Source organism: Ursus americanus, chromosome 24 (genome assembly GCF_024610735.1).
Source record: "Ursus americanus isolate L20-20 chromosome 24, mUrsAme1.1.p, whole genome shotgun sequence".
NCBI lineage: Eukaryota > Metazoa > Chordata > Mammalia > Carnivora > Ursidae > Ursus > Ursus americanus.
The window spans coordinates 33,564,433-33,630,133 of NC_142150.1; the positions used below are offsets into that span (position 1 = coordinate 33,564,433).

At 35.9% G+C, this 65,701-nt stretch overlaps 6 protein-coding genes and 1 pseudogene across 6 annotated transcripts; 2 read left to right on the forward strand and 5 right to left on the reverse strand.

Annotated features, from left to right (window-relative positions):
- Positions 1-6,632: 6,632 nt before the first annotated feature.
- On the forward strand, positions 6,633-8,178 carry LOC123784946 (olfactory receptor 10AG1-like). Its single transcript, XM_045786484.2, has one exon. The coding sequence runs from the start codon at positions 6,651-6,653 to the stop codon at positions 7,599-7,601; it is 951 nt and encodes a 316-aa protein (XP_045642440.2). The 5' UTR covers positions 6,633-6,650; the 3' UTR covers positions 7,602-8,178.
- Positions 8,179-13,481: 5,303 nt separating this feature from the next.
- LOC123785251 (olfactory receptor 10AG1-like) lies at positions 13,482-14,447 on the reverse strand. The gene has a single exon (XM_045786972.2). It carries the CDS (start codon positions 14,421-14,423, stop codon positions 13,482-13,484), a length of 942 nt encoding a protein of 313 aa, XP_045642928.2. The 5' UTR covers positions 14,424-14,447.
- A 4,946-nt stretch (positions 14,448-19,393) lies between these two features.
- Positions 19,394-20,281, reverse strand: LOC123784947 (olfactory receptor 10AG1-like; annotated as a pseudogene).
- A 4,473-nt stretch (positions 20,282-24,754) lies between these two features.
- LOC123785252 (olfactory receptor 10AG1-like) lies at positions 24,755-25,720 on the reverse strand. The gene has a single exon (XM_045786973.2). The coding sequence runs from the start codon at positions 25,703-25,705 to the stop codon at positions 24,755-24,757; it is 951 nt and encodes a 316-aa protein (XP_045642929.2). The 5' UTR covers positions 25,706-25,720.
- Positions 25,721-37,420: 11,700 nt separating this feature from the next.
- On the reverse strand, positions 37,421-38,368 carry LOC123785253 (olfactory receptor 10AG1-like). The gene has a single exon (XM_045786974.2). The coding sequence runs from the start codon at positions 38,351-38,353 to the stop codon at positions 37,421-37,423; it is 933 nt and encodes a 310-aa protein (XP_045642930.1). The 5' UTR covers positions 38,354-38,368.
- Positions 38,369-52,956: 14,588 nt separating this feature from the next.
- On the forward strand, positions 52,957-53,949 carry LOC123784948 (olfactory receptor 5T1-like). The gene has a single exon (XM_045786485.2). The coding sequence runs from the start codon at positions 52,957-52,959 to the stop codon at positions 53,947-53,949; it is 993 nt and encodes a 330-aa protein (XP_045642441.1).
- Positions 53,950-58,993: 5,044 nt separating this feature from the next.
- LOC123785254 (olfactory receptor 10AG1-like) lies at positions 58,994-59,950 on the reverse strand. Its single transcript, XM_045786975.2, has one exon. It carries the CDS (start codon positions 59,948-59,950, stop codon positions 58,994-58,996), a length of 957 nt encoding a protein of 318 aa, XP_045642931.2.
- Between the last annotated feature and the right edge of the window lie 5,751 nt (positions 59,951-65,701).

The window sequence follows — 65,701 nt, forward strand, 5'->3', positions numbered from 1 at the left end:
TAGGAATACATTTTAAACTTTTTTTAAAAGATTTTATCTATTTATTTGCCAGAGAGAGAGAGAGAGAGCACAAGCAGGGGTAGCAGCAGGCACAGGAAGAAGCAGGCTCCTTGCTGAGCAAGGAGCCCAATGCTGGACTCAATCCCAGGACCCTAGGATCATGACCTGAGCTGAAGGCAGACGCCTAACCGACTGAGCCACCCAGGCATCCCTTAGGAATACATTTTAAAAGAAAAGTACAATACTTACATACTGACAACTATAAAATACTGCTAAAAGAAATTAAAAAATTAAAAAATTTTAAAGATTGGAATATTTAATATCATTATGATGGTAATTATCCCCACATGACCTTCTGCTTCTATACAATCTCAATCCAAATCTCAGATGACGTTTTTGCAGAGGTGACAAGTTGATCCCATCATTCATATGGAAAGTCATTTGGAAATCTAACAGACTGAGTCTTAAAAAAAGAAAAATGGCTGGACATGAGATTGTATATTGATTCTTGGACTGAAGGTAATGGTTTGACTCAATGGTCAAGGACTTGGAAGAACTATAACTGAAAATTGATGACAAGGAGAGCTGAAGATGATGTATGTAAATAGACTTCTCTGAACATGCAAAAAAAAAAAGTGAAGATCTGAATGTTACATTGAATGTTTACCAATGAATGACTTCAGACAGAGGAGAATTTTAATAATCTAGAGGACAGGGTACCCCTTTTTGTGGTTACTATCCAGGCTCTTTGCCAACTATACCTGTCATTGCCCAATGGGTTCATGAGCAGAGTGGACTTCGGGGAGAGACAGGGTTCTATGTATGTTCAGCAACATGGATTTCCGCTCACCAAGCCTGACCTGATTAGAGCCACAGCTTCATGTCTAAATGCCAGTGGCAGAGACCAGCAGTGTCACTCACAGACCCATGGATACACACACAGACACACACACACACACACACACACACACACACACACACACACACAGACTTATTTCAGGAAATTGCTATGAGATTGTTGGGGCTGGAAAGTCTAAAATGTATAGGACAAACTAGCCTCTTAAAAATCTCAGAAGGAAGGTGTCTTGAGGAAGAATGTCTTCTTTCTCGGGGAAACCTCAGTCCCGCTTTGAAGGCCTTCCAACTGATTGGATGAGGCCCACATTATCAAGCATGATCTTCTTAAAATCTGTGTTTTTTAAAGATTTTATTTATTTATTTGAGGGAGAGAAAGCATGAGAGGGGGGAGGGTGAGGGAGAAACAGACTCCCCACTGAGTGGGGAGCCCAATGTGGGACTCCATCCTGGGACTCCAGGATCATGACCTGAGCCTAAGGCAGACGCTTAACCTACAGAGCCAGCCAGGTGCCCGAATCAGTTTATTTTAGATGTTAACCACATCAACAAAATATCTTCACAACAATGCCTAGATTATTGTTTGATTGAATACCTAGGCACTATAGCCTAGCCATGTTGATATAAAGAACTCACGGTCCATCCCTGGTCAACTTGGCAGCCATGCAAATTTCCTTAAGTCACACTTAATCTCCAAATAAAGGCAATTGAAGATGTAATGCTACCTAATCTGATACAAGTATTCTACCTGCAACCCCAAACGTGCTTACTCTTTTGCCAGAGAAGAGAAGATGCAAAGTCCTAGGGTGATGTTCACTGTGGTTCTTGGTATTTTGATATATTCATAACAAAATGAGGAAGAGAGACTTATAATAATTATAGTCCTTATTTCTGCAAATAATCATAAGTCATTGCTACTATTTATAACTATCTTCTTTCAACATCCAATCCATATTCCTTTTGCTCTCAGAAAGCACCTCAGGTGGTCATGATTATTTCTTTGGTGGGGTGATCCAAAACTTCATTCCTGAATGGTTGGGGCTGTAAGTAGCTCTGCTTCAGTTTGCTTGTTGCAGGTTTCCATTGAATTTGATAATTCCCATTGAGGTTAATAACAGGGTATAATATCTATATATCTATCATATATGCATATATACATAGAATATGTATACATTATATGTATGTAATATAATGTATACAGATTACATACATTATTATCTAGAGTAAGGAAGACAATATAGTGGTGGTGAAGGGATAGACACGAGACTGATGGAATTTAAGACGGTTCAAAAGTTATCCTACACAAATACAACCAACTGATTTTTGGCAACGCTTAAAACCACTCAACTGAAAAATACATTGTTTCAAAAAATGGTGTTGAAAAATTATGCATGCAAAACTGAACACACGTGCATGCACACACTCATGAGCTGGACCTCTACATAAACTTCAACCCTTATACAAAAATTAACTCAAAATTGATGCAGTGAGAGGTGGAAGTGGTGGTGATATTAATAAAAAGAGGTTGCCTAGGTTTTGATTGTTTCAAGGGTTGAGTATATTTTTCTCTCCACCTTATATATGTTTAAATTTTACATGATTTAAAAGAGAAAAAAAAGAGTCACCCTTGTGATCTTTTGTCCTTAACAAGCATAAGTTCTTTGTCTATTTGACCATCTACCATGCTTCCTTTACAATTCACAATCCCTGTAATCCTTTCACAAATACTTCTGATTTTATAAATTCTTCCACTTATGATCTATCTTTAATTTCTCCACACAGGTACTTTATGTATAAATAAGTTAGGGACCATTATAAAGGTCAGGAGAGCACCTATAAACTGTAAAGGTCAAGAGAAAACCTGCGAATCCATGGTCCAATGAAGACATTTATTAAAAGTTCTAAAGAACACTTAACTAGTTAAAAACATTTCATTATTTACTAGAGACAGCTTTAAAAAAAAAAGAAAGAACAAAGCACAAGAGAGACAAAATGCTTGAAAGAACAGTAGAATAAGACATCTCTGAAAAGAAATGTTATTGCCAGAGATATTTTTGGTTGTTTCCCAAAATATTTGAATGGCAAATATGATGAGTCAGTTCAATTAAATGGTGATTTGGGAGAGGACACATTCCCATAAGACAGAAAGAAATATTTTTTAAAGAGCCCTATTTGCTTTGAAAGAAAAATATTGGTTAGAAAGGTATTTGCAACTCCTAATATTCAAATAGTTTAAAATTTAATTTCAATAGAATGGCATTTAACGTTCTAGAATCACATTTTCAAGAGAACAACCTTTAAAACACTCTGTATCAAAGAAAGAAATAATTTCATTTGAGTCTATAAAGGTAAGTGTAAACCTTTTCATCAAAAGTCTTATTTGCATTTTGGGTTGGTTTTCTGAGCTATTGTATTTTCAATATAAAAAATCAGAAAGTCTAAATATAGAATACTAAGGGAATAATCTAATGAAGTTAAGTTAAAACTGTATTTCAGGCCACATCTATACTTTTTTTTTTTGTTTTTGTATGAGAAGACCAGTGAGATAAATGATTAAAAGCACTTAAAATGTCCTATTTTGAAAGGTAGCATTATTCATAATGTAACAAAGTTTTGGAGAAAGAGTTCTAATATAGCGAAACTTAGTAAGGCGGTAACCGGATATTTTAAAAATAAGTTTGTGCCCTGCCATCAGTGAAATAAATCATCATTTCTCAAAAAACACTATCTTGAAATCTGAAACTTTTAGGACATTAAAAAATTACTGAGGGACGCCTGGTGGCTCAGTCAGTTAAGCATCTGCCTTTGGCTCAGGTCAGATCCAGGACTCCCAGAATCCAGCCTGTTTTTGGCTCCCCGCTAAGTTCAGAGTCAGCTTCTCCCTCTCCCTCTGAACCCCACCCCACTCGCACTGTCTCTCTTTCTCAAATAAATAAATAAAATCTTTAAAAAATTATTGATATTAGATTTTTCTGATTAAAGAAATATGACAGACAAGAACTGCAAATGTTAACTGTCTGTCTTTGTCCTTACCCAAGGGGATTTAGAGCTCGAGGTCATTAGCTAGATAAAACAGAAATTTTCCTGTGTCCCTGAGATAAAAACCGTGACTGCAGCAAAGTTACATCTATTCAATGGACAAAAGAATCAAGTCTTTGTTTACCTTTCAGCTTGTAGGACTTTTGAGAAAGACTGAATGTAGTGTTAATTTCAGAATAGTAACATGACCTTCTTCCTCTCCTCTACTAACAAAGGAACACATACATGCAATCAACTTATGTTTGTAATAGGATCTCCTCTCCAAAGCTAGGCATGGATTTAGTGGATTTAAAGCACTGGAAACCATATTTTATTAATCACTAATGTAAATATTTAGTTATGATAATACTTAGAAGAAATCTCAGGTTGTGACTTTTCCATCCCCTGCTTCCTCCCTCCCTCCATACCTCCCTTCCTTCTAGCCTGCCTTCCTTTCTCCTTTCCTTCCTGTTGCTTGAATTTCATCTGGTCCCTGATTCATTTATTCCTGAAGTGTCATTTGAGAAAATAAAATGTGCACAGCTTCATGGAAGATGTGGGTAATAGTATCTTCGTATTGCAGAGCATTATAATGTCATTGGAAAATTTTGGAAATCAGACACAAAATCATTTAAATGTATAAAATCATTCATAGGGATGTGTATTAAATAGAAAATCATGTAAGTAAAAGCTGTCAAACAGAATCTGAAATATACAGTGGAATTAGAACAGGGTTTATGGTCAGAGACTATTGGATCTCTGCACTGATTATAACTCAGTTCTCCCCAATTTTCTGGGTCATTAAAAAGTTAAAAAGTCATTTATGAACCCTGCACAATATCTGATCAGTATATACCTTCCAATATTATAGTAAATCTGCTTATGAGTGGCATTATTGGAATAAACTGAAAAATTAACCAATTCATAGAGAAAATGCTACATATTATTATATTCAGGAAAGATTTTACAATATTATAATATTTAAGAGGGGAATTAGACATTGCGTAGACACTGATGATTCTAATTCCTACATTTCAAAAGTCTGTATTGTGCAACTCATTTGATATTTATAATGTATGAGAAATTTAAAAAAATATTCATCAATACTTCTTATTCAGAACTTGCATCAAACCCCATTTGAGCAAATTAGTGACTTAGTAAGTTGTAGATTATTCATTTCCAATTTATTTTCCAATTACTTGTTAATTCTGTCTTGTTCTTCTTCCAAAATTCTCATCTGTTAGAGTCCTCTAAAGACAGAAGTACTGTGTGAGGGGAGAGAGAGAACTGAATACAAACACAGCATGAGAACCACTGGTGGAGTGTGTAATGCATGCCGGTTAATAATGGGAGCTGTTACCCATTTGTGAATCAAATGCGTATTGAGTGGTTTATGTACATTAAATACCCAGAAAGGATGTAGTATTCAAATATGCTATTCTATGGTCTCCTGGTTTTACCTGTTGTAGTAAAAGTAACTTGGACGTGGAGCTGTATCAGCCTGAATTCAAACCTTACTTAATAATGCCATTTATTTGCTGTGATCTTGGTTGATTGATATAACATTTTAAAGCTGAAGTTACCTTACAAGTAAAATGGTGACAGTTACCTTCCAGCACCATTGTGAGGATTGAGTAAGGTAGTGTCTGTGAATACACCTACCACAACATTGAATCCCTGCTCTAGAAGTTACAGGCTTAAATGCAATCCTCAGATACGGGAATATGTACACAGCCTTTATTCAGTACCATAGGAATGATACCGTCATACCAGGACTTTCCATTATTTGAGTACTAGGTGAATCAAACACAGAATTCAACAAGGTGCTGTTGGTATCACAGAAAGACTTGTAGGGTGTACTTTAGGCATTCATTAGAAAGAGTGAGTATGTGTGGGGAAGCAATAGAGCTCAAGAAGGAGTTGGATGGTCTAGGAGAACCGATAAAGGAACTGGGACTTTTGTGTAACTTATAGAATACTTTCGTAAAATAGAATGGAAATAGGCAAAATGAATATATGATCAGAGTAGGAAGGGCAGCCTTCTGCTTGGACCCTTTTAAAAAGAAAACCCTTTTGGATTTTTCTCCCTTTGACTTAAGTCTTGAATGAAAACATGGCTACTCATCTCAGGAATTAACACTCAAATGCAGTATTCACAATTTGATAAATATCTCTTTCCCCTTTGATAGCCAGTTTCGAATGACTTCCTTCGGTTGAAATAAACTGGCTATAACAACTATTATAAGACCAAAAGAAAAAAAAAAGTCACAGCGATCACCCAGGAAAATCACTTTCTTCAGCTCGTTTCTTAAAATATAATGACACGATGTCACAAAAAATATTTGAGACAGCTTAAATCCAAACATAAATATTTTAAAAGAAATAACATGAGAGAGAAGAATTGATGGAAAAAGCCATTCTAAACAAAATTGTGAAATGGCTTGCTATAATTAATATTATTATTATTTTTATTAATGTGATTTCAATTAGACTGTGATATTCCTATCATTGAAGCTGATAGCAAAGCACAGCATTATTCATCTCATTATCAGAAACAAGAAAATAGAGCATTTTTCAGCAGAAACAATTCCTGATAGGAATGTTTTTTGATGGATAATATTTAGTAAAAGAATGAGCATTTTTAAATCATCGCTTAACATCAAATGCAGACGTTTCCCTAGGACTCTTTGCTAGGGACTTTGTCATTTTAAAAGTGCAGTGCACTACAACTCGGACAGATAAAGTGACTTCACGTGTCAAGTTCTTTATTTTCACAGATGCTACCCAGAGACCAAACAGGAGAAGGCAATTTATCGTCAGTCGTGGAATTTCTCCTCCTGGGATTTTCTGACCTTCCAAACTTCCAGGGACTTCTATTTGGAATTTTCTTTCTTATCTACATATTCATCTTAACAGGAAATGGTCTTATCATAATAGTTACGAGGGTGGACTCTGTTCTCCAGACACCCATGTATTTTTTTCTTGCAAATTTTTCCTCACTGGAAATTGGTTATGTGTCTGTCACCCTCCCCAGGATTCTGGTGAACCTTTGGACCCAGGATAGAAGCATTTCGATGCTGGGCTGTGCCACTCAAATGTGCTTCTTCCTTATGCTCGGAGCCACGGAATGTTTCCTCCTGGCAGTGATGGCCTATGACCGCTACGTGGCCATTTGTAACCCTCTGCACTACCCTCTCGTAATGAACCGCAAGACGTGCATCCAGTTGGCTGTTGGCGCCTGGCTCAGTGGAATTCCAGTCCAGATAGGACAAACATGTCAGGTGTTCTCACTGCCTTTCTGTGGTTCTAATCAAATCAACCACTTCTTCTGTGACATTCCCCCATTGATCAAGCTAGCCTGTGGGGACACTTCACTTAATGAGATGTGTGTCTATGTAGTTGCTATATTATTTGCCATGATTCCTTTCCTACTTATACTCGGCTCTTACGTGAAAATCATTTCCACCATCCTGAAGTTGCCCTCAGCCAGGGGCCGATCTAAAACCTTCTCCACCTGTTCTTCCCATCTCATTGTTGTGCTTTTATTCTTTGGGTCAGCAACCATCACCTACTTAAGGCCCAAATCCAATCATTCTGCAGGACCAGACAAACTGCTCTCTCTTTTCTACACTACTGTGACTCCGATGTTTAACCCCATGATATACAGTCTTAGGAACAAGGATGTGATTGCAGCACTGAAAAAATTATTACTCAAGAAAACAGTGTGAGCATTTTACAGATCACTTTTTACTACCTTTGTCTCATGATTATCACAGAAATATTATTTAATATAAATATTATCCACTCATGTTTACGGTGGCACCATCATTCATAACTATTATGTAATCCTTTGCAATTCTGTGTTTTAGAGTTCTGGCCTGAAGTCAGTGTGACTGCATCTTTACCAAGCCAATTAATCAATTTCCAAATGCTCTATTCTTTAAGGCAAATTCTTTTTTTTCCACAGCATATTATAAAATTACCTACCTTTAAAATTTTCAGATTATTTCAACTGTTAGAATTGTTTTTAAAAATGTGTAGAAAAAATAGGGCTGGCCTTTCCCATTTGTCAAATATTTGCAAATATTATGCTTGTACTCCCATTTGTATTTACAACACATTCATTTCTTCGTGATAGGTTTACATGAGATATGTATTGAGGGAGTGATCACAAGGCAAATTATAAATCATATTTTAAATTGTAAACAAATTTAAAACAAAATGAAAATCTTTAATTGTATCTGCTTTCTCAGTATGAATTAAGAAAATGTTTCCAAGTGTATCCAGAGAAAGTCAAACATCTGACCTGGCTGTGTCATCCTGTTTTAAAGATTTTTCATGGGTGGGTGGGAGGATGGGGTAACTGTTGATGGGTATTAAGGAGGGTACTTGATGCAATGAGCACTGGGTGTTATATGCAACTCATGAATCACTAAACTCTACCTCTGAAACTAATAATACACTATATGTTAATTGATATTAAATAAAATTTAAAAATATTTCATCATTGTGCCTTTTTTTTTTAAGATTTTATTTATTTATTTGACAGAGAGAGAGAGACAGCCAGCGAGAGAGGGAACACAAGCAGGAGGAGTGGGAGAGGAAGAAGCAGGCTCATAGCGGAGGAGCCTGATGTGGGGCTCGATCCCAGAATGCTGGGATCATGCCCTGAGCTGAAGGCAGACACTTAAGGACTGAGCCACCCAGGCACCCCCATCATTGGGCTTTACTCCAGTTTCTGAAATGCATTTCTAACTTCTCAGAATTCTTTACTATAGCTTATTTGATTTATCAACATTGCAGTGAAAAAAAAATCTACAACTTTTATTTTTTTTAAGATTTTATTTATCCATTTAACAGAGAGAGAGAAAGTACAAGCAGGGAGTGGCAGGCAGAGGGAGAAGCAGGCTCCCCACTGAGTAGGGAATCTGAAGTGGGACTCAATCCCAGGATGCTTAACCGACTGAGCCACCCAGGTGCCCCAATCTCTGACTTTTCTCACTTAATTTAAAGAACGCATTTTAAACTTTAAAGAGGAGAAAACAAGAAACAAAGGTTCACACACAATTATTTAATATCACAAATCATAATATATACACATTGAAGATGCCTAACACTGTCTGCCTACAAGTTATATTTAAATTAATGTAACAGTGACTGATCTTTCCCATTTTATCATTGTCTCATTTATATAAAATAAGGTTCTTTTTACTAGAGAGTATAGGTTAAAATCAAGAACTAATCAATCATAAATACACTACAGGTAAGAAGACTTAGGGGCTTTATCAACATTACCCTTAACACCCACTTCCCTGTGTTGAATGTGCAACTCAGAGGATATTCAGTCTTTATTTCTAAACATTCTTGTTAATACTTGAGAATTGTATCATTTATCTAACAATTATGCACTTTGTAAGTTTGGTTATCCTTGTAGATATTTGTTCCTTCAGATTAGTTTTTCTTTATAAGGGCTTGCATTTTAATTGTAACATTTGATGTATAAGTTTGGATTTTCATTTTTAGGGACTGGCCTTTTAACTTCCACCAGTTAACATGATGCCTATGTCATCTTTGTTTTTGTAAGTATGTATGAGTAAAATATTTTAACCTAATCTCATGTATTTTCTTGCATGTATTAAGAATTAAATATATTCTCCATTGTGATAATGATGAGGGTGTTGAAGATATTTATAATATGTTTGAGAATGCAATTTTGTTCTCTTCTTTGATAAGCACATGCTGTGGTATAATGAAAATAGCATTAGTTCAGGAATCAACATAGCTCGTTTTTATTTCTAATTTACCCTAACTGTGCATTCTTGAGCCATTCAATTTTTATTTGTATCAACTACTCTGTCTATAAAATGGTAATAATCTCACATCACTCTCTCACAGCAATATTATGAACATATAATCTTTGACCCAAAAAATCTTGTTGAAAATTCAAGGATTTTGGAGAAGGGGTATTTGACAAAATCTAGTTTTCTGGAGAATGAAGGCTGCACTTTTTTTTTTTAAAGGCTACACATTTAAACATGGAAATTATTTTAATTTTCACAATTTTAATGCAAATCCTTCTATAACAGCTTCCAAACTTCCCTGCCTTTTTAAACCTCTGGACAGTCTATTTTGCTTTGGCTTCTCGAGTTATACACCAGAAAATATTTGGGTTTCTGGGCTTTCAGGGCCTTACATAGTTTCCAGACATGGAATATCATTCAGCTTTATATTAACTCCCATATTACATTATTTTCTTCTATGTCATATCTCTTCTTGCTTCCAGTCAATTGATTTTCAGAATATAAGCCTCTAGAAATGTTTTCTAATTAATTACTTTCATTTTTTCTAATGTGTTTCCCATTGTCATCTATTATCTTTCCTTATCATGCTGAAAGAAAGCAGTTTGTCAAATTAGTCACCTCATTTCACTTGCAATTTGCAAAAAGAGCAAAGATTTCTAAAGTTTCTTTTCCTTTTATTTGATTTAGGATATGAAACAGTTTCCTAATGTTTACATATGTTTTCAGTACAGAGACCAAATGTATGGAGAAGCTTATTGATTGATTAATGGACTCACTGTTTTGCCAAATATTTTGGCTGCCATAGAATACAGACCATCAAAGAAACATCATATATATATATATATATATATATATATATATATATATATATATATATATATATCGCTATACGTGTATGACAATAGTTAATTATCAGAAATAAAATTAGTTGCATGAAACCATCTAGAAATTAAAGTCTACAAATGTGTTGGTGTGCACACACAAACATACACCAACTCTATCATCCTTCCTGTGCATCTGGTTAGCTAGATAGTGACCTATCATCTGCCTTACACACCAAAGGTAAACACACACACGCACACACACACACACACACACCCCTATGTACCTTTTGTGCATACAGCTTATTATGGCAAAGTCTGACAATTCTCCTCTGAGCTTTTAGCATCATTTTTCCAAAAACTTTGTTTCATAATTTATATAATTTCCTTTTTTTCTACCTTTCATCCTTATGATTACCTTCCCTGTATCTTCCAGTTATATTATTCTATTTCCACACATGTGCTTGGTACTAATTATCTGACTTAGTGAAATAGCCTTGTTTTGAATGTTTTAATGTCACAGGTAAAGGAATATTTCATCAACGTAAGAGTTATCTATGGCACATTACTATTCCAAAAAACAACTACACACACACACACACACACACACACACACACACACATATATATATAATTATATCCTGCATATTCTTTTCCAGCCAAGAATCCACAGCCACAAATGCAAGTTCAAACTATAGACATACTCAGTCTACCTTCCCCAAATCAAGCTGTGTAAAGATTCCACACACGCTGCTGTCTTTTCCCTCTTCCCTTATCAATTAACATCAGTCCAGTAAGCAATCTTCTGAAGTGCACAGGTCCACATGCACCCAAATACACACATGCATGAGAACCTGTATAAATACATGTCTGTGTTTATAGAGAAGAAAAGTCAACTTCTTAGTACTGTGAATGAATTATTCTAGGAATAACACAATTTAAAAATAAGAAACAAAAGTTTACCTTGGCAAGAAAGATATTTATAATTTATAAAGCACATCTATTCCCTGCACATATTCATTATATTTAAAAAACTAGGGGGACAAATAAATTTTCAGCGTATTATTATCACTGAAAGTGGTGACTGCTTTCTTGTTTGTTTGTTTCAGGTTTTTATTTAAATTTCAGTTAGTTAACATATAGTGTATAATTTGTAAGTTGACTAGGTAAGTGAGAAAATCATTGTTGATACTGTTCACAGATTTTGGGAGGGGAAGTATGGAACCTCACTATCTAGCAAAAAATAACCACAGTGCTCCAAGAACATAGCTCTTATTTGCCCTTTTATAAAAATGTTAGATTATTTGACATCTATTAGAGTTATTTTTAAATGTTTTTTCCCTTGTCGTATCTTCTACGTCAACTTTTTTTCCCTATATTAGGCAGGAGGGACAATGAAAATGGACAGAATTTTTTATATCTGCCTCACTCCATTCCACATATAATAGCTTCTGGAATTATGCAATTTCTGCTTCGAAATTTTCCTGGAATTTTTTACTCTTGATATTATATTGCTATTTTATTAATTTGTTCCTATAGCCAGTCATTTACATTATATTTTTAATAGTTTTGATATGTTCCTATGCAAGTGAGTAGAACTAACATTTTCACTCATGGACTAAAGCTTTAAAAGCAGGGGCAAGCTTCAGCACATTTTTTTTTAATTGGAAGCACTGGTGACAGGTCATGGTTCCTTAGAGGTCTGTTGCCTGCATATAGAAGGATTCATTAGATAGGCATGAATATTGACAATTAATAAGGTTAATTACATCAATACAAATAGAGAACAAACAACTAATCATAATGATTTTCCTGATATACAATGAGTACATATTTATGAATACATATTCACATTTCATGATTACATGAATAGCACAGGCTTATTGCAATAAGCTATAAATATCAGTAAAACAAAGAAGAAAATAATAGAATATTTTACCCTGAGATATCCATAATTAACATTGATTATCATATTTTTGTTGATCATTTTCAGTGTGTGTATATATGGTATACAAGTTAGGTGTGTGATATCCGTGCTTTTATAGTATATATATATATATATATATATATATATATATATATATATATATATATATATATGGATTTTATTTATTTATTTGAGAGAGAGAAAGCACCAGCAGAGGCGGAGGAGAGGGAATCCTAAGCAGACTCCAATCCTAGTTCTGAGCCTGATGAGAGGTTCAGTCCCACCATGGGGAGACACGACCTAAGTGAAACCATGAATCCAATTCTCAACCATCTGAGCCCCCCGGTGCCCCAATAGATATATGTTATAAAACTTTGTTTCCTTTTCCTTAATTTTCCCATCACCCTCTCATCTCTAGAAAAGTATATTAAAAATACATTCCCATAACTTTCTTCCCTCTTTTTATTGCAGACAAATATTTTAATAATAATATTCACTTTTATCAAATCATAAGACTGTATTACATGGCAATGTTTAATCTGATAGCATAAATCGTGCTTAATATTGCCTAGTATTAGTGCACCAAAATCATTTATGAAGTTATGTTTCCAGTGAAAGGTGCTTTTTCTTTAATGATTTCTTGTAGAGTCATTGCTAGATATACATATTTATTTATTTCAGTGTCCATTGTCAATCTGGTTCTTAAAGTGGCCATTACAACTCTATGGAAATGAATGATACGGTTGCCAGTAAGTGATACAACAGAGTCTATATTACAACTAAGTCTATTACATCAATCCTTGTCAAAAGTTCTTACTGAGAGAGGAAAATAAAACACAAGAAAACTATGACATTACCAATGGAATGATTGGCTATTTGATAAAATGTACATAAATGTATGACTTGACACATAACAACATTACAAGTAATTATTAATTTGGAAAAAACGTTCCCGTGGTATAGACAGATATTAGACTTTAATATAAATATCTGTTGAAATTTCAACATCAATACATAAGAAATCAATTCATGCAAGTATAACATTTTTAAGAAAGAGAATTATTTACATAGCAATTTTCTCAATGCCGCTATGACTTCCTTGTTCCTTAGACTGTATATGAGGGGATTAAACATGGGAGTCACAATAGTGTAGGAAAGAGACAGCACTTTGTCAATTCCTGCTGAGTGACTGGTTTTGGGTCTTAAGTAGGTAAGAATGCCTGATCCGAAGAACAATGTCACAACTGTAAGATGAGATGAACAGGTAGAGAAGGCTCTGGCCTGACTTGTGGCTGACGGCAGTTTAAGGACTGTGGAGATGATTTTGCCATAGGACATAAGTATCAACAGAAAGGGAACTGTGACAATCAACACAGCAACCATGTAGACCATCATTTCATTCACAAAGGTGTCCCCACAAGCAAGCTTGAGTATTGGGGGGATGTCACAGAAGAAGTGGTCAATTAAATGAGAGCCACAAAAGGGCAGAGAGAAAATCTGGAACGTCTGCCCTATCTGGACTGGAATTCCACTGATCCAGGAGCCAGCCACCAGCTGGAGGCAAACTTTGCGACTCATGACTAGAGGGTAGTGCAGAGGGTTACAAATGGCCACGTAACGGTCATAGGCCATCACCGTCAGAAGGAGGCACTCTGCGGCTCCCAACACAAGAACACAGCACATTTGGGTAGCACAAGCAACTAAAGAAATAGTTCTTCTCTGGGTCGAAAGGTTCATTAGCATTCTGGGGAGAGTAACTGAAACATAGCAGATTTCCAAAAAGGAAAAATTGCCAAGGAAGAAGTACATAGGGGTCTGGAGAGCAGGATCCAGTTTTGTTATTAGAAATATGAGGCCATTACTCATTACAATAATGATATAGATGACTAAGAACAATCCAAATAGAAGCCACTGGAGATCGGGAACATCAGCAAAGTCCAAGAGAACAAATTCCATCAATTCAGTTAGATTTTCTACTTGTGGTTTCTCTTGGTGTTTCATCTGTGGAAAGGGTCAATTTAGCATGTACTATTGTTTTACCTTAATGGATCAGTACTTGTTCTCTAAATTGTATTAGGGTATCTACATTGGTTTTCCTAATTACTGTAATTGTTTTTAATTTAATAGTGTTACTATTTGTGCATTTCTCTTTCTCAGTTTGGATCCTGTGGATTATCACTGTACATACCCCTTGAAACTTCCTTTAAGATCACTCCATATACTTTCTGAATACAGCCCAGGATAAACCGAACTTTGCCCTGCTCAGCACAGACACTGGAAAAATTGGCAATCACCGAAAATAGATCTCCAGCTATGCCATATGATCCCATTCTTAATTACATTTCTCGACAATCCTATTGTACTTCCTTATGATTTTTCTCTACCACACGTCAATAGGACTGTGTGAGACTTTGTCTTCTCCATACATTTTCAACGGCCTGCTTGAACTCTTCATTACCCTCCTATCACTTGATGGTCCTGATCATATATTTTCTTATTATACAGTTCATATTATTGGGCAGTTTATAAAAAAATAATATTTTATCACATGTAGAGGAATTAAACAAATACCTTTTGGTGGGATACTAAATGGGGAATATAAAAAGGTTTTATTTAGGGAAAGTTGCCTGGGAGCATAGAAAGAGATAAAAATAAGAAAGAGGGTGACCCTGGGAAAACAAGGATAGCCTGGAGTGTGTTCATTACACGTGGGTATGTGTGTGGGTGCATGCAGGGGAAGATGTGGGTCTGTGTGCTTTGTGCATTTCCACTATCTCTGTTGTTCCTCATAAAACATCTCAGAGAACAGTTTCTAAGCTCACTTCCCAGAGATAAGAATATTAAGATTTACTAATGATAGATAATTTGATCATGTGCATGTAGGTGTTGTGATTACAAGTCAGTGCTTATTTTTTAAAAATGTTTCATTTATTTATTGAGAGAGAGAGAGAAAGAGAGTCAGGGAGAGGTAGAGGTAGAGGGAGAGAAAGAATCCCAAACAGACTCTGTGCCGGGCTCAGAGCCTGATGTGGGGATCAATCTCATGACCTTGAGATCATGACCTGAGCCAAAACCAAGAGTCAGATGCCACACCAGCTGAACCACTCAAGCACCCCAGTGCCTTTTCTTTCTTTCTTTCTTTCTTTCTTTCTTTCTTTCTTTCTTTCTTTCTTTCTTTCTTTCTTTCTTTCTTTCTTTCTTTCTTTCCTTCCTTCCTTCCTTCCTTCTTTCTCTCTCTCTCTCTTTCTTTCTTTCTTTCTTTCTTTCTTTAAATTGGACTTGAGTTTGAATCCTAACTCCATGATTTATTATCTGTGTGACACTGGGCAATTGCTTAGGTTTTTTAAAGTTTGCTTTCTTATTTGTGGTAGTTAAATGAGATAATATTGGTAAAGTTACCTATCAATTTTATTCTGATTTATTATTAGATGTGGTTTTATAACTATAATTATGAATATGCTATGAATATGATATTATGTTAAGTCTGTAGTCCCCAGGGTTGTACCACAGTGTTTAGCAAAATTGTGTTTAATAGAATTATTAAGTTGCTTCTTGGTGACCATGTTTATTTTTTCATTCTTTCCTTTCATCAGGGCCAGGACTAAGGTAAGGTGAGTGAGACTCCTGAGGTACAAAATTTAAGAGGCACTCATTCTCAGAGATGAATCTGTGTTGCATAGTCCTGAAAGTGAATGAATCCTTAGACACTGCACCCTTGGAATTTCTTGGCTCAAGATCAGTCCCAGGCTTGCATTTCATTTCTCCGTTCTCATGGGTTTGGACTTTGTCCACCAAGCAGTGTACTATAGTGTCATGGGTAAGGGATGCAGTCCTGCCAAGATGGGCTGGATTTAAATTATGGCTCTACCACCCACTAGCTGTGTGACCTCAGGAGAGATGCTTAATCTCCTTGTGCCATAGTTCACTCAACTACAAAACTGGCTAAATATTGTACAAACATTTAGGATGTTTCTATTATTGAATTCATTTTATTTATGTGAAACAATTTGAAGTCCCAGCACTCATAAAAGTCTCTCTAAAGGGAGCTGTTATCACTGTTATTAAAAACTTAAATTTATTCTTCTAAATTGTACTCTCTGTTCTAAGCTGCATGAAAAAATATTCTCTACCTTTTCTTTATCACGTGATTAATGTGGAAATGGAATAAAATCTCAAAACAATCATCAAACTCTAAAAGATATGAATTCTCTACCAATAGTTTTGTTTATATTATTATCCTTACTCTGTGAACCTAGTGCCTAGAGTACATATCACCGTTCAGCCAAGATTGTTGGAGTTTGGCTAATTCCTTTTGTATGCCTTTTCTTTCATTAATACTATAGGACCTAGGAGTAACGACCTTGACTGTTTTCCTAGTTGGGATCAATATAGATCTTAGAATATGCTTGTATACCTAAGATGATGCTGAGTATTTGATTCTGAAATTAAGTAAATCAACAGACATATTTTAAATAAAATCATATCCTTAAAGGGGAGAAATGGATTAATATACAAGAGAATAAAATTCCAATCTTTATGTATCTCTTTTACAAATGACGTTTACTTAATATAAATGATTTCATGCTTATTATTAGAAGAAAATTACTTCCAGTGCTAAATAAAATATAATTTCTAACTGCACAAATCCAACATTTTGGTGATGAAATAATTGATGTATAACATGAAATAGTAAGATTTCTGTATGTATTTCTCAAGAGTGGGACAAAGCAGAAAAAATTAGAGGTTTGTTCCGTGTGCTCTCACAAAATTATACTACTTTCTTTCTTGTCAATATTTAAGTTCTTATTGATAAAGGGAAATAAAACTTCATTTTGTAAGAGTTTTGTTTAAATCCAAGCCTCCATTATGTGAAAAACTCCAAATGATTAAGGGAAGGTATAACAACACTCTATTTCAGTTAAATATTGAAGCCACCCAAGTTCAGTTATATTTATAGATTTGGTATAAATTAGCAACTTAAACCTTAAATCAATTTAAAAACAATATTGAATTTAACTCTTTTTCATTATTTTGCAAGTCCTTAAGTCTATCATTTTTTTTCCTTTAAAATAAATGTTTTTTGGGTTCCCCGATGGTTGTGACATTATTTCATGGTTTGCTTTGCTTTAAATCTCTTATTACATTATCAGGTTGAATTCATAAATACAACACCGATTTCTTACAGCAATTGGTGCGAAATGAAGTTTCCAATAATATTATCTATACCTAGAAAAATTACTTCAGTTATTCCAGTTTTCAGTATTTCAAAGTGACTTAATACCATTATTTCTTATCATTATTTCATTGTAAATTTTATTTAATAAAATCAGAAATACAGAGGCGTCACTGTAATAAAATGATAGATTTGCTACTTTGTGTTAAATACTAATTTTAAATTTAAAAATATCATCTAAGCTTAGTATCATATAAATTAGTTTGTATTTACCTTTCTTCTTTGGGTTGTTGCTGATTTTTTTCACTATAGAAGGTTTAATGGTTCAGGGATTGTAGTTGAAAAGCACTTGTATCATCAAAGATACACAAATCACATTTATAATAATTCTGTTGGCTCTAGACATGAACTGCTCTTTAAGTGAAAGTTGGTTGGTTGCACCTCAGAGATCTCTTCCACCTGACAAATTTACATTTCTAATTAGAAGCATCACTATGGCATCTCTGATGTGTTGTATTTTATTTTTTCCCCATAGTTCTTAGTCTTCCCAGAATACTTTCTCTCAACCCCTCCATGGACTAGTACATCTTATTTCTTAGACAGGAAGAGGGTGCTGAACACTATTATCTGAGAACATCCAAAATTGACACACATCTGAGTCTTACCTACTATAAACGCCCCATTAGGAGCCTCTGTCCCTATCAGATTGAGATGTCGAATTTGTTTTTCTTACATTCTCCTCTACGATATGTTCCTTGATCACTAGAGGCTGTCCTGTGTAACCATTGTATTAAATGTTCTGATGACACATGGTATTTTTATATACAACACTTTTATACTATTCATTTCTTTATGGCCACCTGCACAACCTGAGATTTAGCTGTTCGAAGGTACTACACATGGTTCAAAAAATTAAAGTTTTAACCCAAGGGTAATCTGAAGAGGGGGAGTTTTTCCTTTCTTTTGCAGGCATATCCGTCTTCTCCCAATTTCATTTCACATCTTTAAGGTGTGAATATTTTCAAGCTTTACTGAGGATAAAATGAGAATCTGAAATAAATCCAGTTGAGATCATGGGAAAGACTCAGAGCAAATGGTCTGTGAATTCTAGGTTTCAGTTGTAGGAAAGACAATTTTTTTTAACAGATTGCTTAAGAATCATGGCTTAAGATCAATTTCTCGTGTCAAAAATCAGGTGTTTTTTCCGGTTATTTAGTAAATAGTGATTTCTAAGAGTTTATGATTAGGAAGGGAAGCTATTCCTGAGAGAGGGAACCCCTACAGCAATGTGGTAGCAGAGAATGATTAGGAAAACTGCTTAGGTTCTTGCAAGAGTATGTGCCTGGATCACGGAAGGCAGTGAGGAGGATGGTGACAGATTGCACAGGGAGACAGATGAGAGCTCAGTGAGTGAGTGAGAAGCCCGCCAGGCTGGAGCTACTGAGGAGGCACATCCAAGAAGCATCTCTGCTGAGGACTTCAAAGCCTCATATTCAGCACGGTGTAGTACTAAGCAAGGGTACGGAGTCTTCTGATGCCATAAGATAGAATAGTGAGGAAAAAATACTCAAATACAAAAGAGAATTTGTCATTCAATAAAGATACCCTGCCAAACCGGCAAAATAGGAACATTTAAAGTACATGTTCTTAGGACAACTGGACAGCCATAGAGGAAAGAACAAGGAACTTCTCTGAATAGCATATATTACAGCAGGAAAACTCCCAATGCTAACGCAGGTTCAAATACTTTCAAATGCTTTGATGAGTGAAGTGATGAAAGTGGCTAATGCAGGAAACATTAAGGTAGCCATTTTCTCAAGGCCATTATGAATCCTTATCTTCAGAGTATATATCATGGGGTTAAACCTCAGAATGACAGTGGTATAGAAAGAGACATAAATTTGTCTGTTCTGAAATATATATTTGGATTTAGGCCATAAATATGCTAACAATCTCAGATCTGCAGACTAAAGCCACAACCATGATGTGAGATGAGCAAGTGGATAAAGCTTTGGCTGGTCCTGTTGCTAATGGCAACTTCAGAATGATGGAAATAATTTTACTGCAGGATCCAAGTATCAACAGAAAAGGGATCATAACAAAGAGCACAGTGACTGTCAAAGCCAACATCTCATCCAGGAAAGTGTCCCCATAGGCCAGCTCAAGGAGTGGGGAAATGTCACGGACGAAGTAGCTGATTTGGTTAGACCCACAAAAGGGCAGAGAGAAAATCTGGCATGTCTACCCTATTTTGACTAGAACTCTTCTGATCCAAGAGCCAGTCAACATCCGATGGATACAGAGGTGTGGTTCGTAACTACAGGACATGGCAGATCATGACAAAGGCCATGTAGTGGTCATAGGCCATCACTGTCAGAAGGAAGCATTCTATGTTTCCAAGCACAAAGAGAAACATTTTTGTAGCACAAGCTGAAAATGAAATGTTTCTTTTCTGAGTCCAAAGGTTAGGAGCATTCTAGAAAGAATGACAAATACATAAAAGATTTTCAGGAAGGAAAAAATAAAGAACCTGGTCAACTCTGGTTATGAGAAAAATGATGCCATTTCCCATAAAGATGATCACATAGACAAGAAAAATAGCAGAAAAGAAAACATTCAGATTGGAAATACAAGAAAAGCCCAAAACAACAAATTCCATCATTGAAGTGAGATTAGCTTCTGGTTGAGTGTGTGTGTGTGTGTGTGTGTGTGTGTGTGAAAATAGTGAAATTAGTCATTTATGCTCTTAGTTCAAACCATTTTCTATCCACTAGAGGAGTTTGAGGAATTAATATCTTTCTTTCTTTCTTTCCCTTCCTTCCTTCCTTCCTTCCTTCCTTCCTTCCTTCCTTCCTTCCTTCCTTCCTCCCTCCCTCCCTCCCTCCCTCCCTCCCTCCCTCCCTCCTTTCCTTCCTTCCTTCCTTCCTTCCTTCCTTCCTTCCTTCCTTCCTTCCTTCCTTCCTTCCTTCCTTCCTTTCTCTTATGGGGAAATCTCAGTGAGAGAGAGAGAGCACAGAGCATGTGCGCGCATGAGCAGAGGAGGACCAGAGGGAGAGGGACAAGTAGACTCTGCTCTGAGCAAGGAGCCCACTGTGGAGCTCCATCTCACAACCGTGAGATCATGACCTGAGCTGGAATTAAGAGTTGGATGGCTAACTGACTGTGCCACCCAAGCACCCCTAATTATTTTTTAATTGTCATCAGAAATATGGGTTCTTTTTCAGTTTATACCTCCAGTCTGTGTTCAAAATAAATATTTTAAGTAGAAAATATATCAGAGGAATAAAAAAAAAAAAAAACCAACAGTGGCTGCTATTTTTTCCAGTCTACTTCCTCAATCTGTGTGAAAATTATTTGTTGGATATAACTGAGATTGTGAACTTACTCCCATAGCACGTTCTAATTCGCAGTGAAATGCTTGACTCATGTTCTTTTTTTTTCTTTTTTTTCCCTTTAATATCTCTCTCTCTGGTTCCAAATCAAAACTCCCCAAGCTTGCCTCAGTTTCTAAGTTTTTAAATGAAAATAAGATATATTTTCAACTGATTTTCAAAAAATTTCAAGAAAATATTTTACCTTTTTCTTTGCGTTATTATTGCAATAAATTATATCATGACTTCATTACATGACCCAGACCCAACTCCCCTTGCTCTCTGAACTCTCTAAAAGCCTAGATTCCTTGCATGATTCATCTAATTTCAAGCAAGTGGGCAGTCTCCAAAATGGAGAGAAAAGGGAACTGGGAAATTCTGGATCTTATCTCAGAACTCTAAAGCTTGTCTATGTTAGAGGGAAGGGCACATGCACAGAGGCACATTGTGGCTTCGGGGGATTCCAAAAGCAGGCCTCTGCACATGTTCCAGGCTTGCCCAGGGTTGGGGGGTTGGAAATGGTGGAAACTGGTATGTATTATTTGCCTTTAAATAAAATCCTTGTGTGTGTACATTCTGTGGAGTGATGAATCCTTCCATCATCAAACTGGAGAAAACAGTGCAATTGTGTTTATTTTCTTTTAGGGTTAATAATAACTTTTCATTGATATAAATATTTGATTAATGTTCGGCATATTCAGAGATATATATTTTCTTAATTGGATCAATATGGTGAAATCTCAAAAAATTAACTTATTTTATTGTCATTAAATTTAAATAGATTTATCTTAATTTGTTGTTTCATATAAGCTTTATTTAATAAGAGATTTAATTTCCAACATTTTTAGATTTTTTTGAAAGTATTTACGTTTTTACTTTTTTTTATTCTTTTATTTTTTCAATTTGCAGAATATTATTGTCACCAAGTACATAAGAGCATTTTTATGTATCGTTTTTTGGTACTGAAAGTGAGACATGCCCAATTTATAAGTTTACCATCTATAGAATCTCTGATAATCACGCACATTCATTTTTTTAATTTGATTTGTCAAATTCCAAAAAAAATCCTATTTCTCAATATTTGTATAATTTTTGTATTCTATATTATCTTTCTGATTTGTCAAATTCTGAGAATCCCTTAATTAATTCTATACTCATTGACATTTTTCTCTTTTCTTCTTCTTTTGATTTGAAGATTATCTTATTTATTTTCATCATTCAATGATAACTGGCAGGCATTTATTTTTAACTATGTCTACTTTTATAATCTTAAATTTGTCCATCTTTGTATCTATTGTAAAAGGACTTTTAGTTAATTTTATTTTTACATTCTTTTAGTTATTTAGTTATTTTTAAAACAAATCACTCTAATCCCAATTCCTTTAGGTTCATTAAAAAAAAATCTGTTGATTTTTTTTTTCAAAAATCAAATATGATTTGGCTGATACCGAAAATTTTCTGCTAGATGCTAAATATTCTTCAAGACTTCAGTAGCATTAAAAAAAGGAGTAATATAAGAATTTTCTTTGTGGGCCCCTGCATGGCTCAGTTGGTTAAGCATCTGTCTTCAGCTCAGGTCATGATCATGGAGTCCGGGGACCCCGGTTTGGGCTCCCTGCTCAGCGGCGAGTCTGCTTCTCCCTCTGCTATTCTCCCTGCTTGTGCTCTCTGTCTCTCTCTCTCTCTGTCAAATAAATAAATAAATAAATAAATAAATAAATAAATAAATAAATAAAATCTTAAAAAAAAAGAATTTTCTTTGCTATGAGTTTTATGTTTACTGAATACAAAGTTATTATTTCTTGTAATTTACATATTACATTTTCTTTGTAATAAATCCAAACTACAAATAAAACTATAATAAAAATACCAGAAATCACAGGAATCCTGCCACTGTCAGGAAGTCAATATTCTCTTCAAATCCATGTCCTCCCAGATACAAAACGGGCCAATATGTACAATACCCACTACTAACTTGCGCGTGTAAAATGTTATATGAGAGGGATGCCTGGGTAGATCAGTGGGTTAAGCATCTGCCTTTGGCTCAGGTCATGATCCCAGGGTCCTGGGATGGAGCCCCACATCAGGCTCCTTGCTCAGCGGGGAGCCTGCTTCTCCCTCTCCCTGCCGCACCCTTGCTTGTGTGTGCTTTCTCTCTCTCTGACAAATAAATGAATAAAATCTTAAAAAAATAAAAAAAGTTGTATGAGATTATGGAATGTTAACCTTCTTTGTTTTACAAAAATGGTTATGTTTTATACATACATTTACTTTCTCACATGTCAGGAAAGCTTGGAATTTCTTCAGTGAAGGGGCTCTAAAACATTGACTTGGAGGGCTGTATTGTATTATATGGTGTAGATGTGCTCCACTGTCTTAATATGTTTCAACTGAGAGCACCTTCCCTTTCCTTCTTGTTTTCTTTTGCAGTACAAAAAAACCTTCGATAAACACTCTTGAACAAGCACATTTAATAAAAATTCTTAAACACACAGGTAATAATTATTCTCAGAAAATATTATTTCTGCAAGATGAGTTTTCATTGATACAGTTTTTAAAATAAAAGGATAAGTATTTTGATTTTTCATTCAAAAGAAAAAGAATGCCAAATTATTCTTCAAAAAGGATACAGAATTTATTCTAGAGGATTCAAATAGAAGCACTTCAATGAAAAGACTGTTTACATAGTGCATTACTTTCCTGTATCTACTGTAACAAAATACCACAAATTGAGTGGCTTAATAAAACAAAAATTGAATCTCTCACAGTTCTAGGATCCAGAGTCCAAAATCACAGTGTTGGCAGTCTCTCCTCATTCCCTCTAAAAGATCTAAGGGAGACTCATTCTTTGTTTCTTCCAGCTCTTGGTGACTCTTGATCTGTTTTTGGTTGCATCACTCCCATTTCTGTCTCCACCTTCACATGACGTTCATCTCTGTGACTCTATTATTTAAACTTCCTTTACCTTTCTGTCTCATAAGGACAGGGGTCATGGGATATAGTGTCCACCTTAAATCATGATGCTCTCATTTCCTTGATTTGATTACATCCACAAAGTCCTTTTTCTTTTTTTCCAAATAAGGCACATTTGCAGATTCTAAACAGACATTTATTTTAGAGGGACCAACATTTCAATGTGCTACACATTCATTTGGTTAGTTTATAGTGACAATTCCAGAGATTTGTAATAATAAATAGATATTATCAAAGCAAAACCTGAAGCTAAAAGGAGAGGGAACAATGTCACCAGAGTAAAGGGGAAATTCTCAGGATTTGTGGTCTTAAAGCCACATGGACAGTGATAAAAGATAGAAAGAAGGGCAAATGCAAAGAAAATATTAAGATTCTCCTGCTTCCACCATCTTGGCTACTGCTGGGTTTTGTCATTGGCTCAATTCAATCATAGATACAAAGAATGGCAGCAAATATATCTGAAGGAACAGGAAGGTTAAAAAAAAATGATCACAGTACATAGTCTTAGTCCTTGATTATAAGACACACAGAGTTAACTATCATTGTATTGCCCAGGCAACCTCTTAGCTCAGCAGTACACAGTAGAGGACAGATGGATCTTCAAATTAGATTGTTGCAATTGAGATAATTTGGGTTTCGATTATATAGAAGCCCTTAACTTAATCCTATGAAACTAAGGTTCCTTAAAATAATGTGAGGTTGCTGTGATGACATTAATGATCATTATTGAGGAATAAAACTAGAAGACATTTTTTCCGTTGTCTCTACATGATGAACATATAAACAAATTCTTTCTGTAATTTCAAGTATTTGAGTCATGTTAATAACTTTGTTAGTAGCTTTCTCAGTGCTGCCATGATGTCTTTGTTCCTCAGAGTATATATAATGGGATTCAATGTTGGGATCAAAACGGTGTAGAAAAGAGAGATCAATTTCCCAACTCCTTCAGATTGATTTGGTTTGGGTCTTAAATAAGTGATGGTAGCCGTTCCATAGAATAAGACTACAACTATCAGGTGAGAAGAACAGGTGGAGAAGGCTTTAGCTCTCCCTTTGGCTGATGACAATTTCAGAATGCTGGATATAATTTTGCCATAGGACACAACAATCAACAGAAATGGCACCATGATGAAGATGACTGCAACTACATAGACTGCAATCTCATTCACAAATGTGTCCCCACAAGCAAGCTTGAGTACTGGGGGGATGTCACAGAAGAAATGATTAATTGTGTTAGACCCACAGAAGGGCAGGGAGAAAATCTGGCATGTTTGCCCAATTACAACTGGAACTGCACTGAACCAGGACACAGTCACCAGCTGGACACAGACCTTGTGGTTCATGACTAGAGCATAATGCAGAGGATTACAAATGGCCACGTAGCGGTCATAGGCCATCACCGTCAGGAGAAGACACTCTGAGCCTCCAAACATAAGGACAAAACACATTTGTGCAGCACAGGCAAAGAAAGAAATATTTCCTTTCTGGGTCAATAGGTCCATGAGCATTCTTGGGAGAGTGACTGTTACATAACAGATTTCTAAGAAAGAAAAATTGCCAAGAAAAAAATACATCGGGGTCTGGAGAGCAGAGTCGACTTTTATTACCAATATTATGATGCCATTGCACACCAGGATAGTTAGGTAGATGACTAAAAATACCCCAAAAAGGATCCATTGGAGATTGGGAATATCAGAAAACCCCAAGAGAACAAATTCCACAATGGTAGTTATATTCAAAATTTCTGTTTTTAATTTGTTCTCCATCTGCAGATACAGTAAATTCAGATGGTTAATTCACTTTTTTTTTTTTTTTTTTTTAGAGAGAGAGCTTGCAAGCAGGATTGGGGGGTGGGGAGAGCAGAGAGAGAGAGAGAACCTCAAGCAAGCTCCACACCCAGAGTGGAGCCTGACACATGGCTCAGTCTCATGACCCTGAGATCATGACCAGAGTCGAAATCAAGGGTCAGAAGCTTAACCAACTGAGCCATCCAGATGCCCCAATTCACTAACATTTTTAAACCACATTTTTCTTTCCTGTTACCTGGAGTAGATGCATAAATGTATTTTTGTAATGTCTTAAATTATTTCCACCATTACCTTGCTCTGTTTCTAGGAAATGATATGAGAAACCTCAGAAATGAACTGATGTGCAGTTAAAATCAATTCAAGAAATAAAATCCTAATATATAGGTTTTATACTTGCATGTAATAATACTAGAGATAATGAGAAGTGTGCATTGTTAATTACAGCATATTGTACAAGAATAATATGTAGTTATTTCACCCCTATTAAAAGTGTAATTATTTTTCTGTTGCTTTTGTCTGGATTCATCTTTTTTTTTCTTTTTCTGTGTTGGTTGGCTTATTCCATCTTCTTTCAATTCAAATATTTTCCCTTAAAATTCTGTTTAGTTCTTATTCAAAGTGAGTTTTAAATCTTCCCATTTATATTCCAATGAGAATCAATTTCTTAAACCAATCCTTTGTTCCTGAGGGAATAAATATATGCAATATTATTTTTCTACTTTATGTACCTCTCCCATCAAGTCTGCTAAATTTTGAAAACATTAATCCCAACATGCTGTTCAATAACATTGCCTATTAACACACCCAGTGCAATACATGATAAATATCAATTAACCTTCAACCCAATCAAGAAAACTGACTCATTCATTGCAATCTTTTTCCATATATTGCTCCTTACCTATGTAAGATTCCATTGCAACCAAATGCAACTCCCTTTCTTTGTATTCCTTTTTTTTAAACTTAACCTATTAAAGTGCAACTTTCATTAAACATAATTATTATTTATTCTGTGCATGCAAAGAGTTGGAGCATAGAATGGGAGAAATACACACACACACACACACACACACACACACACACACACTGTCTTACTTCACTTAATATTGTCCTCTAATTGTCAAAGTCAATACTGCTTAACAATTCCATACACTTTATTAATATTTGTTCTCCAACTTTCCAAAACAAATATTATGTGTTTTCCTACTTCATCAAATCCACCCCTCCCATCTCCACCTTATATCTCTGTCAGCTGATGTTTTTGCCTTAATACTTTGATAAATAAAACTGAACAAAAAATAAAAATAAATAAATAAATAAATAAATAAATAAATAAGTAAGTAAGTAAAAGCAAATTCTCTCATATTTTCCCATTTCCATTAGAACTAGTTTTCAAAATTACCTTAAGTGAATAATTTTTATTATAAACATAATAATTGTTGTTATTTTATATGTATCTAATTTGACTTTATTATTAAGAAAGGTAAGGACTATATGGATTAATTTAAGTAGTGGAGAGTGCAGGGCAGGTTGCCCCAAAATATCCCACAATGATATAATGATTAGTTTGTATTAAAGTTACTTAAGAAAGAGTCAGTGTAAGAAGACTACTCTGACACCCCCTCCTTTTGTCTCCAAAAGCAGGAAATTAATTTCCCATATGAAAGGACCTGTAGCAGGATGTGGAGAGACATTTTTATCTTTAGAGATAGGGAATTCAGGGCGGAAAAAACCAATTTAAGCAAACCTTGTTACTTTTACTAATTTACTACCCAGGCCCAAATTCTGTTTGGAATTCCTTTGTCTAAAATGCATAAAAGCAACATGATCACTTCTTTAGGTCTCTCTCTCTCTTTTTTTTTTTTAACTGGGCTTCTGTGCATACAAAATTAATTTTTTTTTTCTCCTCTTAATCGGTCTCATGTCAGTTTCTCTTAGACCAGCCAGAAGAATCATGAGGGATAGAGAAAAATATTTCCTCCCCAAGAGTAGTTAACTCATTTTCAGATAAAGACCTCTAGATTTTATGCTTTTCTATTTTGTTCTTTGTCTCCTAAGCCTCAAATTTAGAAGTATCCTTAAATAAAATAGTCTAGTGGCACAGTTATAGCTTACCTTTATGGATTTGCATGAAGCTACCTATGTGAGTGTAGGTGTTTTGTAACCCGTAAACCTTTTAAGTTCTTCTTTTGCATCAATAATTCACCATAATTCTACAGTTCTTTTGCTGTCTTCAAACTTTAGCTGCTTTTAAATAGGAAGTACTCCCACCCATCCTGGGGGACATCTTCTCTCGTGTATCATTTTGATTTCCAGGAGACGGCTTCTGTTGAGCAATCATTTGAGTTTATTTTGTGAAACTTTCTCTGTGGATGACCTGTCCTTCTCTTCAGGTCCTTCTTGGCATAAAGCTCCCCCACTATGGGGTGAGTCCCTAGGTGCAGAAATTCCACTTCATTGTCTGGTATTACTTTCAGGAAAAAAAGTTTAAAAAATCTTTCTATCTATTGGTTTTCAGATCCTTAATAAATTGGTGCAGATTTGCTTTCTTACTTTCATTCTGTAATTCATTCAGAGCTAGGTCATCCACAACCTTAGACAAACATCTCACATGTTTTATCACATGAAGATGGTATGCTTGTTTCATAAATATATTAGGGGGTGAGATCTGTTTTTCAGAAGTAGAGAGCGCTTTTCCTAGATTAAATTTTGTGGAAATTGAACCATGTCATGTCTGCTGACAAAAATCTACATGGTTTTATGTTATGGCATCTACCCAGGCATCAGGGAAAGTATTTAGCTGATTCAAAATGTAAACTACCTCAAAAATAAGCATTTTTTAAAAAAAAATTATTTAAGATAGAGAGAGAAGGGGGGAAAAGAAGCTTTCCTGTCAAAACTGTTTTCCTATTTCAGCAATTTCTAGATAAGTACGGAGATAAAATGGTCATGCATAAAGTTGCAAACCTAATATCTACTTCTACTTGCAATTACATTTGTTTCTTCCTTTTTGGGGTTCTTTGACTATTTGTGAAAATTGTGTGCTTCCATTTGTGAAAATGCATTTCTATTTGTCCAGATAGTATGTTTCCAAAACTGCCTTTCCTTTCTGTATTTTAAGCCTGCTTCTCTTCACTATAGCATGCTTCCTCTACACTGGCCTTCTGTAGTCTTTATTGTGACTGATTTGATATTGCTGCAGGACTTCCTTCATGTTTATACACAAATGGGAACTTCATTCATGATTTGCCTCAAATAAGATGTCAGTGACTTACAGGCTGGGACATATTGAATGTCCATCCCCCATAGGAATAGACTGATATAATCCCTCTCCTATCCTTAAGACAGAAAATTTAGTGTTTCTTTATTCAATCAAGTATCACCATCACCAAAAAAAAATTAATTTAAAAACTGGAACAATGTCTTAGATATATCAGTGACTTAAGAAAATAAAGAAGCATCTTTCAACCTTACTACAGTACAATTTTGCAATCAGTAATTAAGAAACTATGGTTTCTTTCATCTAATAATCCCATTTTCCCCTAGTTTGTTCATCTTTGTAGTTCCCTACTGGACCTTCAGTATTCAGACAGCTGAGGATTAAAGATAGAAAATAAGGAAACTCATTTATGGAACATAAGAAGTAGGAAGATTGGTAGGAGAAGAAAGGGAAGAAGAAAGGGGGGGGTAATCAGAAGGGGGCATGAATCATGAGAGACTATGGACTCTGGGAAACAAACTGAGGGCTTCAGAGGGGAGGGAGGTGGGGGAATGGGATAGGCTGGTGATGGGTATTAAGGAGGGCACGTATTGCATGGTGCACTGGATGTTATACGCAAGTAATGAATCATGGAACTTTACATCAAAAACTAGGGATGTGATTGTATGGTGACTAACATAATATAATAAAAAATATTATTATAAAAAAAGGTAGTATTGAAAATACCAAAAAAAAAATAATAATGAAAAAAAAGGCAGTCTTAGGAACTTCAACACAGAATAGACACATCACTTCTATCTTGTGCTATTGTAGAAACGAATCACATGGTCTAATGTTAATATGAAAAGGCTAGACAATGTTGTTTACTGTATGTCAAAGAACTGGAAATATATCTGGAGAGCATCAAGCCAGACTCTGCCACAGTGCTCGTTTTTGGTCACTAGCAGTGTGTTGTAGCCTGTAAACCTTTAGATGGAAGTTTTAACGTGGCATTTACCTAACAGTAATTATTTGTGATGCATATTTATATTTTCGTATTTTTTAAAGATATACTTATGTTTAATGCAATGTCATATTATTTTTATTCTCAAATTAGCAACATTATTGAAACATAGTTTACAAAAAATAAAGTACGACCTTTAAAATACATTCAATGAAATTTAAAATTTGATGAAATCTGACAAGTACATACACTTGTGAAACTATCACCACAATCAAGATAAGAATATTCACATCATCTTGAAACATTCCATTGTACAGCCTCACGATCTATTTCCCTTCTATGCCTAACCCCAGGAAATCACAGATCAGATTTCGGTAGCTTTAGATCATTCATAATCAATTAGGATGTCCTATTTTATCCTGGAGTCTTTGCTCAGTGCAAGGACTCTAAGAATCATCTATGTTGTATATATCAATAGCTCATTTGTTGTCACTGAGAAATTGAACTCCATTGGGTACATATGCTGTAATGTGTTTGCTCATTCATCTGGTGATGGGATTTTAGTTACTTCTATTATAGAGTTACTGTTGTATATTTTCATTTCTTTTGGGTAAATATATAAGGGTGCAATGTTTGGGTTGGGTTGTAGGTATAACATTCAGTCTTTTAAGAAACTGTCAAAATGTCTTCCAGAGTGTTTGTGACATTTTACATTTCCACCAGCAGTGTGTAGGAGTAATAATAGCTTGACACCTTTGCCAGCACTTGGCACCATTAAGTTTTCACTTTTTGCCATGCTAATGGAGGGATTGTGGTATTCCATTATGGTCTTGATTTGCATTTCTGTAATGGCTAAATATATGCATATTTTTATGTTCTTATTGCCTATTTGCATACTTTTTTGATGAATTGTTCATTTAGTCCATTTGTTCTTTTTTTCTTCATTGTTACTATTATTGGATGGCAAGTACTCTTTATGTATTCTGAATACAAATTCTTGGTCAAAAATAGGCATGAAGAATATTTTCGCCCAATACAATGCTCAGTTTGTTTGTGAAATGAATTAAAGTAAAAGTCTATCTAATTTAAATCGTTGCTTTTAAAAGGGAAAAATTGATATTCAAAAGAATCTAGTCTTTATGTATCACTTTTAGGAGTGGTAGGATTTAATATAAATAATTTCACTCATTAATTAAATAAAACGATGACTGGTGTTTAATAAAATGTAATTTCTAATTGCACAAACCCACTTTTGGTGATCAAATTATCAACATATGACATGAAATAGATAAGATTTGTGTGTTTTTTCTCCACAGGAAGACCAGGTAGAAAGAGCAAACTTTTCCTGAATGCCATCACAAAGTTATTTATATGACTATTCTTTCTTTTGAATACTTAAGTACTTATCGATCTAAGAAAATAAAATTTAATGACCTAATATTTTTTCTTTTAAATTCAAGCATCAATTACCTGAAAAAACCCAAATGATTAAGAGAATGTGTGACAATATTCTTAATCAGTAGATACTAGTCACTATCAAATCTGTACCTGATCTTCGGCCACGGTTGCATATTATATAAATTAGCTACTTAAATCCTGATATTTATTTTAAAAGCAGTACTTAACTGAAGACTCACTTTCACTATTTTATACATCTTTAACTTCATAAAATATTTTATTTTCTTTTAATAAATGCTCCTTGGATTCCCTAAGAGTTTATGATTGTATTAGTTGGATTGTTTTAATGTAAATCTCTTCTTAAAATATCATCGAGACAAAAATAAATGATTTTTATTTGTTTCAATCTTGACTCAGAACAAAGTTTTCCTCTTTTATTATTTACTATATTGACTAAAAACATATCAGTTAGTCACGTTTTCGGTATTTCAGATATCAAAAAGTAAGAAACATGAAAAGAAAAGAAGAGAAAAGAAAAGAAAAGAAAAGCACAAAGAAAAGAAAGAAAAGAAAAGGGCTGACTAGATAGAGAAACAGATTACAGATAATGGACGGAAATCATCCTTTAACCATATGAGAAGAAACTCAAATTGGAAATTTGTCTATTGGTTTCAGGAGGAAAATTGGTTTGCTGTAACCATGTGCATCACAACCAGAAATGGAAGTTAATTTCTTGTTTGTTTTAAATATTGGAAATTCTAGGTGACTTGGGTTTAAGTATGTCAGTTAAACACATTTGATTCCTTTATCCAACACAATTAAGTGGTATCACCAGTGTTAGATCATGAGATTTTTGCTTGGTTAATATGACTTTTGAGGAAAAGAGCAATTGATTTTACTGGCTTGATTTCAGGACAAAATAAAAGCATGACGTTAAAAGAATAAAGAGCATTAGGTTTTTGTTTTCATTACCAACAAGATGTGTTCATTAAAGAAAATGAAGACAATGGGGGAAAAACTAAAACGGCAAAACTCTCTTATGTGTGAGCATTTTGATGCCTTTCTTCTATCTATTTAAAGCATAGTTGTGTTTGATTTAAATCCTATGTGCTGCAGAAGAATTTATGAATTATCAGCCAGTGAATCCATATAAAGCAAACATCCTTGTAACCACTGCTCAAGTCAGCTACAGAAAAATATGAAGGATGTAACTGCCTCATTCATTCCTCTTCCCAGCGGGGGCCATTAAATCAGTAGGCATCCCCAAATAACATTACCTAAAAGGACATATACAGTACATTTACGGTTTATTTTGCTCACTGATATACTTCATTCAGGTTGTATATAACTGTGTTTTGTTCATTTTGCTAGATCTCTGCTTTTCCTTTGTGTGAAATTTACAGTTACGTTACAATTTTGATTTGATAAGTGTTTGCTATTATGAAGGATGCTAAAATAAACATTCTTAGGGGGTCCCCAGCACCCATGTGTATGCAGTTCTGCTGGATACATACCTAAGAGTAGGATTCTCTGGATGAAAGCAGACTCTAAATAGAGTAACAGTTCACATGTTAGTATCAGATGCGAGTTTCCATGGCTTCACATCTTTTGCATATTTTCTATGACCTATTTTCTCATTTTTCTTTTATCATTTTATTTTGTTTTCATCATGATAAGTATACTCTTTCATCCCAATCCCCTATTTCACCCAACCTCCCACCTACCTCCCCTCTGGTAATCATCAATTTGTTCTTTATTAGTTAAAAGTCTGTTTCTTATTTTCTCTCTCTCTCTCTTTCCTTTGTTTATTTGTTTTGTTTCTTAAATTCCACCTATTGGTGAGATCATATGGTATTTGTCTTTCTCTGACTGACTTATTTCCCTCAGCTTAATACACTCTAGCTCTATCCATGTCATTACAAATGGCATGATTTCAGTCTTTTTGATGGCTGAGTAGTATCCCATTGTAGATTTATACCACATCTTCTTTATCCAATCATCAGTCGATGGACATTTGGGCTCTTTCCATAATTTGGTTATTGTAAATAACACTGCAATAAATATAGGAGCGCATGTGCCCCTTCGAATCAGTATTTTTGTATCTTTTGGATAAATACCTAATTGTGCAATTGCTGGGTCGTAGGGTAGTCCTATTTTCTTTAAAGCTTTATTATTTTGCATTTCATATTCAGCTTGACAAACTACCTGGACTTTTTTTTTTTTTTGTAAATAGTCTGAAGTATGGGTTGACTTTTTAAAATAGATTCATTTCTACTTACATTAGTGCAATTTGTAAAAATCTCATCTTTTCTACATTATTCTGCAATTATTACATATTCAAGTGGGTCCATGGGCTGAGTGTGTTGGGCTCTCTATTATGTGCCACTGGTCTCTTTATCTATTGTTGAATTCATTCTTAGTGTTGGAATTCTCAGTTTTATAATGAGTCATGATGCCCAATAGAGTAGGTGCCCCCACTTTACTTTTCTTCAGCAGTGGTTTGCCTATTGCTGGCTATCTTCATTTCCACAACAGTTTTAGAATCAGCTTGATAAGTTACACACATACACCTCACACACACACACACACACACACACACACACACACAGATGGGATTTTATTATATTTTATTGAGTTTGTAGTTCATATTGAGGAAAACTAACATCTTTTCAATATTGAGTTTTAATCCATGAACATGTCATTGCAATCCATTTACTTATTTCTCTAAAGCTTCCCTCAAATTATCTTATAGTTTATTGGGAAGACTTCCTGCATATTTTCTTATTAGATTACTCTTAAGTATATGATATATTTGATCCCATTTATATAGTGTTTTAATGTTAACTTATGTTTGCTTCCTCTATATGGAAATAAGTTGATTTTGTTTATTAATTATGGGTTCAGCACATATGTTGAATTAATTTATTAACTCTAATAATTTCAGTGTTCTGGAACATTTCTATATCTACATCTATATAATTTGCCAATAATTAGTTTAACAGGTATCTTTCCAATTCTCATATTATTTCTTTTTCACTGTAGAATGTAGTATCACCAGGAAAATGATGAACGCAAACTGTAAGGAAAAAGATACTTTTTTTTGGTCCCAATTGCAGAAAGACACATTTCAGTATTTCTTCACACAATTTTGTTCATCAGCTCGTATTCCAACACATGTCTTATGGCCATGTATATGAGCCGTACTTACATGAACTAGTGAATGTGGGACCCTTCCTCTCCTCATTCTTATCATTTCTTCATTGTCTGCACTTAATTATCATTTTTAACTTAATAATATGTAAGATTCTGGGGTGCCTGGGTGACTCAGTCGTTAAGCGTCTGCTTTCAGCTCAGGGCGTGATCCCAAGGTCCTGGGATCAAGCCCCACATCGGGCTCCCTGCTCCGCCAGGAGCCTGCTTCTTCCTCTCCCACTCCCCCGCCTGTGTTCCCTCTTTCGCTGGCTGTCTCTCTCTCTGTCAAATAAATAAATAAAATCTTTAAAAAAATAATATGTAAGATTCTTTTCTCTAGGTGAGTCCTATTGGTGAGATAAAAACGATACTTTAGTGCCAGTCCTGATGGAAAATATTCTTTAACCTCTGAATACCCAAACTAAAGTAAGAAGTGTTTTATTACAAATGCACTCTCAATCACTTCACCATACATGATTTTTTTTTTAATATTTTATTTATTTACTCGACAGAGAGGGAGAATGAACGAGCACAAGCAGGGGGAGTGGCAGGGAGAAGGAGAAGCAGACTCCCGCTAAGCAGGGAGCCTGATGCGAGGCTCGATCCCAGGACTCTGAGATCATGACCTGAGCTGAAGGCAGACGCTTACCCTACTGAGCCACCCAGGTGCCCCTACTGTATGTGATTTACTTCATAATTTTAGACTATCTTATTAATGCATTTTTTAAAGATTTATTTATTTATTTTCGAGAGAGAGAGAGAGAGAACACAAGTGAGGGGAAGGACAGAGGGAGAGAATCCCCAGGCAAACTCTCCACCAAGCATGGAGCCCTAAGCAGGGTTCAATCTCACAACCCATGAGATCATGACCTGAGCTGAAACCAAGAGATAGATGCTCTCAACTGACTGAGCCACCCAGGCTCCTCTCTTACTAATATATTTACCTAAGTATTTAACTATTTCTCCCCATGTATACATAAGTTACATAAGAACTAGATTCTTTTTTCTTTGAAATCCATCGTTGTAACTGTATCATATGGCAATACATGGTAATACACTGTAATACAAAACTATTTCAGACATTGCAGATCAGACCAGTTACCATCTGAGCACTCCTTAGTGACCACAGTCAGGGTCACATGAAGGAGAATAATCACTCAGTGGGCCCCGCCCCAATTCCTGACCCACACACTTATGAAGTACAATAAGGTGATGTTGTTCTAAGCTACAAACTTGGGGTGGATTTGTTATGCAACAATAAGAAACTGAAACGAGGCACTTCAAAATGGTTACAAAATCAACATTCTTACCTTTTCTTCCATTATTTCTCTACGTGGGTAATATGTTGTAGTCACAGTTGCTGTCTGAACATCCTGTTCTCTGAGATGAGTGCCTTAATCGTTCTGTGTTTTTAGATCTTTATTGATGCTATGATACGTCTTTAAACGAGAGAACTAATGGATGTATAAATTATGGCTATTGTTTAAACATATATTAAAAAAAGGATACAAGCTTTAAAACAATAAATTTAAAACAACAAACTGTATACAGACTGCATTATTTTTTTTTAATTTTTTTTAAAGATTTTATTATTTATTTGACAGAGATAGAGACAGCCAGTGAGAGAGGGAACACAAGCAGGGGGAGTGGGAGAGGAAGAAGCAGGCTCCTAGCGGAGGAGCCTGATGTGGGGCTCGATCCCAGGACGCCAGGATCACGCCCTGAGCCGAAGGCAGACGCTTAATCGCCATGCCACCCAGGCGCCCCACAGACTGCATTATTTTCCAGCCAAGTTTGATTGAAAATAGATCCAAATGGGTTTTCTGTATTTTAATGGGAAACATCTAAAGAAATATAAGACTTTCGCTTCTTTATGGTAACTTTTGTTTGTTTAGTATAATGATTCTCTCTTCTCAGTTATCCTCCTTTCATCCAGAAGGACTTGGCAAAATAATGCGGTAAATATCTGAAGTGCTTCTATACTAATCTCAACTATATACTCCACCAAAAGAATTACAAAAAAATGAGTCAAGTAATCTTAAAGAACGGCTGAATCCTTTTGGGAACAAAATAGTTCGATCCCATACATATTGTTTCTCTGAAAAGCACTATTTTTTGTATTAGTAAAATATAAGGTAAAAAATTATCGAAATGTCACTGGTCATGATTCAGCTATATAGAAAAAGCATGTCAAAGAGAAAAGCAGACTGACATGTAGAAAAAAAAGCAGAGGGTAAAAGATTCATTGCCATACTATCAATTCGTAAGTACCAATCATCAGAGGGTTTTTGTTTGTTTTAGGCTTTCCTTAGGTGTTCTCTAAATCATAACAAGGAAAATTCAGTTTGATGAATGGTAAAATGCCTTAAAGTATAAGCATATAGATATTTAACAAATATTCTCCAGAAGCTTACCATATTTACAATCTAATAATTTTATGAGAAGAAGAAAAAGACTGTTACATAAAGGGGAAAGTATCAAAAACATTCACTATACCATCCTTTAATTGCAAGTTCCTGAAATAAAGCCTATTTGCTATAATTTTAAAAAAATGGCTGTAGTTTTTAGGTGGGCAAAAAGTATATGACATCCATTACTAGATAAGAGATATTATATTTTTCAGAAAAAGTACCCATCACTAGTAACTTTGAGGGAGAAGTAGAGTGGTGCCCTGAATATGAGATTGGCTGGATACTTAGTTTCTTAAGTTCTTAATTTAATTTAGGAAACTAAAAACCCTAGAACCCTGTGGATATAATCTTGATATCAGAGTCCAGCACAAAACAAGTTCAGCAATGAGTGGAGGTAATCTATGTATAGTGAGCTAGGAAAACAAACTAAATATTAATTTTTGATTGCACAATGGCAAAATTAAATAAGAAAACTGACAATGAGTTCACACCAGCAGCTAATATGTTAAATATTACGGCAACAATTTTCTCAAGGCTATCATGGCATCCTTATTTCTCAGAGTGTATATCATGGGATTAAACATTGGGGTAACAATGGTATAGAAAAGGGAGAGAAACTTGTCTGTTCTGGAAGAATGTTTAGATTTGGGTCGTAAATATGTGATGATTCCAGATCCAAAGAACATGGCCACAACCGTGACATGAGATGAGCAGGTGGAGAAAGCTTTGGTTCGTCCTGTTGCTGACGGCAACCTCAGGATGGTGGAGATGATTTTACTGTAGGATCCAAGTATCAACAGGAAAGGGATCGTAACAAAGAGCACAGCAACTGTAAAGACTAACATCTCATTCAGGAAAGTGTCCCCACAGGCCAGCTTGAGTAGTGGGGGGATGTCACAGAAGAAGTGATTGATTTGGTTAGACCCACAAAATGGCAGAGAGAAAATCTGGCACGTCTGCCCTATCTCGACTGGAACCCCAGTGATCCAGCAGGCCGCCACCAGCCGGACACAGACCTTGTGGTTCAGGACTAGCGGGTAATGCAGAGGGTTACAAATGGCCACGTAGCGGTCATAGGCCATCACCGTCAGAAGGAGGCACTCTATGTTTCCGAGCATAAGGACAAAATTCATTTGTGCTGCACAGGCAAACAAAGAGATATTTCTTTTCTGAGTCCAAAGATTTGTGAGCATTCTGGGAAGAGTGACAGATACAAAACAGATTTCCAAGAAGGAAAAATTACTAAGGAAAAAATACATGGGGGTCTGGAGAGCCTGGTCAACCCTGGTTATGAGAACAATAATGCCATTTCCCATCAGAATTATCACATAGACAAAGAAGAATACTACAAAAAGAAACGTTTGAAGATTAGGATAATCAGAAAATCCCAGAAGAATGAATTCCGTCATTGAAGTGAGATTTGTTTCTGCTGGGTTTTTTTCCATTTGTGAAAATAGTGAAATTAGCCATTTATCTTTTGAGGATACTTTTCTAATTTGTCTTCTAATTTCTAATGGACTAAAAGGATTTGGGGGAATTAGCACATAAAATTTCTATGGTTTATTAATTTCCAGCTTTTTATATCCTGGGCTCAGAAAACACAACTGCGGTCTAATGGAGAACACATGCTGTATTCTCAATATATCAACATATTTAATACTAGGTTTGGATTTGAATGAAAGCGATGTGTTCTAGAATTATGAATTTTCAATTTTTGTGTGTTTGTGTGCAGACCAAATTAGTCCATTTTTTCCTTCATATTAACAAACAGAATCCTGAGGCAGAAACTTTCACATCACAGTTTCTCAGTGGTATGTTACCACCAAATTTCAAATTATATATATATGTATTCTGTAATTCTCACTTCTTCCATGAAACCTTCTGTAAGTACAAGGCATGCCTTCCCTTCCACATGGCACAGCTGTAGCTGTTACCGTTCGTGCGCGCATTTATCTGGAAATATCTGGTTTCATTTATTTATCCAAGTAAAACAAACAACATGGTCATCAGGTATTATAATGCAAGACATTTTATTTATCTTATTCAAAGATTCAGTAAATGTTTGATAAGTGTTTTTTGACCTATTGCTTATTTAAGTGATAACGACACTATTGAAGGAATTACATTAATGATACGATATCTGAAACTCTGCCTAATAAATGTATCCTCGAGTGACTTGCTACCTGCCACGGGCCATTTTCATTTAACGATTTTTATTTTAATAATATGTCAGAGATGAAAAACATGAAAATCATAATGGAATACCATAAAGTATTTTAAAAAACATCATTTTTAGTTTCCAGAAATACCAAAGGCAGAGAATATATATTTTAGCTAGAGAGTGAGCAATTGTATGCCCATGAGTAATTAACAAGACGTACAGAGACTCCATAATTTGCTCATGTATTGAAATATAGGTGGGCAATATAGAAATTTAAACAAGAAAGGCAATTTTATAATACCATTTAATAATATCTGGGAAAACAAAGGACAAACTGATTTTATCTAAACTACCATTGTGTTGGTCAAGGGCATGCAATAAGATCTCTCATTTAGTCTAAAATAATCTTGAATTAAATGTTGATGTTCTCATGGTACATTATAGATGGAAGTACTTGGGCTCAAACAGTTGTATGACTAAACTGAAAACTGTTCTATTTGGGTCCCAAGATTCAAGAACCTTCTGGGAGGGTAAAGGATACATAGCAGATTTCCAACACCGAAAAACTTTTTAAAAATTTTTTTTAAAGATTTTATAAGGAAAAACTTTTAAGAAAAAAACAAAACTACATGGTAATCTGGAGAACAGGGTCCAGTTCTTTTTTTAGAAACGGGGTGCCGTTGTTCATTAGCATAAGGCTACAGACAACTACGAACAATCCAAGTAGAACCACTGGAGATGGGGACGTCGACAAAATCTAAGAGAACAAATTCCGTAAATTTGGTTAGATTTTTCTTCAGGTCATTTTTCCTGGCTTTTTATCTGTGGAGGAAGAAATTTAACATGTGCTTTTCAATTTACCTTCCTTGACATTGATTGTTGTTCACATTGTCTAAGTGTCTAGATGGGCTCTTGTGATCATGGCAACTGTTACAAATTTAAGGGTGTTACTATTTGTATGTGTCCCACTGCTCCTGGTGAAGTCCTGGGGATGATCACCGTAAAAGCTCCCCTGAATTTTTCCTTTAGGGCCATTCCATTATACTTTCTGGAAACAACGCAGGAAAAACAAACTATATCCCATTCAGCAGAGGCTCTGGAACGTTGGCTACTGTGGAGACAGACTCAGAGCTTTGCCATATGACCCTACACTTAATTAACTACACTTTTTGACAATCCGGCTGTACTTCATGCATTTTTCTGTTCAGTAGCACTTTTTCATAAAGTGTCTTTTCACATATATTTTCAGCTGCCTATTTCAGGCCTTCATTCCTCTGTCCACACTTGTTGATCTTGAGCATAAATGTTCCTATTACTCAGTTCAAATTACTAGATTTTTTTTTAATTGTTAGAACTGGTATTGTGCTCGTGAGAATATCTTTTAGAAGGCTTCTAAGTGGAAAACATAAGACGGTTTTATTCAGAAAAATTAACTTGAGAACACTGATTCGAATAAAAAAACATTAAGGGCAGTCGACCCTGGGAAAACAGGGATAGCCAGGAATGTGTTCACTACCTGTAGTCTGTATGTCTGTGGCTGCAGGAAAAAAGATGTCTGCGTCTGGTTTAACCCTGTGTGCTATGGGCACCCTCCGTTGTCTTTGTGGGTCCTCCAAACATACTCCTTCATCACTGTTCTAAACTCATCATTCTTTAAGATTAAGGATATTGAGTCTCATGAAAGATGGATCATAGACCAACTGCACATGTTTGTAATTGCAAGCTAGTGACTTTTTTTTTAAATCTTTGAATCCTTTTTCCATGACTTATCATTTGTGTGATATTAAGTAATCATTTAAACTTTCTAATTTTTGCTTCCTCATTTGTGAGAAATGAATGGGAGACTACCAATAACATTATTACCTATCAAGTTTAGACTGATTACTTATTTGTTGGGATTAAATGATTATAATTATGGTTATATTTTGCTCTTTGTACTTTCCAGGGTTATAGTGCATTGCTTAGCAAAATAGTATGTAATAGAGTTATTGCATCCCCTTGTTGGTGATCACTCTTTCCCACTCTTCCCTTTCACTGAGGCCAGGACTAGTGAGGAGAGGGAGGCTCTGGAGAGTGACTTTAAGAGGGCTCGGTCACGCTCAGGTCTGCTCCTAGATCTATCTCCGTGCAAGCGCTTCGTTGGATACTGCACCCCCATGTCTCTTGGTTCACCATGAGGTCCACCCAACCTGTCTCTCCTATTGCCATCTTGATGGGACTGGACATTGTCCATGACATTTAGCATCTGTGCAATGTCATAGGTAAGGAGTACAGTCCTCTGCAGATGGATGGAACTGCAGGGGCTGTGCTCCACAGTTTGACCTGATGCAATTTACTCCATTCTCTCAGCCAAAAGTGATCCAAGCTGTTGTTCCAATGCTTTGGGTTGTTCCATGAATTAAATCATTTAATAAGTGCAAAAGACTTGAAGAAGCCCTGGCATTTATAAAAGTTTACACAAGTATTCGTTATGATTATTATAATTAATAACTAGGTTTTAGTCTTCTGAATTAGACTCAGAGTTCTACACAACTTGAAAAAATACCCTGTGAATAACTTTTCTTTGTGTCCCACAATTACAAGAAAAATGAAGTGAGATTTTAAAGCAATCATCAAATGTTATAAAAATCCCAAGCAATTCAACACTCAAGTTGCAAATTCTCCTGAATTATCTGCCAATATGTAGACTGTTGAACTATTCTCTTTGCCACAGGGTGCATAACTCTTCTTGCCTTAGTGCTGCAATTTGCTAAATTCCTTTTGTTTGAATTTCTTTTCACTGACACTAAATTATCTGAGAGAAAGGGCTGTAATTCCTTTCCTTCTTGGGATCCATATAGATTAAAAAAAAAAAAAAAGCAGTAGACCTAGCAAGGTGCTCAGTATTTGATTCTACAATGAACTGAAGAGGTAGATGTTATTTAAATGGAATCATCACTCTAAAAAGGGATAAAAGAATTAGTGCGAGAAAGAACAAGAATCTAATGTTTGTGCATCACTTTTAAGAATGGCAGCATTTAGACTAAATCGTTTTACTCTAATTACGTCAATGGGACAGCCTCCAGTGCTGAATAAAATATAATTTCTAGTTGGACAAGTCCAACCTTTTGACACTTAAATTATCAAAGTGAAACATGAAACATGTAAGATTTGCATATGTTATTCTCATGTGGGAAGAGAGTAGAAAAGGCAAATATTTACTCTTTGTGCCCTCACAAAATTATCTATATTATTCTTTCTTGTAAATGTTTAAGTATTTATTCATCAAAAAAATAAAAATAAAAATGTTGTAATATAGCTATTTTTTTAAACTCAAGCTTCTATTCTCTGGAAAAATCCAGAAGATGGAGGCGCTAGGAAATATTACTCCAGGTCAGTTTGATATTGCTCATATCAACGTCTCTACCTACATCAGTTCTGTTTGTATATTTACTATGAATTAGCAACTTAAAGCCTATAATTAATTTGAAAAACATTTTTCTTAATTTTAAAGAGTAAAATATTACTTGGATTCCCTTAAAATTGTGATCGTATTAACTGAACTCTTTCATTTTAAAATCTCTTAGTACATATCATCAAGACTAAAATTAAGAAATAAATGTGTATTCATTACCAGGTCTTGGTTCAAAATGGAATTTGTCTCTATTGTTTATCTACCATACTTACAGAAAATATATCAATTATTCAAGTTTTCAGTATTTCAAAGAGATTTAATATCACTATTTAATATTATTATTTAACTGTAAATTCTATTTAATATCAGAAATATGTAAGACTTGCTTTACTATGACCCATTTGGTACTATATATTTAATATTAATCTTTAAACTTAAATATATTATGACTAAAGCTTCTAATCGTATAAAACAGTTCATATTTACCTTTCTTAGTTGGAATGATGCTGATTTTTCTTCTCACTGTAGAGGGTTTAAATATTCATAATACTTTAGATGAAATCACTTACTCTATCAAAGACATTCAACTATAAATTGTTCTGTTCTTTCCAAAAATAAAGTGCTCTTTAAATTAAAAACAGTTATCTTTACACTGTGGGATCTCTCCAACCTGACGTGCTTAAATTTCTAATTAAAAGCATCACTTTGGCACTCTGTAATTTGTTACCATTTTTCCAGATAGCTCTCATTCTACCCAGAATACTTTCTCTCCAGCCTCTCCATGGAATAAGGCACACAGCGCATCTTATTTGTTACCTATGAATAGGGTTTGGAGCAATATCATTTAAGACCATCCAAAATTGACATACATCCAATCCATCCTCTGTTATGCGCATTGCATATTGAGCTTCTGTTTCTATTAGACTCGCTCCCATCACACTTTCCTAAACCGTTTTTCTCTTACTCTCCTCTATAATAGATCCCTTCATCTATCAGGATTCTGCTGTGTAATAGTTGTAAGCATCCTGATGACAGATTGTATTTTAACCTATCAAACTGATATTTTACTGATTTCTTCATGAGCACCAAGGCGGCCTGAGAGCTAGCTGTTGGATGTATTATACCTAGTTTAAAAAATTAATTTTGGGGGGTGCCTGGGTGGCTCAGTCGATTCAGCCCTCAGCCTTCAGCTCAGGTCATGATCCTGGAGTCCCAGGATGGAACCCCACGTTGGGCTCCCTGCTCAGCGAAGAGTCTGCTTCCCTCTGCCCCTCCCTCTGCTCATGCTCTCTCTCTCTCTCAAATAAATAAAATATTAAAAAAATAATTTTGGAACCAATAGGACTATTGATAGGGGGAAATTATTTTTAATACAGCATTTTGCCATCTTCCCCTAATTTTATTCCCAGTAGGAACCCACTTTTAAGTGGGAATACTACCAAACATCATGTAGGATAATAAATCATATGATTTTTCCAACTGATGGGGTGGCAAAGATGCCAGGAAAAGAGTTGGTGTCTTCTAGGCTTCAAGTCTGGAAAAGACAATGGTTTCCAAAACTTGGATTGTTTAAGGATCATGGCTTGGGATCAATTCCTCATGTCAAAAATAGGATGTTGCTTCTTGTTATTTAATAAATAGTGATTTCTCTGAGTGTGAGATTAGGAAGAGAAAATATTTCTGAGAGAGAGAGGACTCCTATAGTAATGTGATAACAGAGAATGCTGAGGAAAGCTAATTATGACCTATCAGGAGCACGTGCAGGAGAACATGGAGGGCAGTGAGGAGGAAGGTGACAGATGGCTCAGGGGAGCCAGAGGTGACAGAGCTCAAGCAGGAGCTCTAAAAATGCGCCTCTAAAAGCAGCTCTGCTGAAGGGTTCAAAGCCTCATAATCAGCCTGGTGTAGTACCAGGTGTGGGTATGGAGATCTGTTGTCATAGAGCAGAATTCTAGAAAAAGGCTCAAATACTAATGAGAATATGTCATTCAATAAAGCTAGCTTACCAAATTGGTAAAATGTGTTTAAATACATTTAAAATACATGTTATTGGGACTGCACAGAAACCTTTGAAGTAAAAATACAGATTTTTAGTAATACATCATACCACAGTAGGGAAATTTTCTAATGAGCCATATGTTTTAATATTTTAGAAAATAAGTAATGAAAGAGTTCTAAGTTTTTATAATTTTTTAAGGTTTTTATAATTTTGAAGCACAGAAAGTTTATGTAGCTTTGGCTCAATATTAGAAATGGAGGACATTAAAAATTGAACAAAAAAGAAAACAACACCACAAAAATAAGTAATTCTATGTGGCAGAAACAAACTTAACCAAAAGTAAAATCAAAATACTATTAATAATGTTGATAAAATGTAATATCTCAGGTAAAGTGATATTTGCCATTATGAATAACCTCTACTTAAATATCAAGAAGTCCAAAAAGAAAGAGAAAGATGAAAAAGAAGGAAGGAAGGAAGGAAGGAAGGAAGGAAGGAAGGAAGGAAGGAAGGAAGGAAGGAAAGAAAGAAGTAGGACAGGCCAAATAAATGAAGTGACAATTTATAGAAAGGGGAGTAAAATCACCTTTTAAACATATGAAAGGATACTCAATTTCATTCAAGAAAAAGGAATACAATTTTAAAGGACACAGGTATTTAGTTTATAAGAAATCCTAGGACACTTTCCCAAATGTAATCACTTGGAAACGCACATTTTATACACTAATGGTGAGGGTGCACAAGCCCTGTGGGGACGGATCGGGCACCATTTCTTATTCCTTGAACAATACAACTTCCACACATATGCGTTTGTGCAGTTCTGCCACTGGAAACATTGTAAGCAATTCTGCTGGATACATACCTGAGAGTAAGAGTCTCTAGAGGAAGGCAAACTTTTTTTCTAATCGGAGTACCAGTTCACATACCAGCATTGAATCAAAGTTTCCATGGCTCTACATCTGATTCCAATAGACGGAGTCCTTCCATTTGCTTTTTGTCAATCACACCTTGGCTATTAAAAGGTCTCACTCATCACTTAATCCAGTATAATTGAAAATGGATCCAGATGAGTTGGCAGTATTTAGTGGCAAACATCTGATGGAAAACCAACAAACAAAACTTGGTAACTTCTTGCTATGTGTTTGGGCACCGTAATGATTCTATTTTCAGATGTCGTCTTTCTCAACCAGAGAGAACTGGCAAAATGATGCAGTGAATGTTTCTAGCATAATGATTTTAATTTCTGTTAATATTCTCCACCAAAAGAATTAATAGTTAAGTCACAAAATTTTAGAGAATAAGTGATTCCATATTTGAGCAATATAACTAAATTCATCTCATATTATTTCTCAGATAAAGCAAGGATGCACTCATATTTTCACATTAGTAAAGGCATAAAACTCTGGGGATGTCCCTATATGATTCTTCCATATATTCAAAGTGTTTCTACAAACAGAAAATAAGGTTAACAGAAGAGAACAGAGAGATTAAAAAAAAAAAAAAATCCTGAACTTGTTCAGATAACTAATTCCAATTTCTCCTAACAGCTATCCATTTCCACTAGTTTAAAATTTAGGGAGTGGAAAAACTTAAACAATGCATTACCATGCTGAAAACCTCTACAATAATTTTTTTCTAAAGGTTTTATTGTTCATCTGTTCTTAGATTAATTATAGGTTAAATTTTAAATCAAAAAGAGGAAACATCCACCCATTGAATGGGTAAAACTTCTAAAAATATAAGCTAGAATCATTCAGAAGTTATTCTCCAAAGGCTTACCATACAATATTCTTCATTAGTTGACAGCTTTTTGAAATGAATATAGAGCCCATGATAGGGGAGAAGGACCAAGGATTTTCACAATATTTTTTTTTAGGGAAATAGTATTGGGACATTAACTATTAAATAAGAAAGACTTTATTTTTTTTTTCAGTAAAACAGTCCCTAGTTACAGTGAATTTGTTGGGGACAGATGAGCTCACTAAATGGGAGATTTGATGAAAAATAAGATTCTTCTGGGCAGTAGGAACACTGTGAATGTATCAGAAATTCCAGCATAAAACAAGCAGCTCAGGTATGAGTAAGGATAATGGATGTACTCAGTTTATCCACTCACTAGTGGATGGATATTTGGATTATTTCTAGTACTGGAATAAAGTGAATAAAGCTGTTATAAATATTGCAATAAGGATTTTGTGCGAACATATATTTTCTTTTGTCTTGGGTAAATAACACAAAGTGACGTTCCTGGGATATGGGGTAAGTGTATTTTCACTTTGTTTTCTAATGTGGCTGCACCAGTTTGCTTCTTCCTAGCAACGGATGAGGGCTCCATTTGCTCTGTATTCTTGTAAGCACTTTCTATTGTCATTTACTATTATACTTTAAAAATTCTAGTCCTTCTAATAGGTGTATGCGGTCATATTGTGGTTTTAAATTAAATTTCCCTAATCTCAAATGCTATTGAACAATTTTTCAGGCTCATAGTGGACATCCGTGTATCTTCTGTGATAATGTGTTTAAGTTTATGTCTGTTTTTTATTGCTTATTTTTCTTTTGTTTTCATATTATTGAGTTGTTAGGGTCTTTATAGATTCTAGATATATGCTCTTTATTGGGTAGCTGTCTAACAAATATTTTGTACAAGTATGTGGATGGCTCATTCCCTTGACAGTGTCTTCCGTTAAGCAAAGATTTTAATTACGATGGACAGTTTATTATTTTTTCCTCCCCTGTGATTCATGAATTTTGTGTTTTATATACAGATTGGTGACTAACTAATGGTCACCAACTATCTTTTCCTCCCTCTACAAATATTATAGTATAAGGTTTTATATTAAGGTCTGAGATCCATTTTGAGACACGGTTTTTATATGGTGCAAGGAATGAGTCACTGTCTCCTTTTTGTGGTGTAAGGTTATTCGACATATTCAGCATTATTTTTTTTAGACTCTTTTCTCCATGGATTTTCCTTAGAAACAGTCAAAAATTGATTATATTCTCTGAATGAAATTCTGAAGACTATTACACTCCGTTGGTCTAGATGTCTATCGTTTCACCAATGCCACACTCTTTATTATTTTAGCATTGTAGTACATCGTGGTGAACTCATGTGAATCCTTCTAACACTGCAGTTCTTTTTCAAAATTGTTTTGACTACCTTATTCCCTTTGCCATTCCATATGACTTGTAGAATTATCCTGTCAATTTCTGCAAAAATGCTTGTTAATTTTAATTAGAGTTGCCTTGAATGTGTAGATAATTTAGAATTGCATTTAATGAATAGATCCTTTGTTCATAATTGGACTGACTACAAATACCATCTTCTCAGTTGGGATGCCTACAAATTTTTTCTTCCTGCCTGCCTCCCTATCTTCCTCTCTCTCTCTCCTCTCTCTCTCCTTTGTTCCTTCTCTTCCCTTCCCTTCTCTTCCCTCCCCTTTGCTTCCCTTCCTTTCCCTTTCTCTCTCTCTTTCTTCCTTTCTTCTTCCTTCCTTCCTTTCTTTCCTTTCTTCTTTCCCTTCGTTCCTTTCTTTCTTTTTCTTTCTCTCTCTCTGTCTTTCTTCATCCCTTCCTCCCTTTCTCCTTTTCTCTCTTTCCTTCTTCTTTTTCACCTGGATTCCATCGCCAACATTCTTTAACTACTAATTTAGAATCTCTGAGTGTAGGTATCTATGTATTGTTTACAATGAAAAAAATAAGTACATAATTAGGTACTAATATATAGATTAGTAATGGGATCCCCAAGATAACACAAGACCATACACAATGCAAAAAGTTTGACATTTATCTCTGCCATATTACTAATATTCTAGTGTTTTTCTATATAAAATATGACGGTTGTCTGTACACTGCACCATATGTTCTGTCAATACTTCCTATTCATGTATTTATATTGTTATCTCCTCAAACTCTCAATGAATTTAAGTATATCTTTTGTACCACCTAGATGTATAGCACTTTAAAAGTTAAATAAGTGTGGGTGCCTGAGAGGCTCAGTTGGTTAAGTGTCTGCCTTCTGCTCAGGTCATGATCCCAGGGTCCTGGGATCGAGCCCTCGATCAGACGATCAGACTCCCTGCTCAGCGGGGAGCCTGCTTCTCCCTCTACTATTCCCCCTGCTTGCGCTCTCACTTTCTCTCTGTCAAATAAATGAATAATTTTTTTAAAAAAAGTTCAATAAGTGTGGTAAGCTTTATTAAGTGATTTTGAAGTGTGTTCTAGGTTATGCTTCCTATTAATTCATTATGTACATGCTTCCAGAATTTTGAAAGAAGTAAACACGTGTTATTCCCAGGAAGAGGAAATTGGATTTCATCAGTCATCAAGCCAACAATGCATAGTTATTTAGTATCAGAACCAGGATTATGTCGTGTTGGGTTAGATTTCTTTCCCAGCCTATGCATATTTCTTTTCCACCGAGGATCAGGTTATTCCAGAAGCCAAAGTGCATCATATAATCCTTTTTCTCATGTAGTTAATTACTCCAGAACTAGTCACTTGTTCATTATGGAAAAAAAAATTAAGTCATCTTGTTACTTTTCTGTCCCAGAAGAGAATTACCGTGTTTTGTCCTCGGGGCATTGTTGTGGACTTCAAGAAGAGCTTGAGAACCTGGCATATGAATTCAAATGCTTAATATTTATAGTGTACCTTAACTGAGTGAACAGTTCATTTCCACAGGTAAGATCTTAGAAAGGATTTTCATCACTTACAAAATGTTTTAGAAGCTATGACCTTAAACCTCAAACTAGATTCTACATTTTAAATTTAGATCTGAGATGGAAATTTCTAGCCAAATCATTGTTGAATTAAAAATTGAATGAGCGTATTCCAGGGAACATGGTAGGGAAAATAGGAAATACTTCCATTATATTTAGGTCACTAGAGCTATAAATTAGAAAATTGCTTTAATATCTTTGATAGAAGGTAACAGTGAGAATAAGGATAGTAGAAATAAATGGCTATATTTGAAATTTAGGAACATTACTAAGTGGAAAAATTAGTTATTGACAAGCCATTGGGTATATGCCATTTTGATCAACTTAAAACTTATTTTATTAATTAGCTAATTGATCTACAAGCTACTGCAGGTTTTTATTCTGCGTGCTTTATTTCTTCTATTATGTTCAGTTTGTGTGCTTTAATATCATAATGTACTCAAGCCTGATGGCTTCTTAAAGAAATTCAAATATATGTAGATGTTATATGGTATTGATTCTAGGGGATAGTATTTCCAAAATTAGGGCATGTCAGAATGAGTCTGCAATATGGACAAGTGGAAGTAGCTTACAATGTGTGACAGAGACACCTGGACTTTAATCCTGCCTCTGTTAGTAAGTTACTGGGTGAGCTGAGTTCGTTTACAGCTCTAGCTGGTCCTCAGTGTTCTTGTCTATAAAAGGATCTGGATTATTTAGTTTGTAGGTTGCTCCAGATGAAATACCCAAAATCCCTAACCTCTCGTGGTCACTTCATCATTTGTGGTAGTTGCCATCATAGCTTGCTTTCTTCTCAAGCTTAGTTTGTAGTAGAGTTCTTACGGATGTCCGTAGGGTCTATTTCTAACCGTGTTAGAGTTTGAGGAACTCATTTCACTTTAGTTTGGAAGGTATATATTTGCTTTTCAAGCGTCCGTCTCTCAAAGCAAAATCAGTTAGATGTAAAAACAATCGGTTTTAACTTCTTTAAATATTAGCTGACAGAAATGCCAGTTTGAAAAGCCATCTTGGATGAGGTAAAAGAAGCCCATATTTCGTGTCCACATAATTGCTCTAGTGGGGCATTATTTGGAATAAAATTTACCTTCATTCATAAACTACCTTCTTGCCCTACACATATGGTCAGATATCAAGATTTATGATAAATTATCATGGATAAAATTATGAGGGGGATTTAAATAAACATATTATTATTTTATTGACATGCCCAAAGTCAGAATACAGTGACAGAGATGCACTTTCAAGATGTCTGATTCCATAGAATATGGGGATTCGTTGGGTTTAGTCTCATGAGAATGGTATTTTAATATGTAAGTGTCATGGAACACACATATGCATAATAAAAGAAGAAACACTTGGGATCCTTTCATTGCTCAATGCTTTGATGAAAAATTGATTTTGTAACTTCCTATTTATTTGGTTGTTGTTAAATAAAATTTGGAAGTCATATATCATATGTATGCATCCCTCACATACAACAAACACTTTACTAATATGTATTTCGTTGCATCTCACACATAAACACTTGGCAATCACGTGATGTTCAGTGGTTGAACAAGACTGCACAAAAATTTCCGTCAATCATAATTATTCTTTGGTTGGGAGGATAAAGTTACTATTCCCAGGTCATACTAGGTGCTAAATCTGAGATTTTAATCCAGGGTTTTAGAGTCCAAGGATAATGTTCTTTATCTCCCACAGGTGTGCTACCTCAGACACATCAGTTAAGTAAATGTTAGAACTGTGTTGAAGCTGGAATTTCCTGTATGTATGTCAGTCAACATGTATTTTTTAATGGATTCCTTTAGTAGACCACTAATTGGTCCGTTTTTCAAAATTCGCTTGCATATTTTAATTTCTTTTTACTCTGCTTCTTTCCATCTGCTTAATTCTTATTTTGCATCTGGTTCTCCTTAGTAAATATTTTTGTATGTAATACATGGATTCTGGAAAGAGAGAGAGAAAGGGAAAGAAAACAAAAAATGTTTCAATGTAATTGTATGTTTTGATGGTCAAACAATACATTAAGACATTTTAACATTACTAATTGATAGTTTTATGTTATTTTATTCACACAACCATTCAAACTAAGCTTAATTTTTATAAAGTGTTTGTGTGTGTGCGTTCTCATGAGTAATGTAGGAATTACCTGAATTAACACAGAAATCAATATTTAGCTTAATCACATTTTTTTTTTGCTCTGTAATTCTCTAAGGATCACATATACATTTCTCTTTTTTGGGGGGTTTGGTAATCCCACATTTAAAAAGCTATGTATTCTACATATTAAGAAAATTTTCCACATGAATCTGGGAGGAATTTTTTAGGGAAAAAAATGTGGATTTCTTTTCTTTCTGATAATAGTTTCAAGCTGATTTGCTCATTCTCTCCTTGATGTGTGGGTGTCTCAATATAACAAAAATAGAGTGTGTTTCATGTTAGGAATATAAATCATTGATACTCACTGAATTCAACTCAGTTCTATGCATTCCAGATTTTTCACTCCCTTATGATGTTGGTCTATGACATGCTGAGGAAAAACAGGACTCGCCATGCTTCTCACTATGATAGGTGCAATATTTAATTGTGTTTCAGGGACGGAGGCTTCCAGTCCAGACACTGGTGACTCAACATTTTGTTTGCTTGTTATGCACTTTCCTTTCTTCGTGCTCCACTAAGAAACAGTCTGAGAGCACAGGAAAATAGAGCAATAATAAAACACTATGTTGTGGCTTATGTAATGATTTTATCATTTTAGCAATCACTTCTATAAGGAATTTTATTATCTATCATCAAGTAATATTTATTTTATAATAAATATAGAAACTCTATAAGCAACTATAACGTAGTAAAGGAATAGCCATGAATTAATTTCGCAGAACTGTATCTCAAAATACACCCAAGGACTTTGCAGGGCTAATGACTATATGTGCAGAGAAAAATCTTGAAGTGGTACTAAGTTAAAATTTGAAAAGACAGTAACAGTGAAATAAACAGGGGCAACTTACTATTGTATGTTTCAAGAAACAAGACTGGAAAACAAGCAAAAAAACAAAAAAACCAACATTTCTCTCTTTTTGTTTGAAAACAAGGTGTATCTAGTTCCATAAGATCTTTGGTTCTGCCCATCACTGTTCTCTAGAAATGCTAGTCAAATGACATAAAAGCCAGAAAAGAAGACATAACAATTTGGATGGAAAAGGCTGCCCCATAAGACAACTTGAAAAATAAGTATATTTTCCTGATAATCAGGAAACATTTAAAAATTAAATAATTTTCACATTGATTTTGTCATGTAAACCCAATCCAATCTTGTGATGTAAGTGTATTTGCTTCCATTTCACCAATTGTGAACATTAAGAAAAGGCATTCCATGCACACCATGAAATATCTAGGATTAGTACTCAGATGTCTATTTTCTTTTATCATGTGTGTATTAAAAAATTCCTATATTTAAATGTCTTTCTGCATAAGATGATGTAATATGAAAACAAGAGGTATTAAATTTAACAGAAAATAAATTGCAAGTCAAACCACATAAAGTGTCACTATTTTTCACATAGCAAATTTAGCCAACTGTAAAATGAAATAATTTATTTAATCTGTTTGTACAGGGTAATGCACCCACTTGGACCCCACTTTTTCACCGCTGCCTATCCCCTCAGGACCAAAGGTATCCATACGCCCTTGTAAGAGACAGACATGAAGATATGATTGAGTAGATTATATATTAAAAAAAATATTGTCTTTAAGACCTATAAATAAAAACTGAAATGTCAGTGGTGCCATCAGATTTCGGTTTATACAGGATTCAGATGAAAAACGTTACTGAAGTCACCACGTTTATATTGATGGGCTTCACAGACGATTTTAAGCTGCAAGTTTTCCTATTTTTATTATTTCTAGCCATCTATCTTTTTACTCTGGTAGGAAATTTGGGAATGGTCATATTGGTCATTGGGGATTCTCGGCTCCACAACCCCATGTACTATTTTCTGAGTGTGTTGTCATTCCTGGATGCCTGCTATTCTTCAGCCGTCACCCCAAAAATGTTAGTCAATTTCTTATCAGAGGATAAAAGCATTTCATTCCTTGGATGTGCAGCAGAGATGTTTCTCTTTATTACTTTTGGGACCACGGAATGCTTTATTTTAGCTGCCATGGCTTATGATCGCTACGAAGCAATCTACAACCCTCTCCTGTATTCCGTTAGAATGTCGCCCAGAGTCTACGTGCCACTTATCGTCTCCTGCTACGTTGCTGGCGTTCTTCATGGTACTTTACACACAGTGGCCACGTTCAGCCTCTCCTTCTGTGCATCCAATGAAATTAGACATGTCTTCTGTGACATCCCTCCACTCCTTGCCATTTCTTGCTCTGACACCCACATAAACCAGCTGCTAGTCTTCTACTTTGCCGGATCTATTGAGATATCCACTATCGTGATAGTCCTGGTCTCTTATGGTTTCATTCTGCTGGCCATTCTGAGGATGCGTTCTGCTGAAGGGAGGCGGAAAGTCTTTTCTACGTGTGGCTCTCACCTAACGGGAGTGTCAATTTTTCACGGTACAGTTCTCTTCATGTATGTGAGACCTAATTCCAGCTACGCCTTGGATCATGATATGATAGTGTCAGTATTTTACACAATTGTGATTCCCATGCTGAATCCCATCATCTATAGTTTGAGGAACAAGGATGTGAAAGACGCAGTGAAAAGAGTATTTGGTAAAAACTGGTTTGCCAATAAAGTATATTTTTCACATTAAACATCAAATTGAAAGAAATTAAGACTGCTGTAGTTGTCTTCAGATCAAAAAACTATGATTAAATTGTTTTATTTTCATTTATTAGTATCTTTCTATTCTTTTTGGACATTTTTTCAATAAAGTCAACTCACTGCCAATGGAGTTTTTACGCAAGCAGAGACTGACTGTGTCATCCATTTGCTTCTCTGGACTAAATAAAAGGAAACCCATTTAAGATGGCGTGAGGAGGCCAGCAGGAGGAGCATTACACCCGACCACTTGTGCTCAGCAACAGAACCAACAGGAAGACATGTGTCTTGTATTCCCAGCAGGAAGAGTTCTATACTTTACTAACACCAGCAAGAGGGGGAAAGATTTCCTCCTCCCTTGCAACAGCCCAGCCAATCACAAACTGTCAACTCAGCCAATGCAAAACCACTATATACTTGGAATTCTCAATTTAGTCCTATAGACTTTTGCTTATAACAGCCCTTCCTAACTCCTCCTCTTCCTCTATAAAAGAGCAGCTCCTCCCCTTTGTTGTCTGGACTTGCCAATGTTTTCACCATAGCCTGCATGGCCCGAAATGCAATTCTATGCTACTCTTGAATAAACCCATTTTGCTACTAAAATATTTGACCGTTTTATTTTTAAGGTTAGCATTCCTTAATTATGCATATATACACGCACATAAACATACATGCATATAAAATATAATGATGATCCTGGGTGTATTGTCTTGCTAGGGCTGCCGTAACAAAGTCCCACAGACAGGTTGCTTAAACAACATGAATGTATTTCCTCACTGTTCTGGATACCAGAAACCTAAGATCAAGTTGATACCAGGGTTGATCTCTCCTGAGATCACCCTCCTACATTTGTAGATGGTAGCCTTCATCCTTTGTCTTTAAGTGATCTTTTTTTTTCTCATGTCAGTGTCTTAATCTCTTCTTATGAGGTTAATAGTCATATTGGATACAACATCATTTGAAGCTAATTACTCCTCAAAGACCCTATCTCCATACACAGTTATGTTCTGAAGTATTAAGGCTAAGATTTCAACATACTGATGTTGGGTTTATTTACATGCACACATACACATACACACTCATGGAGTCACATATGCATGTAATCTTTACATTAAACTGTATAGTATTAGCTTTCATTTCCATATAACTCAAATTGGATAGGCCTCCATAGTTGTGGTTATAAGTAAACATTATACTTGTATCTGACTAGCTGGAGTGAATACCACCTCATTCACAGCAAAACCACAGCTCACATTATCCCAATTCACTTTTCAAGGAGTCATTTGCATCTGACTTCAGATCAAACACTCTGCTCTAACCTTGAATCTGTGCATTGGCAGCAATCCCATCCCAGCCTCCTTTTTTGGACCACAGATACTGGGCTCAAGTCCTTGGGGTCATTACCGGGCTCTTTGTGAGGATGCGCTTCTTCCCCTTCTATTATTTCGTGCAGAGCACGGACATTAAATCCACTTTTACTTCCACATAGAACACAGAGACCAGGTTTTAGCTTCAATCAAAACTACACTTAAACTCAAGAATGACAAAAGACAAGCACAATTTGGGGTAAGGTACAACCAGCTGGCAGATTTGGGTCTTGGCACAACTAAGCCCCAACCCATCTTTACAGGTTTCTCTACAGGCTTGGTTCAGACTCAGCTTTGGCTCTGTTTTCCTACCACCTGTGATGCCCTTACAGGCAGCACCACTCCTCAGTTCCCGAGAACCACAGCACAGAAGAGAGTCTCTACCATACACACCTTTAGCCCTGCCTTTGACAGGCCTTATTTGCTCTGTAGGGATAGATGTCCTTCAAAGTTAATTATAGGCACACCTCAGAGACATGGCCGCTGTAATGAAGTGAATACCAGAATTCAGCAAGTCAAATGAGTTTTTGTTTTTTGTTTTTCAGTGCATATAAAAATTATGTTTACACTATTCTGTAGCTTAAGTGTGCAAAAGCATTATGTCCCAAAAAAATGTTCATACCTCAAGTTAAAAATCCTTTATTGCTAGAAAATGCTAACCAGCATCTCCACTTTCAACAGGTTATGCTATTTTGCTGGTGCAGGGCCTTGCCTCCTTGTTGATGGCTGCTGACTGATCAGGGTGGTGGCTGATGAAGGTGGGGGCGGCTGTGGCAATATCTTAAAATAAGACAACAATGATGTTTGCTGCGTTGATTGACTCTTCCTTCCATGAACTATTTCCCTGTAGCTCTTGATGCTGTTTGGTAACATTTTACCCACAGTAGAACTTTCCAAATTGGAATCAATCCTCACAAGAACCTGCTTCTGTTTTATCACCTAAGTCTATGTACTATTTAAATCCCTGGTTGTCAATTCAACAATCTTACAGTTTCACCAGGAGTGCCTTCCATTTCAAAAGACCACTTTCTTTGTCCATCCATATAAAACATCTCCTCGCTCATTAGTTTGATCACGAGATTGCAGCAATTCAATTCCATGTTCAGGCTCCCCTTCTAATTCTGGCTATTTCCACCATAGCTGCAATTTCTTCCTTGACTAAATTCTTGAATCCCACTACTTCTTCCACTAAAGGCATTGGTAATGGTGAATCTTTTCCAGAAGGTTTTTCAATTTATTTTGCCCAGAACCATGAGCAGAATCACTATGTGTAGCAACTATAGTCTTACACAATGCATTTCTTAAATAATAAAACCTGAAAGTTGTAATTCCTACCTGACCCATGAGCTGCAGAATGGATGTTGCATTAGCAGGCACAAAAACAACATTAATCTTGCGCATCTCCATCAGAGCTCTTGGGTGAACAGATGCATTGTCAATGAGCAGTAATATTTTGAAAGGAATCTTTTTTTTCTGAGCAGCAGGTCTCAACTGTGGACTTGTATTCAGTAAACCATGTTGTAAATAGATGTGCTCCCATCCAGGCTTTGTTGTTCCATGTAAAGAGAGGCAGAGCAGATTCAGCATAATTCTTAAGGGTCCTAGGATTTTCAGAATGGTACATGAGGATTGGCTTCAACTTAAAGTCAGCAGCTGTGTTAGCCCCTGATGGAAGAGTCAGTCTGTCCTTTGAAGCTTTGAAGTCAGGCATTGACTTCTCTCTAGCCATGAAAGTCCTAGATGGCGTCTTCTTCCAAATAGAAATCTGTTTCATCTACATCGGCAATCTGTTGTTTAGTGAGGCACCGTCACTGCTATCTTAGCTTGATCTTGTGGAGAACTGGCTGCAGCTTCTCCATCAGCTCTTGCTGCTTCACCTCGCACTTCGATGTTACGAAGACATCTTCTTTCCTCGAACCTCATGAACCAGCCTCTGCTAGCTTCAGACTTTTCTTCTGCAGCTTCTTCACCTCCCTCAGCCTTCATGGAATTGAAGGGAGTCGGGGCCTTGCTTTGGATGAGGCTTTGGTTTACGGGAGTATTGTGTCTGGTTTGATCTCTCCAGACGACTAAAACTTTCTCCATGTTGGGAGGAAGGCCGTTTCGCTTTTTTATCATTTATTTGTATGTTCACCAGAGAAGAACTTTTAACTTCCTTCAAGAACTTTTCTTCTGCATTCACAACTCAGCTGTTTGGTGCAAGAGGCCTACCTGTCAGCCTATTGTGGCATTGAGCATGCCTTCCTCACTGAGCTTAATCATTTCTAGCTTTTTTTTTTTTTAAAGATTTTATTTATTTATTTGACAGAGAGACAACCAGCGAGAGAGGGACACAAGCAGGGGGAGTGGGAGAGGAAGAAGCAGGCTCCCAGCGGAGGAGCCCGATGTGGGACTCGATCCCGGAACGCCAGGATCACGCCCTGAGCCAAAGGCAGACGCTTAACGACTGCGCTACCCAGGCGCCCCTCATTTCTAGCTTTTTATTTAAAGTGAGAGATGTGCGACTCTTCCTTTCACTTGAACACTTAGAGGCCATTGTAGGATTATTAATAGGCCTAATTTCAATATCACTGTGTCTCAGGGGATAGGGAGGCCCGAGGAGAGGAAGAGAGATGGGGGAACCACCTGTCAGTAAAGCAGTCAGAACACACACAACATTTAGTGATACAGTCCATTGTCTTAAATGTGTACAGTTCATGGCATCCCCCCAAAATCACAAATGTTACATCAAAAGATCACTGATCACAGAGCACCGTCCCATGTATAATAATAACAAAAGAGGTTGAAATATTGCAAGAGTTACCAAAATGTGATACAGAGATATGAAGTGGACAAAGGCTGTTGGAAAAATGGCTCCCATAGGCTTGCTCAGTGCAGGGTTGCCCCAAACCTTCAACTGAGACAAATGCCGTGCCTTGTGATACACAATAAAGTAGAGCACATAAAGTGAGGTGTGACTGTAAGGACAGCTTGGCAGGACATCATTTCCCAGGAGTACCTGGCTTCCTCACTCTAGAAGCATGTTTCAAATCTTGCCTTCATGAGAGATGTTCGAAAGAGAAATCACCACAACCTCCTGACCTGCTTGGATATACACCATCAGAAAATTTAAAAAGCCTTCCTCGGTTCAAATGCTGCAAATTAGTACTGCTTACTCTGTGGAGTCAACAGTGATACAAATGCCTGTAAGTTAATATTCTGTGTCTCCAAAAACACGGCGGTATTTTGCAGCTCGAGTGCTAGCTCGTCCTCACTTGGGACTGGCCTCTGGCATGGCTGCTGTCCTCCTCCGGGAAGTCAAGCTGAACCTAGAAATGCCACCCTGCTCCATAGCATTCACAGGGCTGGGGTAATCCTCTGGACCGCACGAGGGTTTTGCCATTTTCAATAGCCTATCTATAATAATCCGATTTCTTTCATCCTTCTCAGACTGGATGTTCCAAATGTAGTGTCTATTTTTTTTAAAGATTTTATTTATTTATTTGACAGAGAGAGAGACAGCCAGCGAGAGAGGGAACACAAGCAGGGGGAGTGGGAGAGGAAGAAGCAGGCTCCCAGCGGAGGAGCCTGATGCGGGGCTCGATCCCAGAACACCGGGATCATGTCCTGAGCCAAAGGCAGACGCTTAACGACTGAGCCACCCAGGCGCCCCTACAATCCATTTTTGAATCACAGTACAACCCATTTTGGTAGGAATTTTTTGAGTGCCCCTATAACATCTTTGTTTCTCAGACAATATATTATGGGGTTAAACATTGGTGTCACAATGGTGTAAAAAAGAGAAAGAAACTTGTCCATTCCTGTTAAGTGGCTGGACTTTGGTCTCATGTACGTCATGATGCCCGATCCAAAGAATAAAGCCACGACCATGAGATGTGAAGAACAAGTGGAGAACGCCTTGGCTCGCCCAGTCGCTGATGGCAGCTTCAGGATGGTTGAGATTATTTTCACATAAGATCCAAGAATCAATGTAAAAGGAATAGTGACAACTAGAACAGCAACTGCATAAACCAGCATCTCAATCATAAAAGTATCCCCACAGGCAAGCTTCAGTACTGGAGGTATGTCGCAGAAAAAGTGATTCAACTGATTGTTCCCACAAAAGGGCAGAGAGAAGATCAGGCAGGTGAACCCTATGTGTACTGGAATCCCAGTGATCCAACAGCAAGCTGCCAATTGGTTGCACAGCCTGTTGTTCATGATGAGAGGGTAGAGTAAGGGGTTGCAAATGGCAACATACCTGTCGTAAGCCATTGCGGTCAGAAGGAAGCACTCAGTGGCTCCAAAGACCAGAAAGAAATACATTTGAGTAGCACAAGCCAGAAAGGAAATATTTCTGTTTTGTCTACAGAGATCTGTTAATAATCTGGGGACAGTGACTGACACATAGCATATTTCTAAGGAAGAGAAGTTCCTGAGGAAAAAATACATGGGAGTGTGGAGAGAGGGATTGACCTTAGTTATTATGATAATGAGGCTATTTCCCATCAGAATAATCACATAAATGATCAAAAATACCCCAAAAAGAAATCCTCGGAGTTCAGGAACATCAGAAAAGCCAAGCAGGATGAAATCCATTAATGTGGTGTGATTCCCTTGCGGAGGATTTTGTCCTGTGGATTCCATCTATTAACAAAATGATTTCCAGGCTTAGAATTCATTTCAATTGCTGGGCCCAGTTGCAGAATGGGACATATTAAACAGATGATTCCAAATCCACTGACAAAGGATAGATATTCAGCTTTTTTTGTCTTGTATTTTTGGTAATCTATTTCAATTCTAATATTCCCAAATTCCGATATATAAAAACAGAAAGTAACCGTCAACTCTAATTCTTCTGCTAATATTAATAGTATATTTAAATGAACAACACACCAAAACACATGACAAGAAAATAGAAGCAAAACATGTCAGGTAGCCTGTTCTCAGGATAAGAACTGTGCTAGTTAACACAGGATGATCTCTAATGAGAAATGTATCTCCTTTCTTGTCCATCTGGTATCTATTGTACTTTATTTGTATTTTTTTTGCCTAGCACCTTTTTTTTTTTTAAATTAACATATAATGTATTATTTGTTTAGGGGTACAGGTCTGTGATTCATCAGTCTTGTATAATACCCAGCGCTCATTACAGCACATACACTCCCCAGTGTCCATCACCCCCCTTGCCCCATGCTCCCACCCTCCACCCCTCCAGCAATCCTCAGTTTGTTTCTTATGGTTGAGTCTCTTATGGTTTGTCTCCCTCTCTGATTTCACCTTGTTTTATTTTTTCTTCTCTGATGTAGGAAAGATGAAATTATGTTTCGAAGCCGACGGCCAAGAAAGAATTCTTGAGACGTCTTTGGTGCAAAAAGAAGGTTTTATTAAAGCACAGGGACAAGACCCGGGGCAGCACTGGGGTCATGAGGAGTGGCCCATTATATATGTTCAGGTTGGGAGGGGGTCAGGGAGAGCATAAGTCTCTAAGGAATTTTGGAAGCAAGGTTTCCAGGACCTTGAAGAGGCTAGCTCTTGTTGGGAAAAGGTCATTTATTACCATCTAATTAAACCTTAGTCATGAGACCCTTCAGATGTATATCAGTGGGCCATATGCTTGGGGGATGATTGCCAACACATATCTTGGGAGGGGTTAGAGATAAAGGAAGTTTCCAAAAGAATTTTTATATGTTAAAGTAGACTTATAGGATCCTGGGGAAGGGGGCCCTCAGGCTAGGATCGCCTTTTGCCCTTAGCAAAGTATTAACATGGAGGCAGTGGAGTCCTTAGAGGAATGTCACTCTGCCTGTTTCAAGGTCTTGTCAATGAACTGTAGGAAGTAAAGAGATTTAATAATTTTTCTTCTGCCTTTTTTTCCACATCACTCTCTTCCCTTATGAGCCTCTGTTTTGTTTCTTAAATTCCATATATGAGTGAGATCATATGGTAATTGTCTTTCTCTGATTGACTTTTTTCGCTTAGCATAATACCCTCTAGTTCCATCCACATTGTTGCAACTGCGTATATGATTCTTTTATGTTTGGTTTGATGTTTCCCCTGTGAACTGCATCTCAGATAACCACAGGGCAAGGTGGTCAGTAAGACTGCATAGCCAGGCCCAGTTCAGGCCAGCCTAGGTTGCTCATTATCTGGGAAAGACACTGAGACTCTGATCAGGAAAGCAGGGAATATTGCCTGGCCTCCACCATAGAAAACTATTTCATTTAAGGTAGACAAAGTTATATTAGAAATCATGCATCATAGTAAGTCATATGTTTAGAATGTAAAATTAATTATATAAGATTTGATTATAATATGTCTTTAACCCTGCCATGGCCCCCCAAAATCTTAATAATTCTGCTTATATTCTAAATGTTATGACTTAAGGAATAATTAGATAAGTTTAGGGTCTTTACAAGATAATTAAATAAGGAAAATGGAAAATAAAATGTGCAAGAGAGCTCTATCTTAGTGTTCACACACCTGATCCCAGACAAAATGTGAAATCTGTTTTTGTATAACTTTTTTGACCTCCAAGTTTGAGTTTCTGAATATATACTATATATTATTAGTATACACTATATTATTGATTTAAATATGTATTGTGAGCGTATCAATTGATATATATTTTATAGTATATATTACAACTTATTTTGAATAAATGTCATGTATTATGAATATAATATATCCAGTTGACCCTTGAATGATGAATGTACCAATCCCACTCCAGGCAGTCAAAAATCTGCATATAACTTTTGACTCCCTCAAAACTTAATTACTAACATGAATAATCAATTATCTCATGTTTTGTGTGCTACATGCATTACATACTGTATTCATACAATAAAGTAAGATAGAGAAAGGAAAATGTTGCTAAGAAAATCACAAGGAAGGGAAAACACATTTACAGTGTGTACTGTAAAAATCTGTGCATAGTGGGCCCATGTGGTTCAAACCTGTGTTGTTCAAGGGCCAACTGTATTCTAAATATCTACAGATGACTAACCACCAAGAAGCCCAGTGCTAAATGCAGTGTCGACAGATTCTACCCAGCTCTTTCAAGAATTAAGCATTTTTCGGGGCACGTGGGTGGCTCAGTCGTTAAGCGTCTGCCTTCGGCTCAGGGTGTGATCCCAGAGTCGTGGGATCTAGCCCCACATCGGGCTCCTTCATTGGGAGCCTGCTTCTTCCTCTCCCACTCCCCTTTCTTGTGTTCCCTCTCTCGCTGGCTGTCTCTCTCTATGTCAAATAAATAAATAAAATCTTTAAAAAAAAAAAAGAATTAAGCATTTTTCGACCACCTAAGTTAGGTCTCTCTCCCACGGCACTGCATGTTAGACACCACACTTTTTGTGGTCCCCATCTCGCCTTCATTAATGCTAACCTGTGACCTTTTTCACAGATTGTCACGTACTCCAACACCCGTATTGCCATGGGTTTTGAAGTCTCTTCCTCAATTTCCCAGGCTCCAAATTCGCCTTCCTTCCTCCACCATACAGCCACCCTGTCTTCTTTTAAGACCTGGTTCCTCTCACCTCTGACAGATCCCAAAAGACTGAAACAATTTACACTTTGTGTTTCTTTCTTCTCACCAGTCCTAAATGTGTGGTTTATTACGGATAAATACTGAGCATCTTCACTATAAGGTAGACTCAAGATACTAATGGCAAATAACACAAGCTCAGTTTCCATCTTTACAGAGTTTACAGAAGTCAGCAGTCAGATGTCCCTGGGAATGTGCCCAATCTATGTTGAGAGAATTACAAGGTGCTGTGGGAGTGCCAGACAATTTCTTATGGACATGATGTCTAATCTGGGACTTGATCAGATTTTAAGGTATCACAGAAATCATTCTGTGATTTTTTACTTTTAAGTAAAAATAGTAAAGCATATTCTAGGAACAAAATGCCCTCGTGTGCTCATTCAATTTCATATTCCAACAGCTAGTCAAGTACTTATGTGGGTGAATGGTTTTTAAATATTTCCCCATGGGTAATGGCACAAATGAAAATTTCCTGTTGATTTCAGCAATCAGGCTGCATTCAACTAGATTCAAATTCACTGACCAAAGAATTTCGTATTGAGTGACTTACAGTAGAAATTAGATATATCCTGGCTATATGTCCTTATTTAAATGATTGGAGCTCTCTTTTCCTTGTTTGAAAGTATATGCTATAATGATAACATGTAACTCAGGGAGTCGTCTTGTGGTCTAAGAGCATACATTGCATTAATCAGTTTAAGTTGTAGTTCTAGCAGACGCTATTGTGATAATTATCATCCTTATTGTATTTAACATTATGATTTTAACTTACATCTTTTTTTTGTCTTTTGAATTTTGCTCATCTTTTATCCTCCTCTGGAGTAGCGTTTTCTTAATCTAGGAAAGGATAGAATGTACAGGGTAGTGTGTTGGCAGGAAAACTGAGATTAATATCAGTAGACTCTTCTATGCTGGATAGATATTAATCAGCAGCAATACCTGGGGAAAAACTACTTTAATTAACTGGACTTTTATTTTCAGTTTTTTTTTTTTCCTCTCATCTCTGCCAGTCTCCTATAGTTTGAGCAAATAAGAGAAGTAGGCTTTGTTATAGATATATAAGCAAAATTAAATTTCAAAGTCTAACTCAATTCCTATTTAACATATGAAAGGATCCTCAGCAATAAATGTTTCAACTATTTTCTTTTCTGAAATCAATCTATTCTCTTTATTAACAATGAATAGTATTTTGCAATCTTAACACGAGAACTTGAATTCTTTATTCACCAACATTTTTAGGTTAGCAAGAATGGGCATGGCTATGGACAGCAGAGAGGCCTGCTTATTTGAAATTCTTTTTATTATTGTTAGGTTTTGAACATTTATTATGTGCTAACCACCCTGTTAATGACTTTCCCTGTGTTAGCTCACGTATTATATTCTGAATGAAGTAGGTACTGTTATTACTCACATTTTGCATAAAGAGCCAGAGGCATACAGGGATTAAGTAACTTGATCAATATCAGAAAATAGGATGTGACCTGACTTCAAACTCAGCCATGTAATGCCAGGGTCCATTTTTTTCTTCTTTTCTTTCCCTTTCTTTTCTTTTTTCCTTCTCTTTTCGCGCGCGTGCGCGCGCGCGTGTGTGTGTGTGTGTGTGTGTGTGTGTTTATTACGGATTGTAGCTACACTTGTGGTGATCATAGAACAATGTATAGAGTTGTTGAATCACTATGTTGTACATTTGAAACTAATGTAATATTGTGTGTTTGTGTGTCAACTATACTAAAACAAACAAACAAACAAAAACCTCAATGGGCTTCATAGAATATTAAATAGGAAATACAATTTTGAATTTAATATTTTTAGTAATGTCAATACAACTAAGAATATGAAACTTTTCATAATCACAAAAGGATTTCATGCCATTTTATATCTCATTTACTCTTAAAAAAATGAAAGATTGATTAATTATAGTTATACTGTATATATTGAAGTTCAGATTTGTCTCATAAAGGAACCTGATTGGAAGAAGGTGTTTTCTGAATTTTGATTCTTGAATTAAAAAAAATTACAGTGCAATAAAATAAGCGGGGTAAAATAATTTCTGCTTACCTTTCTTATATTATGGAGAAATCACTGTGTCACTCTTTTATAAAGACTATGGTCTTATGTAATATAAATTTCAGTTTTGAATTATTCAAGGAACAAATTCCAGCCATTCTTATTTTTCTGTGAAACTCATAATTTACTTGAATAGGTCGGTGGAACTTTGGTAGAAAATAGCTCCTTATTCATTGCAGGGGCATCTTCTCTCCATGATATGGTGCATTTTTAAACTCAATAATCTTGTTGATCAGGTGGTAACTTAGAGAGTAACCAAGGCTGTTTCTGGTTGGCCCAGAGCTTCTGTGAAGATGCTCTCCCTATGGAGTATGGTCTGAGGAACAGTAGCCTCCTGGCCACTCCTCTCTACCTTTCTCCCCTTCCTCTCCGTCTATGGAGAATACAGCAATTCCCCCACTAGGATATTCACAGACTTAAAACTGGTCTGTATTTATGCATGAAATCTGAGGATACTAAATTTGAAATTATTAAAACGCCATTTCTAAAACTCAAATAATGCAATTTCGAAATTATCTAGACTCCATGTATCATCCGGGCTGTTCATGTGTTAAGGTCCTCTGTTCGTGCCGTAGGTGGAATTTTCTAGTTACATATACTTCCATAAGAAAAAAAAAATGAATTTTGACAAGAAGATACAGTATACAGAATTTCAAGTTTGCTATATCGTGAAATTAAAGATGGGAAAATGACATTAGGAGGGCTTTAAAACTATTAGAAGAGAAAGGTGGAGTGAATTTTGATTGTTGCTATAAATCTTTGGTAAGTTATCAAAATAATTAGCTAAT

Bases quoted from the DNA above. Each gene is read 5' to 3' on its own strand.
- LOC123785251 (XM_045786972.2), bottom strand. From the start codon at position 14,423: ATGAAACACCAAGAGAAACCACAAGTAGAAAATCTAACTGAATTGATG.
- LOC123784946 (XM_045786484.2), top strand. From the start codon at position 6,651: ATGCTACCCAGAGACCAAACAGGAGAAGGCAATTTATCGTCAGTCGTG.
- LOC123785253 (XM_045786974.2), bottom strand. From the start codon at position 38,353: ATGGAAAAAAACCCAGCAGAAACAAATCTCACTTCAATGACGGAATTC.
- LOC123785254 (XM_045786975.2), bottom strand. From the start codon at position 59,950: ATGGAATCCACAGGACAAAATCCTCCGCAAGGGAATCACACCACATTA.
- LOC123785252 (XM_045786973.2), bottom strand. From the start codon at position 25,705: ATGGAGAACAAATTAAAAACAGAAATTTTGAATATAACTACCATTGTG.
- LOC123784948 (XM_045786485.2), top strand. From the start codon at position 52,957: ATGTCAGTGGTGCCATCAGATTTCGGTTTATACAGGATTCAGATGAAA.